We start from the raw sequence: 72,089 nt of genomic DNA, 5'->3' as shown, positions 1-72,089 counted from the left end.
ACTCAAGGAATTAATTATAAGGAAACTATCTTACTGGCATCTATGATTAAGTTTAGTAGGATACTACTTGGATACCTGAATTTCATGACTGTTGACGTGCACGGAAGTACCCACTAATTTTATAACATATAACCTAACAAACTTAGACTAACTATGTACTTGTAGGAAGTGTACCTAGTCAGATTACAGTATAGCTTAGGTAAGTCGGGTGTTGGTCACAGGGAACGGTGTTATTAATTAATCTATTCGCTACTAAATTAATCTAACTATTAATAAGCTAAAAGGGGGTTTTTATCTAATTTTGCAAGTTTAGATGAACCTGATTCTTTAACGAAAACTCAATCAATAAAACAAACACTTCTGTTAGTTCGATTCTGCTTTCACTCAATGGTTATACATTAGCTAGGACTATTACTGTTGGTGACCAATTAAGGAAGTATTAGCAATTTAGTTCTAAATCTACTAATTATTAATCAATTCATGTAAATCTATTTATGGTCATACAATAGTTAACAAATAATCAATTATTATATAAGATTGGAGCCATGAAAGATTGATTAGTCAAAACACAATTACAATCATAATATGAGTTCTCTAACACAGCTTAATTTAATGATTCAATTACTTATCTAAGATTGGTTTGATCTTAGCTCTAATAAATAGTGTTCACAATATTATTAGGTATTCAAATTCATGTAGATTTGTGTTCACTAACTACACAGAACAAGGATTTAAAGCATTAAAACCATCAACTAAACCATGCTAGGTAAAATCAATTAACACAAGCATATCACCAACAAGTAGAATCAAGTATAATGCATTAAAACCATAAGTTCCAGCTTCATCTCGATAACAGAAGCAGCTAGATTTAGCTGGACATATTAACAGCTAAACAAACAAATACTATAATAAAAACATGTTTAAATGTACCAATCTATAAAGACAAATTATGAACTCCTCCTTCCTTGGTGTTAAAACCAACTTCCAGAGCTTCTTTCCCTCTGAATTTCGTCCCCAGGTATCCTCCTAAGTAGCAAAAGTCTCTCCAAATAGTAATGGAGAATGGTATATATATATCTTCTGGAAAATCATTGTTCACGTCGTGAGCATTTAAAACTCACGTCGTGAACTCGAGGTAATTGTGATCGCCAAGGATTCCTTCACCCGGATGCTTATCTTCTCATTATTTCCACTCATGTCGTGAACCATCAACTGTTCATGTCGTGAGTACGTCTTTTTTGGGTGTTTTTCTTGTCTTTCAAGCCTTCAACCTCCAAAGTTTCATCCTTTAACGCTTTTAGTCCCTTTCTTCAAAATGTCTTCTTTTTGGATGCAAAATATAATTTAACCTTATAAGTACCATTATTCTATGCAAATGACCAAAAAATATATAAAAATGTACTTAAATATTGCCTAAAAATATGTAGAAATGTGGCAATATCAACTGTGAAATATGGAAAATGGATGTAAAAACTGCTTTCTTTAATGGGAAATTGACTGAGGATGCTTACATGTCTCAACCATAAGGTTTTGTAATGTCCAAGTCTCCTAATATAGTATGCAAGCTTGAAAAGTCAATTTATATAATTAAATAAGCACCTCGCAGCTGGAATATCTATTTTGATGAGAAGATCAAAGAGTTTGGTTTCTTAAGAAATGAAGATGGACAATGTGTGTATGTTAGATCTAGTGGGAGGGTAGTTGTCTTCCTTGTCTTATATGTCGATGACATTCTTCTAATAGGAAACAACATCCCAACACTGAAGAGTGTAAAAACATGGCTTGGGAATAGTTTTTCTATGTAGGACTTGGGAGAATCTGCTTACATAGTTGGTATTAAGATCTATATGGATAGATCTAGGTGACTAATAGGACTTTGCCAAAATACATACATAGATAAAATCTTGAAGATATTTAAGATGGAAGAATCTAAGAAGGGATTTGTACCTATGCAACATGGAACATTTTTGTACCTCTCGCCTAGGATGTCTTCTATTTTGCTCTTCGGCTATATTCCTCAAGGCTTCTCTAAGATTGTGAAGAAAATTTAGATCTTCCCAATTCATCCTGATTGATTGTTGATCACAACTTGGTAGAAACTTGTTTTTTTCTTTTCTTCTTTTTTCTGAACAATAACAACAACAACAAATGTTGGAATGAACTCAAAAACACCCAACATGAGCTTTTGGCTTGAAATTAACAATACCCAGTTGGAATTAGGCTCTAATAAAGTTGTTGCTTGAAAAAAAAATATCCTATAGGAACTAAGGGCTCTGATACCACAACTGATGCGTGTTGGGACTGCTACAAAAATCCAACAACATGAACCGGCTTTGACACACCACAACTGATACAAATATGGAGCTTGAAACCACAAATATTACCCAAATGGTTTTGAACATACAACGGATAACAAGAACAAAGGATACATGACATGAAAATAATAACAAAAAGGGATACGTATGATGATCAAACTAGACCTATACTTTGAAACTTCAGTGAAAGCAAACCAAGATCTATTGGTTTGAGTTTGAGATTAATACTAGGAAACACGTCCCAACAAAGACTAATTTTGAATTGTACGCAACAACTCGATATGAAAAACAGTTCAATGTCATATATTCAACATTCATTGATATAGAGCCTTAAAAAAGTAACGATAAAAATAAATTAAGACACCAAATAATAATGCCAGTTAATGGATTTATTTAAAACATTAAACAATTATTAAAAGCAAATTATTTCCAGAAGTAAAACGACTCTTGAGTTTCTAAGGCGTCTTTTCAGCTTCCGAGGCTTACAGTTCCGAGGTCAACAAGCAGACTCCTCATTCTCATTCAACTCCTCCGGGTTGCACACCTCGCTCACATTAAACTCCTATCGGCTGCTAATCACAACCAAACTCCCTTTTGTAACGAACCACGAGCACATGTGATAGCTTCCAAGTCCCTTTTCACAATGGTACATCAAAGGAATACAACCGGATGCGATCGTTCGTAACCAATCACAAGTAATCACAACCTCCAACAGTTAAACATGGATTCACAACCAACAGACAAAACTAGATTGCCCTCCATACACGTATTAGACTTGGAGTGACTTTCACATCCACCTTCTAAATTATAATTCTAATCAATAGGTCTTGATTTGTCTTACCGGTATTCAATATATAGGTCTAGATTGTTTATCAAAACTATCATTTTTCTTATTTTATTCTTGTTCTTGTTTCTGATGCAATCATAAAAACCCAAAAACAAATTACCCCCACCCTCCCCGTATCTGTATCTTATGTGGTATTAGAGCTAAAATTCCTGCCGAGTTTGTTTGATTTCATTTGCTGTGAAGATTTGCTATTTTGGTTGAAATCGATTTCTTGCTGTGATTTTCGTGTTTGAGTTTATACCTAGATTTGCTGTTGTAATTCAACAAAAAAAATTATCAAATCCAAGAGGTCCAACTGAGTTTTCAAAGCCAAATTCTCATTCAGAATGTCTCTAATGAGGGAGAGATCTGAATTTGTGGGGTCAAATGTATACTTCTCAATTTTGTTGAAAAATTGTCAACTCTTTCGGGACATGTTAGGTGAAAATGAGAAAGGTTATTTCGATGACACTGATTTTTTTGATGAAGATTTTGGTCCCATCTATGACACCAATTTGGAAGAAGAAACAGAGGAAGAGAAAATTAAAGAAGATGTGGATGTGTATTCCAGTCCCATTTACGACACTGATTGGGAAGGGGAATTTATTGAAAGAATAAATTATGTGGCTGGAGACGAAATTATTGGAAAAATTATGGAAGAAATTGATTTTGTGACAAATAAAATTGTTGAAGAAAAGGTTGAAAAGCCATAGAGGTCGAGTAGGTTCTTGATAGCAAAGATTTGGTTTTGGTTAAGGAGGATCCGAAAGCGAAGCTGATTGTACGAGAAGAAGATCCAAATGTGAATTTGCATATGGAGTATTAAAGTGCGAATTTGCCTAGTAAAGTTGCATGCCATTGCGATCAAGAGGAGACCAAGGATTTGTGAAAGCAGATTGGTGAACCCTTGAAAATGGGTTGTGTTCACGAAATTTCGAGTCCATGTGTTGATCCAAGTCCCAAGTATTCATGTGGAAGGGAGTTTGTGGTGTATGGACTCATATTCTTTTGGTGTGCTTTAAATTAGGAAGCCATGATGATGGACGTATTGATCATCAATTTTCGAATGCAAGCCATGATCCATTCTTTCAAATGACTGCTATTAATCATTTTAGTTATTATAAGATTAATTTGAAGGTTTCTAATCTTGTTCATGGGAATATACAAAGGCGTTTTTTGATTCACTAATGGAAGGCACGGTTGGAAAGTTCTTTAAGTTGTTTGAAGAAGAATATGTGTAAAGGGAGGAGATTCATATTAGAGAAGGAGTTACATCATTATGATATGTGGCGACGGTGCGATGAGTAGTATCGTTGCGATTGGTGGCGTCGTTGCGATTGCTGACATCATAGCTATTGGTGGCGTTGTTGCGATTAGGTAGTTACGTCGCTGCGATTGGATTAGTTTTGTCGTTGCGATTGGAAGGGAATCAATATTATTACAACCGATTCATTACAAAGTTGCTTAGAATAAACGAAAAGTGTGTTGTTACTGTTCATACGTTAAAATTCTTTTATCTTTTCAAGTTCAGGAACATTGATCGCGGGATAATTCGGTTATGCAACACTAGATCTCATGTTGATACTTATGTCAATTATTGGCACTCTTCACAAGTGTTAAAAAAAATTTTGAACAGGTTCATGATGATATATCTGGACGATGTTTGGTGTATAGTCGAAGTGAAGATGAGTATTTAGACCTCTATGGTAAGAAGGAGAAATGTTTGTTTATGTTCGCGGCGTGTGTTGTTGCGAAAGAGGGAGTGTTGGTTGATCAGGCCCGAATTGGAGCAATCAAGTTATGGTATAGAAGATTTTAACACAATAACTAGAATCAGTAGTTGTTTTTAAGGGGATAAGATTGTGACATCCCCATTTTCACGGCTACAAAAGACCGAATTGTTTATGCTTATTTAAAAATCAGAGTATCCTTTTTGAAGAATATTATTCCGGAATTTGTCCCAAAAAATATTATAAATATATTATCAAATCATTTCCTAAGAAATGTATTTTATTTATATTAAAACATTGGGATGTCATCGTCAATACAGAGACACAAGCTTAAACAGACCTTACATTCATTTACACTAATGATTTAAATCTCCTTTAATCTCTCAGTGTAATGTATCTTTGCATCGATACTTGTGATACAAATAAACATAGTGGGTCAGGTTGGGAAACCTGGTGAGTACATAAGATTTTCATCCCACAATAATATAGTTAATTTGTTTCTTCACATACTTCATGTCCAACAATTAACCCAATTACCCATCCCCATTATCTTCTTTATTCTTAAGGATCTACCCTAAGAATCTTCTACTCTTCAATATTTATTCCTAAGGATTTTCCTAAGGAATAGGCACGAAGTCCATCGTTGCCTTGGTTTATCTAACAGGCACTAAGTCAATACCTGCTGATGTTATCTATTAGACACAACTGTCAATGCTATCCACTAGGCACCAAGTCCATAGATGCCAATGTTCATTCATAAGGCACTAAGGCCATAGCTGCCAGGGTTTTTAGAGTATATCTAGTGAACACATCGTTCACAAACACCTACAGGTTGTGAGCCTGCTAGCGTTCCACTAGACTGTCTAAAATAGTCTGTGGTCGTCATCTATACTCTACTAGATGACTTGATCATCATTAAAGTTAAGGCTTCTCATCATCTTTTACCTCTCATAATCTATATCATATTTCATCTCTCATCATTCATCTACCCATCTTTACCCAATATATTATAGATATAAAAATACATATACAATTTAAATCATGTAAAACATGTATAAATCGTTCATCTAGAATAAATATCAAGAACACAGATAATAAGCACATATAACATGTATTAATATTAAATACTTCATATCTATGTGTAAGATGAAAGTAACTATGCACTCACTTGTTAAAGTGATGATTCTTAATTCGGACACCGCTTCACTTCTAGCAATTGTCTTTTCCGTCGACGTAACCTAGTATTATTATCACTAAGTTTTAGTCTAATATTTATTGTGACTAATTATTAGTCTAGATTTATCATTAACTCAAAGTCTACTTTCATGATCGATTAATTAAGGAACAATCAGGTAGGATCATATCGAAGGTAGGGTCCGTTTGGTATACGATGTATACTGTTTGGAAACCCCACTTTAAACACCTTACTAAATCCAGTCTAGACTTCATCCCGGTAAGTAGATCAATTAGTATAACGACTTGGAATTACCAATAAATCTTATTTATAGGTTCATAATAACGAATTATGAGTATAAATATAAGTTACATTGAAAATATAATAGTGTAGCTAAACTTACAGGGCTTTTAACGAAATCCAGGAAATTGCATTAGCATAACTCCGACTCTAAAAACTTATTTTCGTTGGCAGAGTTTCTCTACTGCACCCTAAAACTAGGAGAAATCAAACAAGAAAGAATGAAGGATTCTAGAGAGAGTTTAGAGGAATGGAGTAAGGAAATATGGAGAATTCATCCTCTATTTATAGGGGTTTGATCATAGAGTAGGCCCTAAGTTTCGTCTGTATCCTCTGCATACAAGCTATATTTTATATGTTATTTATATTAAATCATAGGTATTTCCAAGTACTACAACTTTCATTTAGAACCCGTCGGCTAATTCTCATTCTATCACAAATTTACAAATTTGTATCGAATTCATCGCACTAGAAGAGTAAGGACTAAGTTTCGTCCATATCTTTAATATACGATTTCTATTATCGACATTCTTTATATCATAATGTTTTTATTTCCAAGTGCTACAACTTTTATTTAGACTTCATCGACTAGTTCTCATTCTATCTCAGATTTACAAATCTGAATCATATTCGCCTCGTTCAAAGAGTAGGGACTAAGTTTCGTCCATGTCTTTCTCATACGATCTCTGTTTTTGACTGTCTCTTTATCGTTGAACTCCTATTAACGAGATCTTCAATTGTAGTTTAGATTGTTTCTGCTAAAAATCGACCGATCTAAAATTCGATTTCTGAGTTGTACACTGTTATGCTAAATCTAGAAAAATCATAACATCTTCTAATGAATTCAGATTTGGAATTCTCTATATGCACGATCTCGGTTTTATGACTACTATGACTTTCATTTATATTACTAAGGCTAAAAAGTAATTTATCAAAAAATTACTTTTTACGATACCGGTTTATTCATGAAACCTCAATGAGTCATAACTTCTTCGTTATAAGTCGGATTTCAACGTTCTTTATATGTATGAAATCCTTGTGACATACCTAAATTGACTAGCTTGAATTTGCAGGTGTTACAAAGATGTTCAAAGGTCTTTTGAGGTGGTTAAATTTGGTAAAGGCAACATTATGGCTGATGCACTTTCACATCGTTATGCATTATTTGATGTTCGTTTATCGGGTTTGAAAAATTTAAAAGGTTACTATGGTGTTTTTCCAAGTATTCATTCATACTCTTATGGATCAAATGGAAATTGAGATTGATATCATTAAAGCTACTAAGTCCAAGCAAATGGTTAGTTTGGAGAAAGAAGAGTTGAGTAATAATGCTAAAACTGATTTTATGAAGGGTGGTGATTTGAGATATCCTTAAGACCATATTGGAAGGATCGTATGGAAGGTTTATGTGGAAGAGAAACTTTATGAAGTCCTTGAGGAATTGAGGACAATTCATTTTAAAGCGGGAGGGGATGATACGATTACAAAAGACGACCCTTCAAAGTCCGAGCAGGGTGTTGGTTGCAAATAGATGTGACTAGATGCGAACGATCAGAATGAATCACAGTCTTTTGTTATCGGTACGATGGCGTCTTTTATGATTGGTTGTGATTATTGGAATGCGATCCGATGCGAATCTCGATTGCGATTGTGATCCTTAGAATATTATCCCATGCGATTCTCAGAGTGTTGTAGGATGCGATTCTCGGAATTGATCTAATTGTGATGCAAAACTCGGAACTTACGATTGGTTGCAAACCTCAAAACCAGTTGGACTCTTATAAACTTGGTCCCGATACTTGCATAGATAGTGGTTCCGATGGGCTACTTGGTTATGAAAGGCTACTGTTGCTTATTATTGATTGCGAAAGCTACTTGGGGTCGATGGTATGATGGATTTGCATGGTTAATTGTCTTGATTAACATCTGGAAGATTCTATTTATTTTTTGAGATGATTTTAGTCTTTTTATTTATTGCCTTATTTAGTATAGCTATTATTGACATTATCAAATATGAGGAGATTGTTAGGATCCTTCTTGATTTGATAAGTTAATTGTTGTTTATTAGTGGTTGTGTTAGTACCACTTATGGTCATCAGGGGTTGCATCCCCTTATATCACCAGGAAGCCTAATGAAGATCCATAGAAGAAAAAGCCACAAAGAATACAGATAACATCCTTGTATGTCAAGGTATGTTTTGAAGATTCAGTTACCATAACAGAAGACCCCCACTTTGTATGGGATAAGTCTATTTATGTTTTTCAATGGTTGCATTAGTACCACTAATGATCGTCAGGGGTTACATCCCCTAATGACATCAGGAAGCTTCATGAAGATCCGTAGAAGATAAAGCCCTGAAGAGTAAAGATAACATCCTTATGTGTCAATGATTGTTTTGAAGATAGGGTTACCATAACAAAAGATTCCCACTTTGTATGGGATTATGTTTCCATGTTTATCTATCTTGTATGTTAGGATAGATCTTTAAGTTTTTTCTTATTTTTATCAATACCATTTTGTGTAAGGGGTAATTGATCAAGAGTGTGTATGTAATCAGATTTTGTTCTCTAATTACCTCTTGTTCATTGAAACCTATCAATCAATATATATTTTGGATTCAATATTTCTCTTATTATTACTCATAATCATATTATTACTTGTTGAATCAGTTAGTTAGGGACCAAAAGATCTAAATGTTCAAGAATTATTATTATAGAATGATATTTTTCAATAACATATGATCCTAAAAGGTCACACCAGTAACAAGTTGACATAAATATACTATTTATAAAAAATTTATCCTTTATAAATAAATATAATTCTAGTAATTAATTGAATATTATTTATTTTAGGAAAATAATATTATTTTAATATAATTATCATGGTTTATATCATAAGGTATGATATATAAATTCATGTACATCTATTTAGACTTAAAGACATTTTGTTTTTAGCTAAGATGTTATGGCTTTAAAAAAAATATAAAAGTTAGAATATTTTTATAAAATCTTTCTTTCTTTTATATATAAAAAACTAACTAGAGAAAGCTAGGGGACAAGCTTGTCTTACTTGATTATTTTAAAAGGAATGCCATGTTTTAGAAGCATGTCATGACAAGATGATTGAGCATGGGTCTTAAAGTGCTAAGACCCATGGGATAAAGACCATAATAAAAGTCTTAATAAAGGCTTTCATTTTCAACTTTTTATGATGAAAATTTTGTGGTTTTGAAGCTCTCTCTCTCTCCCTCATCTTTTTGTATTTCATAATTAGTTAAGACATAAGGAAAATAGTGATACTTTTATGCTTTCCTTCAAGACAAAAAATTGGCTTTTGTTCTTAAAGGCTAAAGAGCTTATTTTGAAATAAAAAATACTAGCATCCAAGTTAACTTGGTAATTATGGGTGGATATCTCTAAAGGAACTCTACTTTGTGTTCTTGTCATCTTTTACAACTTCCAACTTCCCAAGAGGAATCAAAGTCTTCAAAGGTTGTTATTCTTTCTTCCTACGTGTAACACCCGGATTCCCAGGTATAGTATTTATTCCTTTATTTTTGGAGGTTGGGAGGGGACTCAACGAGTTGGTGTTTAGACTCGCCGAGTATGGTCGCAGATTCGTATCCGGGTTCACAGCTGGACTCGACGAGTTCATGAGTGGACTCAGCGAGTCCACGCTTGTAGAAGCAAAATTGTAAAAGTCGAATATTGTGTTTGTATAGTTTCGCATCTTTATGTTATTTTACTAAGTCATATTTGTGCGAAGTGTAATGTTTAGACTTAGTATATTTTTTGTACACTCATGTTCCCTATAAATAGGGACTGAGGATAGAAGTAGAGGATAACTTTCTGAAACGCAAATATCCTTTCTGCTTATTCTGTAATCAATCTTCATCAATATAAGATCTGATTAATATTTACTCTTCGTGTTCTAACTCTTCAATCACTCAAATCATATTTTGCTTTCGTAAATCTCGATAACAATTCTCTTCAATTGGTATCAGAGCAGGATTCAAACTGCATCGATCTGATTTTCGTGTTAGAATCATTTGCTTTTTGAGTTGCAACTTTACTCAAAATTTTCCGCGCATTTTGGTTTTGAAAATCAAATTTGATCTTCAGATTTGAATTTATTTTGTCTTTGAATTGTTTAGTCGAGTAATCGATCAGTGATTTGTGATCAATTCAATTGATCAATTCTCAATTTCATCAAGTTTTTCAAGCTTTCTGAAAATTTCTGTGTTCATCAATGGCGAACTTCAACATGAATACAATGACTTCCTTCTCTCACTTGCTTGGTTCCTCAACCAAAATTATGATGTTAATTCCAGAATACTATGATCAGTGGGCTGATAGAATGGAAGATTACTTAAATGGAATTGATGAAGAACTTTGGAATTGTATCGATGGAACAGTGCAAGCTCTTGCTAATGTTCAACCAATTGGACCTTCTACTGCATCTGTTGAAGTTGCTGATCAACAAAAATGGTTGAAGAATAATGAAAAGAGGTGCATGAGGGAACTAAGAGGTGCTCTTCCTCCTGTGGTTTATAATTACATTTGTAGTTGTAAAACAGCAAAGGAGATCTGGAACACTCTAAAAGAGAAGTATCAAGGTAGCGAAAAGACGAAGATCAATTCTGTGAAGCAATGTCTAGTTGAACTGAAAGAATTCAGACAAAAGGATGCTGAAACTCTTGAAAATTACTATGATCGTCTGAATGAGCTTATGTTTCACTGCCATAGGTATGGAATCACTAGGTCTCTCATGGAGTTCAATTTAACTTTCATTATGGGTCTTCGCAAGGAATGGCGAAGTGTGAGCATGATGATTAAGAATCAACAGAGTTTTGATACAACTCATTTGAATGATCTCTACAATCAGCTGAAAACACATGAAAGTGAAGTTTCAGAAATGTATGAAGAATCAAAACAGAGTATTGGAGGTCCTTTGGCTCTTGTTTCAAAGGTATTAGAAGTTGATGTTAATGAAAAAGATGGTTCAGATGATGAAGGATTTTTGATGAACTCTGATGTTGAAGCTGTGGCATTCTATTCAAACAATAGAGTTAAGAAGTTTTTCAAAAATCCTTTTAATCCAAAAGGAGAGGCTAGTGATGCGAAGAGTGGAGTCACAAAAACTAGAGGAGAGGAGAGGAAGAAATTGGAGAAAGCTGATGAGAAACAAAAAGATGCGAAAGAAGTGAAAAAGCTGAAAGGTGATTCAGGAATTTACTGTCACTATTGCAATGGTGCGAATCACTTCGCAGCCGATTGCATGTTGCGAAAGAAAGAAAAAGTTAAAGATGAAGCATACTATTCTGAAAAGATTGAAGAATTGTGCGCTAAGACAAAAGGAGTGTCTCTAGTTGCGAAGGGTGAATCTGCTGATGAAGAGAGTGGAACATATCAGATCTGGTCATCAAGATCTGATGATGAAGAAATGAGGCATCCCACACATGGATCCATGTTCGCAAGTTTTGAAGATTGCGAAGAGGACATTTCAGGGAAATGTTTTGTATCCAAATCCACGGACAAATCACCCATGACCACCAAGGTACGTGTAATACTTGAATCTTTTAATATTCCATTATCTGCTTATGATGCTGAAATTGTTTCATTTGATGATACTGTGGCTTATTTTGATTTTGTTATTGTGTTTGCTTGTACTGAAGCTCAAAAATTAAATATGCAACTAGGTGAGACACGAAGAGAATTAGAAATAAAAAGGAGAAGAGTAGATAAACTTGAAATGCAGATTAAAAAGGTAGATTGTGATAGGAATAATCTTACAAATGATGTTATGTTGTTGCTAGCACAAAGGAACATATATTGTAATTCTTCCAAACGATTGTATGCAAAATTAACTGCTTTACATCATTCTTTTGACATTAGCAAAGAACAACATAGGAAACTTTTACCTTTTGAGTATGAACGTGAAAAAGTTGATGTTGTTTCTTATGATTACGAAAGTACAATTGCTCAATTTGATAAAATACCTGATGATAGATATCCATATGGTATTGTCAAAATTGATGAATTTCTGAATGCTGATGAGTTGGTTAACATTGTCAATGAAAGTTTGACAAAGAGTGAACAAGTGAAAATCTTAAAGAAAACAGAAACTTCATCTCTTGCATCTCAATTCAATTATGCTGATATTGATGACAATTCAGATAATGTGAGTGAAATCAGTGAGATAGAAGAGGAAGAAGAGGTTGATTGTTCTCAATTGTCAATCATTATTATCACATCTAAGATCAAAGGTAAAGAAATTATTGTTGATTCGATAGTAGAGGATTAAATTGATAAACCTTCAACTTCGCAACATTGTAAGTTTGATAATGTGGAAGTTGAAAGCTGGAAATCTGATGATAATGAAGAAAACAAAGAAGAAGTGAAAGGTTCACATGAAATACCTCCACGAGTTGTGGTTGATCAAGTGTTTGAGAATACAAAAGAATTTGACAAAATTTTAAATGACAAAGACGCACATTATTTGGAAACCAACACTGTGGTATATCCAAATTTTGTATGAACTGACAAAACCATTTTTCCAAATCAAGTTTTTGTCACTACTGGAAATGCTGAGAAAATTCATCCTGAATTCAACAAAATGATTGAAAAAGATAATCTAAGGTCAACCACTGAAGGTTTTTTCGCAAAACAAAACACAGAAGAAACAATTTAACTCAAAATTCTTATGTGTTTCAAAAACAAAAATCATTACAAAAATGGGTGGTTAAAGGTGAAAAACTAAACAAAGTTTTTGAAAAAGTTGAAAAACCAAAGGTTGAAGTGAAATTAAATTCTCATGAATTCAAATTGATGGTTGGAAATTATTCAACAGAAAATAATGTTTCAAAAAGAAAAGCAAGAAAAACAATTTTCTGGCAAGTTGTGTCAAATGACAAACCAAGAGCTGAAAAAGAACAAATTTCAAAAACAAAATCATCAAAATTTCAAAGCAAAAATAAACAAACAGATTCAAGTTTTCATAAACTAATAAATTTTGTTGACAAAATTCCATATGTTCGCAAATATGACAACAATCGAAAATTTGAGAATTCACAAAAATTTGTAAATAATCAAAAGTTTCAAAATGTTGGCAAATTCATGAATACTTCATCAAGTTTGAAAGATTCAACTCAAGCAAAAGTAAAATTTTCACCAAAACAACCAAATTTTCCAAATCCTTCAGTCTCAAAACCGACCAAAGTTTCATATACAAAAGGAAAATCTAATGTAAGTACAATCAGTCGTTGGTTTGAAGGGAAAGGAAGAAAATATCAAAGTGGGAAGTTTTCAGAGCAACAAATCAAGAATGCATTTGACAAGTTCGCAAATAACTCTTCCACCGCTAGTTCATCATCTCATCATTCGCAAGTTCCAGTTCAAAAATGGAAACCAGTTATCAAAAATGCGAATGTTGTGAAGGATAAGATTACAATCAATGGAAATCCAAAACTATTGAATGACTATATTTCAATATCTAGATCTAATGATGTTGATATAATGGATTCTGTCACAAACAAAGTGAAAACATGGTTTTTAAATTCAAAGTATTTGTTTCATTCTACCAATGATGGACCCAACAAGTCTTGGGTTCCTAAATTTTTCCAATAAATGCAGGTGATGTGTGACGAGCAATATGATACGAAATGGTATATTGATAGTGATTTCTCTCGTTATATGACTGGAAGAAAGGAAAACTTGCGAGATTATAGAAGCTTGGAAAATGCAGGAGTAGTCAAATTTGGGAATAATCACAAGTGTCAAGTGAAAGTCTATGGGAAAGTCACAAATGGACAATTCACTGTCAACAGAGTTGCTTATGTTGAAGGACTTCAACATAATTTGATAAGTGTGTCACAACTTGTTGTTGGTACTGGAAATATAGTTGTATTTAATGAAGAAGGAAGTATCATTTCAAATGCGAAGTCAAATGAAATACTTCTACAATCCAAAAGATATGGTAACATGTTTACACTGGACATCAAACCAATTGTGGGAAAACCTGCTGTGTGTTTACTATCAAAAGCATCTAATGATGTCAGCTGGCTTTGACATAGAAGATTATCACACTTGAACTTTCGCAATATTAACGAACTTGTCACCGAAGATTTAGTTCGAGGGTTACCTGTACTAAAATTTGACAATGATTCTTTGTGTGCAGCTTGCGAACAAGGAAAACAACATAGAAAATGTCATCCGATTGTGATCGATTCAAAAATCATAGAACCATTGGAACTTCTTCACATTGACTTATGTGGACCGTCGACTGTTGCTACAATCAATAAAAAGTGGTACATTTTAGTTATTGTAGATGATTTTTCTCGATTCACATGGGTATTTTTTCTCAGGTTAAAATCTGAAGTTGCTCAGATGATGATTGATTTTATCAAAAAGATTGAGCTTAGTCTGAAAAAGAATGTTCGCAAAATTAAAAGTGATAATGGTTCTGAGTTTAAAAATCAAACTCTTGATTCTTTTCTCACAAGCAAAGGCATTTCGCATAATTTCTCATCACCATATACTCCGCAACAAAATGGAGTTGTTGAAAGAAGAAATCGATCTCTATGCGAAGCAGCCAGAACCATGTTAACATATGCGAATCTACCTCAATATCTTTGGGCTGAAGCAGTTTGCACTGCATGTTTTACTCAGAATCGATCATTCATTCATCGAAGATTCAATGTTACTCCATATGAAATAATCAATAATAGGAAACCTAATGTCAAATTCTTTCATGTTTTTGGTTGCAGGTGTTTTATCATGAATCTCAAAGATAATTTGTCCAAATTCCAAGCTAAAGCTGATGAAGGCATATTCTTAGGATATTCGCAGAATTCAGTTGCATACAGAGTGCTTAATAAAAGAACTAGAAAAGTTGAAGAAACTTTCAATTTAACGTTTGATGATTACTATCTTAAACAAACGGATAGTAAATTTGAAAATAAATCAATACTTGTTGATTCAAATACTCAAATTGATAATTCTGAAATAAATGATTTTGATTATGACTTAATTTTCGGAATTCCTGACAGGGCAATTGAAGAGGAAAATAATGCTCCTGATAATCAAACATCATAATCCTCAAAACGTACTGATGAGTCGACAATTACTACAAGGTCAATAACTTGCGAAAGTATGCCTGATGCTCGTATGGAGGGGGGAGCATACGATTAACAATGAAGATTGTCAGACAACTTTCGAGGGGGAGAATGAAAATATGAATCATCAAGTTGAGGGGGAGCATTCGCAAAATCAACAGGAACATCATTTTGAGGGGGAGCATCAAGATGAATATCATGTTGAGGGGGAGCATGATGAAACACAAATAATTAATCTTGATGAAAATGATGAGTTTCATGAACTAAATGATAAATTTTCTGTTGCAGGATCTGAAAATGAAGATATGTATGAAGATGCACCATTGGAATTTGATCCTAATTTTCCACCACTTGAGAAATGGACAAGAAATCATCCAAAAGATCAGGTAATTGGTAATCCACAAGATGGTGTGTTGACAAGAGCTCAAATTCGTGCGAAAAATGAGGTACTGAATGTGAACCAAGAACTATGTATGTTTAATGTCTTTATTTCGAAAATAGAGCCAAAGACAGTAAAGGATGCTATGGAACACTCAGAATGGGTTGTTGCTATGCAATCTGGACTGGCTGAGTTTGAACGAAACAAGGTTTGGAGATTAATTTCTAAACCTTCTGATGTTTCAATTGTCGGATTAAAATGGATTTTTAAAAATAAAACCGACAAAGATGGCAATATTATTTGCAATAAAGCTAGACTAGTGGTTAAAGGTTATTCGCAACAAGAAGGAATAGACTATGAAGAAACATTTGCACCTGTTGCAAGACTTGAAGCAGTTCGCATATTTTTAGCTTATACAGCTCACAAAGCCTTTGATGTTTATCAAATGGATGTTAAGTGTGCATTCTTAAATGGAGAACTAGAAGAAACAGTGTATGTTGAACAACCACCAGGGTTTATAAACGATGAACATCCTGATCATGTTTACATCCTAGATAAGGCTGTATATGGATTAAAACAAGCACCAAGAGCCTGGTACACAACACTTACAAATTTCTTGAAACAATCTAAATTTAAACAAGGATCAGTAGACCCCACATTATTTTGCAAGAAAGTTGGGAATCATCTAATGCTTGTTCAAATTTATGTTGATGATATTATTTTTGCCTCGACTGACCCAACATTGTCAATTGAATTTGAAAATCTAATGAAAAGTCAGTTTGAAATGAGCATGATGGGAAAAATTAATAATTTTCTTGGTTTAAATATAAGACAGAACAGGGATGGAATCTTAATCAATCAAGAAAAATATACGAAGAACTTGCTTGAAAAGTTTGGAATGACTAATAGCACGAAACTAAGAGTACCAATGGCAGTAGGAACAAGACTAACTCCTTCGTTAGATGCTTCTGCTGTTGATTTAACACTTTATCGAAGCATGATAGGGTCTTTATTGTACTTAACTGCAAGTAGACCTGATATTATGTTTTTGGTTTGCAATTGTGCTAGATATCAAGCTAATCCCAAAGAACCTCATTTGACTGTAGTGAAAAATATTTTTCGCTATCTTAAGGGAACAGTTTCGTTAGGACTTTGGTATCCTTCGAAAACGGGGTTTTTCATTCAAGCTTTTTCAGATTCTGATCTAGGAGGATGTACTTTGGATAGGAAAAGTACGAGTGGTGGATGTCAACTATTGGATGGGAAGTTGGTGAGTTGGCAATCAAAGAAACAAACTTGTGTGGCTATATCAACTGCTGAGGTTGAATACATTGCTGCTGCTGCTTGCACATCGCAAATTATTTGGATTCAGAGTCAACTTCGTGACTATGCAATAAACATGAAAAAGATTCCCTTGTATTGTGATTCGTAAAGTGCAATTCGCATTTGTCATAATCCAGTACAACATTCAAAGACAAAACACATTGCTCTTCGATATCATTTTATCAAAGATCATGTGGAAGATGGGAATATTGAAATTCATTTTGTTAAAACAACTAAACGACTTGCTGATATTTTTACAAAACCTCTTGATGAAAAATCATTTGTTAGAATTTTAGTAGGTCTGGGGATGATTGATGTGAATTCAATTCCAAAAACTCAAGCATGAAAGTCTCGTTCAGCAGTTATGAGTCAAACTTGTTCAGATGTTACTGTTCATCCAGAGGCTTCGCATGGCTTCGCATCCACATCTTTTCGCATTTGCGATTATAGCAACTAAGGTTAGGTTTACGATTCATTTTGTAGTTTTTAATTTTTGAAAAATCATAAATCCAAAAAGATTTTATGTTTATTCATTTTTGTTTTTGAAAAATTAAAAATCCAAAAGGATTTTATTTTGTTATGTTTTTAATTTTGAAAAATTCAAAAATCACAAAAATATTTTTGTTTTCTTTGTTCTTTAAATATTGTGTGCTGAGAATTTAGTACAGGGCTTAATGCGAAGAGGTCATGCTTATGTGTTTCTACGGGAATGTATCACTTTTTTTTTAAAACTAGTTAGGATGTCCCTAGAAGCATACTGCTGTATGTAGAACAAAAGCCTCAACAGGACTCTATGTGTGAGAAAAGAAAGCCTTAATGAAATTATCACATGAAAATTTCTTCCCAAAAGGCTTATATTCGCATAAGTCAAAAGAGCTACCTTACTCTTCTCAAATGAGTTAAGTGTTTTCTGTTTTGTCCATTACAACAGAGATACACTTCGATTCTTAACCAATCTTTTTATACCAAACAATTCTTTCAATCCAAATTCTCGAAGATATTTGTCCTTGAGGTTTTTGATAAAACCAATCAAAACCTATACAAATCACAAGTCTGTGTTTATGATCTAACATCATGAGACCATGATGGAAGTGAAACCCAAACATCATAAACCTTAAGGAATTAACGGGGAACATCGTTCCAGATTTTAATGAAACCTTTGTTTCAGTATCAAAATTTCGAAACTCAAAATCATATTCAATTCGCATGTGTGGTCTTGATCAAATATTCGCAACCCACGATGTTTGTTACCCAACAAGATCCAGTTCAATTTTTTTTTAATATGATTTCTGTGTGAGTTTTATTCGCAAATCCTAGTCATGATAAATATTTTCAAAAGCCAACTTGCCACTGACTACACTGGTCAAACAAGTAATTTCATTTACAATTTATCACCTTATGTTAAGGCTGATATGTAATGAAATTTGAAACCAACCCAAAATATCTTTTAAAAGAAGCCCTTCGATACTTATCTAAAAGTATTCGATTGTAATTCACGGGAAACTACACAAGCTGTTGAGCGTCTCTCTTGATGATTAACGAAGCAACCTTTGCCTGGGGTTTAACTGCATTCATGTCAAATTGAACTTTTGACATCACAGAATTCCAATTTTTTTTGTTTTGTTTCTCATCTTATTCTGTTGACACAATGCACACACGAAATCCTTGAGGTTCTGAGTAAAACCAACTCAGGCTGATGATTTCACAAATCTTGCATATGACTTCACTTTACATCCCAAAAGTGAAAGAGCTTTGCCTCCATGCGAAGGGTTTTAACGGTTCAGATTCTATCCGGTTTTCAAGGAGATGTGACAGTTACTTTTTGAAGCATGGTTATCTTTTGCAGTCATGATCCGATTTTCAAGGTGCCACATCGGATAACATTAAATGCATCCCGCTTTAATTTCAAATCAATTTGGGCAAACTATAAAAGGGGGATCAAGAATACTATATACGGTTATGCAAACATAACTCTCACAAACCTCCAAAGATTCAAACTTGATCAAACTTTATCTCTTTCAAACCCTAACAATGGCGGGCACTCAACCCAACACAGATGAAGTTCTTTCTCAATCCCTGATGAAAATTCAAAGCACCAATTATCAAGTTGATCCAAATGTCTCTTCTTATCCCGAAGGATTGAAGATGCTCATCGTTGCCCTGAAACGATCATCCCTGTCCACTGCCATGTTTAGTTCCTTCTCCGTTCTGATGACATGGTTATTCTTGGTAGCTTCAACGACATCATACAACCATACAACTGATGTGATAACCTTCAACTTGATAAGCAACAAACGGGTAAAACTTTCCAAGAAAATGTTTGTTGAATTCTTGCAGATTCCAAACAATCCTCCATTTTTCAAACCTGTTAACTCTCAAATCATTCACATGTTCAATGAGATGGGCCATCAACCAGAGCTTGAGAAGATAAGTGACTTTCGAAAGTCTGGTTTTCCGTGCATATGGAATTTCTTGTTTGGTATTTTTCTCAGATGCCTAACAGGACGCACAGTTGGTTTGGATAGGGGACGAATGGAAGTATATGCCATGATTATGGGCTTGTACTCTGACATCAGCGTCGATTATGCAACCCAGTTATGGAAGGAATTTGTTAAGAGTCTCGAAAACACAAATTCTGAAAAAGGGATTTCATGTGCGAGGTATTGGAGCTTAATTCTGGAGAAGGTATATGAAAAAGAAGGGATTCTAGTAACAGAGGATGTTGAAGTTGCTGAATTTTCTCTATATCAATTTCCGAAAGTAGTGGAAGATGATGAGGAAATTTTTACTCATGTTTCTCACATTCCAGATGCGATGCTTTGCAAGGTCTCTCAAACTCACAAGGTCTTGGTGAGATATTTGAAAACAATTGATCAATCGGTGCCTACTGGAGTGTTATTAGATGTTGCTGCACCATCAAAGAAGAAGAAGTCCACAAAGAAGGATGCGAAAGGTCTATCTTCACAACAGGCTCAGGATGAAGATGTTCATATTGAAGAGACTTCATCTAAATCGAAGAAAGAAACAATACCTTCCAAGTCTGGGGTATTGAAAAAGATTCGCAAGACTGAGGTGAGCAGTAAAGGAGTTACAGTTCGCAATATTCCAGCTCCGGTCTCTCCAGGATCTAAGAGACAACGTGCTCAAGATGTTGCGAAACAGATGCAACAAACATTGTTGAAAAAGCGAAAGATTATTATTCGCAATGAATCATCTGATGAAGAGTTAGTTACAGAAACTCCACCGGTGTCTTCTACGGTAAATGTTTCCTTACCAATCATTTCCATTACCCCTACTTCGCAAATATCTACCACAACACCACTCACAGAACCACTCGAAATAGTCACTACCAAAAGTTTCTGAGGAGGTACCTATTTCTGATACGGTTGTCAACGTATCTGATACGGGGGCACCTATCACGAGTATTGCAACCACTTTATCAATCACCTTACCCATTTCTTTACCACTTGTTTCATTTCCATCTATAACTCTATCCACAACCTCATCAATTTTTGATCATCCACTTCAAAACCCATTTACAACCCTTTTTCCCTCACAATCACCAGAAACTCCTCAACCTTCGCAACCTTTATCTGATAATGAAACTGAAGTAGGAGCCTTTGGAGGAGTACTTGAAGACATTCATTTTGATTCAGAGGAGGAGGATATTCCTGATCATATGCTTATGACAGGAAAGCAATTTAAAATCTTGAATCATAAGTTGAATGCCATTATTCAGTCACAAGCTGATTCTGGCAGGATGTCTTCTATCTCAGCAATGGAGGTTGATATAATGCTTAAAGGTGCTGAGAAATGTATAATGGAGAAGGTTGATCAGTCTGATAAAAATAATGAGCTTCGCATTAAAGCTCAAGGGAGTAATTTTTCTTCCGTGGTCCAGGACTTGAAAACAGTTGCAAAAGAACGTCATGTTCTTTTTGTACAAGATGTGAGGAAAGTTCGGGAGGATGTCAACTTTAAGCTTGAAGAGTTGAAAACCGAACTTGCGAAGGAGCTCTGGGATATTACTTCTCAACATGTCGAAATTCAAAAGAAGATTGATGTGGTTGCTATAGAAGTACACAAGGTTGTTGCTGTTCCTATCCTTGAAGCTAATCAAAAAGAAACCCAGGAGAAGTTTGATCAGTTGATCAAGTTGGTGACTGAGCTGAAAACTGTGGTTTCGCAATCTTCATCTACACAAATTCTCACTCCTGAGTTCTTGTCTCTAAAGGTTAATACTTTAGAACAAGCAATTCAGAAAGCTCTTGCACCAATCGTAAATTTTACCTCTTTACTACCGAAAAGTGCCCCACCTGCTTTCACAGGGGTGCAAGGGGGAGAGAAGCATTCAAGTAAAGAGGAGGATGCGAAGACAGTGGGAAAAGTTATATCTACCCAGCTTATAACTACTCTTCCCATACTTACGAAGCCAATTTCCTCAACTACAATAACCACAAGACCGATTACCAAAGGAATTTCGATTGGGGAAAAAGAAGGAGGTTCGAGTTCAAAACCTCAAACAGATGTTGTGGGAAAAGGAAAAGGAATATTGTATGAAAAATCGAAGGAGGAGAAGAAAGTTGAGGTTGGGGCAGAGTTGGAAAGGATGAGGCAAGTACAAAGCATCATGAGGCAAAGGGCAAGTGATCCTCCCACGATGAATAAAGGAGATCCTGCGAAGCTGTACTCTTACGAAACCATAGAGTCAAAAGTTGTGGGGAGGGAAATGTATGAATTAGAGAAGAAGCCAAATAGAAGTTATGACATTGCGAATTCAGAAAATTGTCAACTAGATTTTCCAATCAACGAAATGCTCTTCATTACTGCTCAGTACAAGATTAGCGAGAAGTTTGATAATCCTGATGATTATATACACATGAAAATCAGATTTCATGCTGTATTGGGGAAGAATCCGGATGAAGTTTGGTCATTAATGAAGATCAAAAAGCTGTTAACAATCAAGAAAGATACATTGTTTGAAGACATGCTTCAAAATTTCTGTCATTTTGTTATTCAAGCAGACAACAAGCAGTATGACTTCACTGTAGTTGATTTTCCTCTGATGAACTGCAACGATTTGATTCAAGTGGCTCTGATTTTGAAGCATATGGAAGAGAATAAGCTCAAAGGCTCTGAGACTGAAGTCTTCAAGATAGGCTTCGCACATGTTAAGACATACATCGACAATTACTTCGATTGTTTGGCTCTTACTGATGAAGAATTGGCGAATGTGTTGGGAAGAGAAGTGAACGTTCCTTGGGAAGAAACCTTATCCCAGTCAGCATTATCTAAATATGTTGTTGGGGAAATATGCTTGAAACCTTTCGGCATGGTGTTTTCAGGAAGAGATACGAAGGGGAAGCCTAAGAAATTCTTGTTTAAAGTCTCAGAGGTGGAAAGATATACTTCTTCGCAATATACGCACTTTATTGTTCGTATGAACAATTGCAAGAAGAATAATGAAGGAGACAAGAAGGATCTCAAGAAGGTGATTTCCTGGTATGGAGAAGTGCGAAAGACAATTCACTCTGTTGTTCAAAAGATTATGGACTGAATAGCTTTGACTGTTTACAAAGGGGGAGATTGTAGAAGCAAAATTGTAAAAGTCGAATATTGTGTTTGTATAGTTTCGCATCTTTATGTTATTTTACTAAGTCATATTTGTGCGAAGTGTAATGTTTAGACTTAGTATATTTTTTGTACACTCATGTTCCCTATAAATAGGGACTGAGGATGGAAGTACAGGATAACTTTCTGAAACACAAATATCCTTTCTGCTTATTCTGTAATCAGTCTTCATCAATATAAGATCTTATTAATATTTACTCTTCGTGTTCTAACTCTTCAATCACTTAAATCATATTTTCCTTTCGTAAATCTCGATAACAATTCTCTTCAACGCTGTTTAATGAAACCCTAATTTCTTGGGTTTGGGACCTATTTAAAGGCCCTTAGGGTCGTCATTTGTGGCTACCAAACCCCATAGAGAAACCCTAAGAGATCTAGAGTGTTTGTCAGGAAGGAGAGGCCATTCTTGATCATTTTGTTGGTGTAATTGCAAGAAGGAGGTGACCAAGGCAAGAGGAGGCTGAAGGAGGTGCGATTCTGGTGACTTCAGAGTTCATAGACTTCATCTTGAGGTATTTATTCGGACCTTCTTCAGATTGGTGTTGATTCTTAGAGTTAGGGTTTTCTAACCCCCCTTTAGAGGATGGATATGTGGAGAAATTGGTGCCCTCTCGAGTTTATGCTTTGGATCTGGACTCAAAGAGGTCCAGAGACCTTAAGCCTTGGAGCTTTATGAGCTATTTTGGGAGCCATGAACTTAGGATGTTATTTTTGGGGCTAAATCACCAAGTGAGACCATCTAAATGTTATATGTGTGTCAAGGTCTGAACTTTACGTGATTAGCATGCTTGGGAAGGTCAGATATATGGATTAAAGGAACAGATCTGACCTCAGGAGGTCTATGGAGTTTGTGCATGGCATGAACTCGCCGAGTCCAAAGATCAGACTCGGCGAGTAGGGTTAGGGTTTCCCGTAAATCACTCAGTGAGTAGACTTGCCGAGTTGGGAAATAACTCAGTGAGTCAGAGGGGGATTAGGGGACTGGAGTTCAAGGTGGAACTCGCCGAGTTCTTCTTGAGACTCGGCGAGTTGAGTCAGGGTGGCCCCGTGATTCATGCCAGGTGTGACTTGTCGAGCAAGGGGAGGAACTCGACGTGCCAAGCGGGATTAAAGAGTTAGTGGACACGTGTAGACTTGTCGAGTCGTGCAAGTGCACTCGACGAGTCAGGTCAAAGTTTGACCATTGACTTTTGTTGACTTTTAGGGTTTGGTCAACAATGTGGCCTTTGAGCTAAAAGAGGGGTAAAATGGTCTTTTGCCTCCTGAGGGTGCCTAGAGAGGGTTGAGTCTAGTCCCGAGAGTTATATTTATGAGAATATTTACTTTATGTGATTAGGCAGAGGCTAGATCATATTTCTACCGAGTCAGAGATTTACCGAGACATCTGAGGTGAGTCTTCTCACTATACTTTACCTAGTGTGGTAACAGAATTATGTGACAGAGTATTTTAGAGTTATATGCCAGGGTATTTGCATGTTATTATGTGTTGTGATTTATTGTGATATGTGATATGCATGATTCAGAGTTTACAGAGTTACGATTAGTGGGTCTACAGAGTTATGGGACCAAGAGGGTCCCACAGAGATATTCGACCAGAGGGTCAATAGAGTTACAACCTTGAGTGGCTGATATGTGTTTATGTGGTATTTTGGGGAACTCACTAAGCAAATATGCTTACAGTGTTATGTGTGATGTTTCAGGTACCAACGATGATCGCGGGAAGGCGCCAACATGACTCGTACACACGCACACTGGAGTTTATATATTTTGATCTTGGGGTTTTGTATTAAGATGATGATGATACAACGTGTTAAAACGTGGATGTGAATGAAATTATATGATTTTTAAAATGCGAAAAATTGTTTAAATTTTACGGTGTTACACTACGATTGTTATTAATATTTCATATTCATGCAAAATGGTCCTTGATGGGTTAAAATGGTTTTAAGTTTATTCAACATTTTAATGCTTCCGTTGCCGTTGTTAGTGTTTTTAGAAACCAATTTTTGAATAAAATACAACATTTTTTTAGTAGATAGATGGGTTGGCTTTGGTTGTTGATGGGAGTATTCTAACAAGCTTCAACTTACTCCCAACACTTATCCCATTGAATTCGTCATTTGAGTTTTCTTAGTTTCTTTCATGTCAGATTATATTCAAGTTATATTCTGGTTATATTCGCAGCACCGAAATCTAAATCACACTATAACATATATCATGCACAAAATAGAAGAAACTCCCTAAAGGGAGAAGGAAAAAAAAACTTATTTGTCTATAAAGAGATATGTGAATAAGTCTATGTAAAACCCTAGCAAAAAGCATGGATGATACAACCTTTTGACTCACGACATAAGGCGCAATGTCATATCTCATCCCTCTTGTTTTTTCATCACCGATGATGAGAAGTTGTAACTCATTTTTGTTTTGTAGAGGTACAATATACAGGGCTATAAACGTATCGAACAAACACAAACATTTGTTCGTTTAAGTTAGCCGAACAAACAAACGAAGACGAATAGATAAGCGAACGAGTTTTCTTATTCATGCATGTTTAGTCGTTTAACAAATTTCATTGCTCATGTTCGTTTATTTATGTTCATGAACATGGCAAACAAACATAAATGAACAAATTAACATCGAACAGAGATAAACAAACATAATTGGACATATAATATAGTAATGTATTTAAACACATTTGAACATATATGAACATAAAAAGAACTTAAATGAATGAAGATAAACGAACAACATAAATGAATGTTCACGAACATATATGAACAAACGAGAGCAATACTCATGTTCGTTCGTTTAAGTAAACGAACGAGAACTTGTGTTCATGTTGGTTCATTAATTTATTAAACAAACTAACTTTCTGCTGAATAGTTCATGAACAGTTCTTTAAAAATTCGGTATGTTTATAGCCCTAACAATATATCATGGAGAAATCGAATTGTGTCGAAGGCATGAGACTCCTTTTGTTCCTCATCTTCCCAAGTGGCCGCATGTGATTTAGCTTCATGCTTTTAAGAAAATTGTTTCTTAATTTTTGAACATTGTGTACCATCCAATAAATATATATTAATATAATTAGTTCAATTGCAATGATCGTAAAAAATTTCACATTTATTTTGATTCTAAATATAGAAATTTCATGTATACATAATCATGAACCTCTTGAGTGGTAACTAGAACATCTACAACATATAAATTTGTTCCGCGTATACAACTCTCATATATAAGATCGAAAGAAAGATCAAAATTGCAGTTAAACCAATATAAAGAAACCATAATTTGTTTATATATCTACATGGTTCGTTGAATTGATGAACCTGGGTTGTATTTACAACCATATTATGGTGTGGATGGTGGTTTTTCAGCAAGAGCGTTTTCCAGGGCATCATTTTCTTGGGCAGCTTTTTCTTGGGCAGCCTTGTACTCGAGGTATTCCTCAAAAGGATCACCACTCGAAGAATCACTTTCAGATGCCTGGTGATCTCTCGGTGAAAATGGAAGTCCGTCAAAAGAAAAACCTGATTGATGCATAAGGGAAGCTACATTAGTCGAAAATTTCTCAAGTTATTTCGCTGAGTATACTTTGGTATCATTTTTATGTTAGTATATAGCAAAACAACCTATGAATTATGGAGCATGTTACAACTAGGCATCGTCACTAACTCAGGAATGAGTTTTATATAAAAAAAAATGAGGGGATAGCATTTTTAACCTTTATTATGACAACATAATAAATATCATGTTGTTATATGAAATCTTAAGATAAAAAAAGGGGGAATTTGCTTGATACATACACATTTATATTATGAGGCACAATGTGTGCGATACATGCATGTATGTATGATGTATGAAGCATAATGTGTGTGATACATGCATGCATGTATATGTATCAGGACCAACATGTCCAAGATAATGAATATACATATCAAGCACGCATGTATCATTAGACACAATGTGTGTGATAAAAACACAATGTACATGGAATATTATGCATATCTATGGATGTATATATGTATCAAATATACTACATAAATGCATGCATCACATACAATACATGGGTATATTTATATGATATCCAATGCAACCTTTCTGAGAGTTAAACTTGTTGGTGTGGCGTTTGATAAGCTTCTTTGCTTTCGTTATAGTGAGTTGTCTAGCAAAAGGAGAATAATCGTCGCTATCACTCCAGTCACCAGGCATTGACTCTTCTCCTTCATTTCTCATTGTGCGAAGGACAAACGCCTTGGCCTTGCGGCGTTGTGTCGAGAATAGTCCTCTAACAGAGGTAACAAATCCATCACCAGCTCCATCAACAGCAGCAACAGTAGACCGTTTAGGAAAAGCTAAACCATGATTGTCGGATTTGCAGCCATCATCGTTGTCGCTATCGTGATCAAGTGTTGGGACATTCGCTAGATTTGGTTCTTTATTTTGACTATGCAACTTATCTTTGAACTTCTTACCCTGCAGCAACCAATATTTATATATTGATTGTCAACAGAAAAGCATAATAAACTAGTAATAAATTAAGTAAACCAAAATAATAACATCATCTTTTAAACCAAGTAAATGGATACATGCAATAACACCTATAATTTATATTTTGATAGCTAGCTAACTCACCTAGATGATGGTCTATTTTCGAAAGGCAAACCAACTCTCATTAGCGAACCCTAGAGAATTTATGGAATCAAACATACTACACAAAATCTCTTAATCTTTGTTTACAGTGTTATCTAATTAGCAATTTCATCTTCATGTTCTCCACTTCTCTTACAATAGTCATTCCAAAAGTTTCCTATCACTAGCTTAAACTTTTAACCGATACGCTACCAGACGGTCCTGCAATCAAGGGTCCACGCAAGCCTATCTGGAAGGCAGAAAAAGGCATGTGAAACATTTATAGTGGGAATCGAGACAAATTAATGAAAAAATGACCTCTCACACTTAGACAAAGTGAGAAACACTCTTATTGATATCTAAGGACTTCTTTCACAAATTAAGGGTGGCTTGGTTATACATGGACTTACACGAATTACGAATAAACAACTACTTGAATAGAAACACTCCTGAAATATTTTACTATGTACATGAAAGGATACTTTAGATATATCTACCCTAGAATTGTCTTTAAGTGTTTCATAAGCTTACTCACCTTAGATCGGGCTAAAGATTTAGGGTCGTGATGAAACTCTTCCCAACTTGATTTCATGGCATCCTTATCACGAGTTATCTTCTACCGTTAATTTTATACTGCGTGCATTGTTGAAGAGTATTTTCTTTTTCCCTTCCTCTTCTTACTTTTCTTACTATTTAGACTTACTTCTTCCATCTAAGTTGGTACGCGACCATTGTTTTCCTTGTATTGAGGTGGCTCCTTTGGTAACTTGATATATTAATGCTTATCAACTATGCCTTATTTATTTCCATCATCCTTGTCATACTTGGCAATCTGCTGCATTTTACGAGAACAGGATGAAGAGTTTCCTTCTTCCTCTTCACTTTAGTTAGTTACTTGAATTTGATTGTTACTGAGTATAGCAATGGAACAATCAGTTGGAATTCGTAACGCATGAGCTTCATGGAAGAAAGAAATTCCTAAGTTGACCTCAAAATCATCCATATGTATGGTGTAAGTTAGACCTTTAGGTTGATTGTCGATGCAGACCTTTGTTTTAATAATTCTAAAATGATCCATTTTTTTCTAAGATGATTGCATTTTTTTTGGTGTATAAATGAAGCATAGTGCCCATGTTTAGTAAACATCCACGAAATTATCAAAGGATCCAATGACAACCAATGAGAGAACACCCTTTCCATTTATTATAAGATCAAGGAATAACAACCTTGAGTCTTCATTCTCGTTCTTCAAAAGTGACAATACTAATTTTGGGCGCGTTGTTGAACTTGGCATTTTGATTTGCCATGTTATAGGGAAGGGCTCCACTCTTGTTTCCATTTTCCTTCTACCTTGTAACGTTCTCTCCATTACTTATTTCATGGATAGGATCCTCAACTTCAATGTATATTGAACAAGTAAATTGTTCGGTGTAATTGTCTTTAAGGATATGCTTGTTGTGTTATTCAAGGTCCACATGTGCCCAATCTTCAATTTCATCGTTCAATAAGGTGCCCCTATTTGACACATCATTGAGTTTCAATATAAAGTTGGTTAACTCTAAGATATTGTCTATTATCTTACATATTCAGTGGAATCTTGGTCGTTTTTATCTCCCCACTAATCAACATTGTGTGTAACAAAGTTCTTGCATAACTCTGCGTTAAAATATTCCACATATTAGTGTTGTACATTCGTCCCTCCCTTCTCTTCAATGCTTCCTTATCCACAAATAGTTGGGCCAAAAGTTGAAGGAACTTAACAACATTGTCAATCTTTGCCGCATCATCGATTAGCTGCTTGGACTTAAAGTATTGTTCAAGGTCAAAGAGAGTTTTCGACCATGGTAATGTTCCAGGTGTTGTTGAACACATGAAGCTCTAGAACTTTTGAAGCCGTGACTACTAATATTGTCGAGGCTTAGCTGATTGCTAAAAGGTTTTCCACCCCGACACATTGAATCCATCTCTTTTTTGATAATTCAAAGCATGTCTTCAATGAACTTATAAAGACTGTTGAGCTCATGGGATACATTTCCATCTCTTTCTAGAGCTCTTGTCTAAGGTTGGCCATCATCGCATTAGCCACCATTAATATACCAACATTCTCTTTAAGTGACAATTCGATGGCCTCCTCTGTTTCTCTCATGTGTACTTTAGATCCATATATAAGAAAGTGATGGTTGAAGATTCAGAACTATGTTGCTTCACCAGAGGGACTTACGGAAGGTCGTGACTTGCTCCTCGACTTGTGTCGCTCTTGGAATGATCTTTCAATCATGCCTATATACTTGCTTTCGGTGGACAGCTATGTTTTATCCTTTCATTGTGGAACTCTTCCTATGAGACCACTTTTCACGTGCTTAAATTTCTAGCATGTGTAGAACTTGACATTCTTACTCTCTAGAGACCAAGTAAGCCCATTGAGAGGCTCTAAAAGGGGATTGAAGGTACATATTGAGAAGGACTATAACCCTTAGAGAAATCAAGAAACACTCTTGTTAGTATCAAAGGCGGAGTGTTTTACAAATGAAAAAGGGTGGCCTACTAATACTTGGGCGTACATGAATTACGAATAGACAACTACTCAACTGGCTACATACTTACATTATAGATAAATGTTACTATGTACAGGGAAGGGACAGTTCTAGAGATATCTATTTGTAGAATTATCAAAGTGTTAAGTGAGCTTAGATGCTGTGGATTCGGCTACAAATTTTGGGCCATGATACTACACTCTAATACCAATCTGATAGGGAACTGTACATAAACATACTGATAATAAAGCAAAAAATCGAAAAGAAAAGTAGGAAAAACATAAACGAACGAAATAATTCCTATATCTAAGAGACATGCCCACTCTCGATAACAGTCTATTTCTGGAGAGTTTTACCATTTCTGCTCATTTAAACCATAGAAACTGTATCAAATCAAGCATAGTACACTAGATTTCATAGCCTGTATTTATGATGCTATCTAATTCCAAAGTAATTTGTTACCTCTCATAATTGTGAAAAACTATCATTGCCATTTCAGTCATGGAAATGCATTGTTGCCTGTTTTGCTAATTAACCTTAACCAGCAGTTAGCACGATTTTGGCTAATTATTCATTACTGTGCTTTAAAAGTACATCTTAACGTCTTTTGTCTTCAAAAAGTTAAGTGGTTTGAAGTTATCAGAGACTGAATTTAGGTGTTATTTACCTGCATTCCAGTGACAGACTTGAGGACTCCCCAAATAACATGCTTTTGAACTCTGGCAAACAGCTTCTTCCAAGTTCCAGTGAATTCAACACGGTGGAATGAATCCATCAGCAACCTCAGATCACTTACTGCAAATCTTGAACCTTCATAAGTCACCAGTAGTTCCACCTGTTTCAATGGAAAAAGAAGTGCTCTACTTACTTAAACTTTGGAAAAGAAGTCATAACATAATTTTTTATCTATCTCTGAAATACCTGACTTATCTTGATATTATGAAACTCTCTAATCACCTCAGGCTTGCCTTTCTTTCCGTCGGTTGGTTTACCTACCTTCTTTTCTTCATGTCCAGGTTTTGAAGGTTTTCCAGTTTTTGATGATTTTGCACAAGTTTTTGAGTCCTTGGATTTAGGTTTACTCAACTCTTCCTGTTCTAAGGATTGCATTTGTTCTAGAAGTTCATTAGCCACAGATTCGGCTACATTTTCTTCCCATGTTCTATCAAAAGAAGAGCTTCTCCTTAACTCATGGCCTGATACTTTCCCTTTCTTTGATGCCTAAATCCATGCATCAAGCATTACTTACTAAATGAAACCACTAAAATAAATCTTAAGACTTACCAATACCAAGGGGTCGGTAGTGGTTGATTTGGAGGATCCCTCTAATTCCTTGGTTTTGCCTCTTCTTAAACCAGCAGTTGTCGAGACCTTCCAAACTTCCTATTTGTCAAAAAATCACACATTCAACTTCTCAAGTCCTAAACAAAAAACTTATTATGTGTGGTGGATATATATATATATATATATATATATATATATATATATATATATATGTATATATATATATATATATATATATATATATATATATATATATATATATATATGTAGTAAGCTTATGACCTGCCGCCGGTGGCTGTCTTGTTCCTCCTCCGTAAAGAAATATCCACACATCATCCGGTACATCGTCTCAGTCAAATGTATTTTCAAGGGGTAAACATCGGCCTATATGTTCAAACATGTAAACATGGTCATATGTGCAAATAATTATTGACTATTATTAATCACACACAATAAAAACACTCAATAGGATCAACATTTCGTAAATCATAATGATAGTGATAATAGGTAAAAGAAATTGTGCAGCAATCCAAAAATATGGACATATGTAATCTCAAACACCAAGATGGGTATTGAAAATACTGATACACCACATTTGTAGATAGAGATACCTGGAACAATTCAATAGGTGAGGCACCATCCTTTGGAGCGCCTAGTTTGGCATCTACACGAATCATGACTTTCCTGCGGCCCCACAAAACTAGTATCGCATCATTCAGGAATAACTTGTATACACATTCAGGTCCCAAAAAACAGACCTGGGACAGACAAAGATAGTGCCCCTAACATCCAATAACAACCATAATAATACCAAAAAGACCATTCTTTCCCTAAAGCCAAAAAGATAACAGAATAACTCTACTAAAGCAAATCAACTAAAAGCTAGCACTCTAGAATTAGTTGGGGCTAATCAAATGCTTGCCAAAATGCCTCAAGACAACAAGAAAAGGAGGTGGCATAACAAGAAAAATGAAATGAAAACGTTTGCATGGTCAAGGTCATCAACAGTGAAATGAATGCACTGAATTTACCATACATGAGGTTCATTCGTATGAGAATTACAATTGTGGATATCGGTAACCTGAAAAGGTAAAAATCAGCCAGAGAGTATTGGCAATCTAGATTTACTTACTTTCCCCATTCGGAAGGAGGATTCCATGCGGCAAGAAGTGTATCTGATTTAGCATTAGGCAAGCAGTTTTTCACAACACAGCACTTAATTGTGAATCTAACAACACCAATATCTTTATAATCTCTGTCAAAATCGTATATCTGCATACAGAATGATGATTGATATATAATTTTTGTCAGCAGTGCGAATAGCTAGGTCCATAGAAACAAAACAAACCAAAAAACAGAATTCTTAAGACCTTCAACAGTTTACACTACTTACTGTGTTTGGCTTGCACTGGACTACGACCGGACAGAATTTGCAATTTTTTGTGTGTCCTACCATAAAAGACATGAATGCCCTCCCATCAAAATAGCCTTAGAAAATCTATATGTCCAGTCCAGTAGTCCAGTGTGCCAAATGCAGACTAAAAGTCATGAAAGTCTTAAAAAAACAAGAATATTGTAATCCTTGCCATGTCATTTATCTCGATCTCTGAAATAGATTTTCCATCGAGGAGCATGCTCCATGCAACTTTCTTCAACTGAAAAGATACGTGCATGGCACATGATGGGCCTTTATTCTTCTCTTTCTCTTTCTCCATTAGCTGTTGCTCTGCAGCTTTCTGCAAAATCACCCTCAAAGAAGCAGCCACAGCCTTTCTGGATTTTTGTGCATTAATGACCTCTTTCCTAAGCATTTGCACCTGTAAAGGTCAAGTTTTAGTTTTCTTATATATATACTGTACCTCTCTGCCCATTTCTCACTAGTAACCTTCACTAATGAGAAATTCAGTTGATATAGTAATATTATACCATAATGAAACCCATAAATTCACGAAAGATGTAATCCTTTCTATTGTTGTAAACTTTTGTATCTGTAAGTTTACAGCTCCTGCTTGTCTCAAGGACAGTAGTAAAAAGGTCCCAGATTGTACCACTTTTCATTAAAAAAAAAATAATAATAGTAGCAATGGGTATATGGTCAAATCGGCAGCCAGGTGACAATTTTATTTTGTTTGGTTACAATATGAAACATCATATCAGAAGTTAGACTGCAAAACCTTGAACTGGCAACAAAGGAAAGAAGCCTAATCAGAAATTTGGTAAAAAGTTTGGTTGTTTAATACTCTAAATCTGGATGTGGGTGGCATGTTCCACACCCTAACTAACATTCAGATCCTAAAATCGCTAGATTAGAATTCATGGCTTTTTATGCCATGAACACTAAAAGTAAACAACACTCTCGATAGTCCACAGGAAGTGCTATATTTTTTTCATTTATTTTCGGTGGCATGGTAAAAGGTTTGGATGTGGATCGGTTTATTTAAATAATAGTATACAACTAAAATATATAATATTACATATTAAATATATTATGCCATTTATTATCTGAATTAATTAGTTGAAAGTTTTGGATGTTACCAATATGGGTCTGGTGGTGATTACGATGAGTATATCCTCTTCCTTTTCTGAGGGCACATCTACAACGGTATCAGATGGAAGAGAAAGGTTCCTTATATCCTCATAAAGCAAGTTTTGTATCCGTTCTTTCTGTTCAAGTTTAACTCTTTCTAGTTCTACCTCTTCAACACCAGCAGGCACCACCTCATAAGCTTCCTCCTCCATCTCTTCATCATCTTCTGCTGATTTAGGAATGCTACTTTTTTGAGGCCTGAATTACATACAAGCTTTAATACAAGAAACTTTCTTTCCCTCCAGGAAACTCTTACTTTTATCCCTAAAACTATAGGGATAAATGCAAGAAATATCAATGTACATTCATCCTACTTTTATTTCTCATATTTGTCATTGCTATAAAAGGGTAGATTCTTCAAAGTATAATAGAAAAATAATTAAAAATAAAATGCTATAATTGGGTGCATTTCTTAAAGTACATGCCTTATAAGAAAACCTTGAAAGTGCAGTATTGTAATAGAAAAGATTGGAAGTATGATGCTATAATATGAAAATAAATGAAACTGTGTTGCTATATATATATATATATATATATATATATATATATATATATATATATATAAAGAGAGAGAGAGAGAGAGAGAGAGCGAGAGAGAGAGAGAGAGACTCAGGTTCTTTTGAGAACCAAGAGATTTGTGAGAACTTATTACGAACTCATAATCAGCTCATCATTTTTCAAAACCAAAACCATCAATCTTCTCTAAATGGTGTGTCTAATCCATATCTAGGCTCAAAAAAAGATTTGACGATTTTTTTTTGGTTTTTTTGAAAATGTGGATTTACGCACAATCAGTAGTCATATAGACTGTTGATGAACACAATCAACAGTTATATTGACTATATTCAAATTTCCAAAATGAATAAAAAAATTGTCTAATCTTTTTCTTGAGCCTAGATATGGCTTAGACGCACCATGTGAAGATGATTAGTGCTTTTGTTTTGAAAAATGATGAGTAGATTATGACTTCGGAAGTTGTCATGCTTTTTTTGGTTCGCACAATAACTCAGCCCTATATATATATATATATATATATATATATATATATATATATATATATATATATATATATATATATATATCTTGATGGCAAAGAGTAGATGAGGATCAAGAATCATACTTTGGTGGTCTGGCCAAGAGTACATTGTTGAAAACATCAAGAATAACATGAAACTGGCGAGATGTCATGATTGCTGTCATATTATCAGAATTGAAGGCGAGTTCTTTTAAAGGTTTCACCTGAAAAATAAAAGTTTCAACGGCTTAAGTTATACAATTCAGACCTATGGTGAATTTGTCTCTACAAAAGGCCTAAGCTGGTGAGCATCATGTGAGATGTAAATTAGGTGGCACAAGAAGTCCAATCCACATTGGAATTGAAACTCCAACTCCAACTCTAACTCTAAGGTTGATATTATTCGTTCAGTTTCTGCAAAGATATCGCCTCAAAACCAGTGAAGATGAAACCGGAGAGTGGTTTCTAGAGTTATTATTGTTCTTTCTTAATATTTTATTTCTTTTGACTCAACACATGTAATTTATTGGAGTGGTTCAACATGTGGCCTTTCATCGGTATCTGAATAGTTAAATGAAATGTAGGCTTACGGGTAGGGTAGAACCACTCAAAACTGCATAGACTTTTGGTTTTCAGAAAATCCAGTTGAGGGTTATCTTATCTTATCTATTACAAAAAAGTAGGTATTTCTAGAAAGAAGCATATTATAAATAAGAATTGGTGGGTAGACCTTTAAATCTGCGGTTCCACCATTGTGTGTTGTGAAGCGGAAGTACATATCACAGGGGGTGAAGACCTGTTCAAGTAAAGCCCCAGTGCGCTTTACTTTTGGGGAACTCTTCCTGATCTTTGGTAGCCATTGGACTCCAGCCCCTGGATCCACATCAGTAGGAGCAACATGAGCCTGCACGTGTTCCAACATCACAGACAGCTCCGACCGGTTCCATATCAGTTCAGGAACACATCCTCCATCCCCATCACCATTACTAGCTTCTTCAATCGCCTCTAATACAACATTTACAACTTTATGAAATGATCGGCCTAAAACTCTCCCACTAGAAGCAGCCACCAAAAATCTACCCTGTTTGTTCAACATTTAACATACTCAGATCCTTATTTTTAAAAGGTTCGACTTTTATATTTATCAGAACCATGTCTTAGTTCTAGTTTATAGGACTGAATGTAAAACACAGCAACATACTTTCAGTCATTTATTAATATATTATAGCATCCTACTTTCAAAATTTTTTATTATACTTCAAAAAATCTATGCAACAACTTTTTTTTCTTATTAATTAGTACATTATACTTTAAATTATATTTCCAGTTGTAACAGGGAGAATTGCTTTGTGTGTAGATACAATTGGCAGATTTTTCAAGTACAATGTTGTAACTGGAACAAATGAAAGTAAGATGCTATAATAAACCGATCAGCGAAAGTATGATGTTATATATTGCTCGCGTTTAACCCTATTCTACATCCTCTTCCGTTTGAACTCCACCAACTCTTTATTGTCTTCTTTTTCATTGGAACAATAATTTGGCACTAAAAGTGACAAAAACAAAGGATATAAGAATAAACCCCAGAAATTAGAAAACATCCAAAAATTAAAAAACAAGCTGAAACGCTCAATAATTAATTAATCCATTGTTAAAGAAGGAAAAAGAAACTATCAAATTTTAAAAAGAACTCCGTAAGGGACCATTTAAGAAGGTGCTGATTTTAAGCTCATGGAAAACCAGAAAATGGAATTAAACCCAAAAAGATCAAATCTAAGACCTCAACAACTTACATTGAAATCTTCGGAGTGAAGATTGAATTGGGGCTCAATAACATTTACCATGAAATTACAAGTGCCCTCCTCATCCTCCTGAGAGCCATCTACGTTGACATGTTTTGCTGTCAAAATACACTGAAACCTTTAGACATACCAAGTGATGTTTGATAATGAAAACCCATAATTAAATTGATTAGATCAATGTCTATATCCTACTTCTTCAACACAACTTTCAGGGCTAAATGAAATAAATAGCAAGATACTTCCATTCATTTGATTAATATAAGCATCCTACTTCCATTTCTTTAGTTTCACTTTTCTTCTTATTACGGCATTGTACTCTGAAATTATATGCAATTTTTTTTTTCGTATGAGGACATTGTTGTAATAGGAAGAAATGAAAGAAACGAAGCAAAATGGAAGTATGTTGCTGATATTTTTTGTTAAGGTGGGTTTGCAGTACTTACCGATATCATCAAATGTTTGATGTTGTATGTTATTTGAAGGTGATGGAGACTGATCTGATTTTGAAGGTTCCTTTGATTTGGGCGAAGCAGTTTCAGTTTGATCAGTAGAAGCGGTGGTGTTGGAGACATCTTCTTGAAGCGGGTGGTCAGTTTTATTTTGGTCTTCTAGCAGCTTCCTCTGGGCATACAAACGAGAAGGAGAAGGCTTTGGAGGTGCTACTGCTTTACCTAACTCAGCACCCCACGACAAAATTGCATTTCGGTTCTCAATTGCCAAAAGGATCTTAAGCCCATACACAAAAACCCGTTGACAATTATCAGATATCACAACATTATATCCATCATCATCACTTGGATCGGACCTTTCTTGATCATCACTATCACTTCCACGTCGACATATAGATGCCCCAAATTTCATCTCTATACTTTTTTTGCAAGATTCTTGCCATGCCAATAATCGTGAACAGTCTGCCTTTGGGGATTGCTTTCTGATGATAAAATAATCAGACGACAATAAAAACCCTCCGGAATTATCATTTACAACTTTTTCCTGTGAGGTGGTCTTGGATGACGTAACTTTGATAACACTTGTGGGATCTTCCCTATCCAGAAACACCCTAGGCATATGAAGATCAAGACCCAGGTAAACAACATCAAGAAGATCACGCCTGCTATCAAAACTGAACTTTTGCTTTCCACGTCCTAGATACACTTCGGATTTTAGCTTTGACATCTTAAAAGTCAATCCTTTTGCTATATCACTTTCATCTAAAGACATATGCCGTATGCGGGTTGGAGTTGAATCAACCCGAAACATAATTTCTGTTATGACTTTATCTAATGCCAAGTTTCCAGATCTAGCAACTCTTGGGACACCAAACCGAGGGTAACGAGAGAAAAAACGCAGTTTTACAGGAGGGAGGTAATTCAAATTCCCAAACTTTAGTAGCCAAGAAATATCATGAGGGGCAAGACTTATAGTAGGCGAATCAAATGAAGTGTCTTTGGACTGTGATTGATTCTGAGGTCTGAGAGCCAAATTAACCCGCATGGAGAGGGAAGTGGATCGGAAAGGATCAAATATATACTCACGTGCTTCACCTTCAGACGGGAGTGCAAACAAAAAATGGTTAAGAGGGGTGCCAGAGTCACACCCCCAATCCATGGCAACTTCAAGAATCAGAGTTGGGGCTATGAAGAAAGGACCCTGGGCGCCAGCTGGAGGTTTGATGGTTGAGTTTTTCAACAAACTCTCCAAACTGCTTGTAAAAATCTTCAACTCCCTTGCAGAAATGTAAATCCTGCCATCGGATTGCTGGATTTCGATATGCCCAGAAGACATTTGGAGTTTTTCAGATTTTTCATATGGATCGGCTGTGCCAAGGATGTTAAACAACATCTCGGAGAAAGATAAGGTGGTTTTTCCATGGATGTAGTTTCTCATTTCATCCCACCATGGCAAGCTTTTCTCTTTCTTTGGAGGGACAACAAAGGGATTTGGGTCCCTAACACTTAACTTTGCCCTGCGTAAAGCCACAGTGAATGCATAGCTCAAATCGGCTAAAACTGGTTCAAACCCCACTCCAAATGAAACTTCTCCTTTCTGAAAATGCAACGGCAAATCTAAAAATGTTTTCATTGGTGGAGTTGTACCACCAACCGAACGATACATTTCCACCTTCCTCCATTTACCAATATACACTTGGTGAAGAGTTTGAGGCTGGAAAGGTGTAGCCTGCAATCACTAGAATCATTCAGAATACATCCATCCGGCTCTGACACAGATCAATAATCAGAGTGTGACAACACATTGATCATAAACTAGTAGTATTACACTCTACACAATAATTGGTTTCTGACTTCAGGCTACTTTGTGCAAATACATTTCATAAAACAAAAATGGTATATATGACGTTAACAAGAAAGGCAACAACTCTAGATGGTTACAAAGAATAACCACGAAAAAATGCATGATGCTGTGAATCTCAAATATTCTATTTTATGACAAGTACAGATGATATTTATATTTCTTAGTAAGGGAATATAACTTACGAGCCCAATTAAGTTTACAAACCCTTCAAAAACCCCAATCATGTTTTGTTTGTTCATGAAAACCCTACAAACTTAACATTTGTCTAAAAAAGCTCAACTATGTTATATTTTTTATTAAGTTCTATGGAAATCACCATATTGAGGAAATGACTTGTAAGACCAACAAAGTTTTAAAACCGTTCAAAAAATCTCAATCATGTATTGTCTATTAAAGAAAAACCCAATGAATTTAACATTTTGAACAGACAAAAAATGATTGAAATTTTTTGAACGGTTGAAAACTTTGTTGGTTTTTTCTAGATAAAAGTTAAGTTTGTTGGGTTTTTTTGAACAGATAAAACATTATTGAGATTTTTTGAACGGTTTAAAAACTTAGTAGGGGTAGTAAGTCATTTTCCCTTCTCAGTAATACCATTAAAGAAGCACCATTTTTATATAATTAATACTTGCAAAGAGCATTTTATATAGCACAACACCGTTTGTTGTTGGTATGAAAATATATGATGCTAATGGAAGATAAGGTGTTATTTGACCTGTTGAGCTAGCACAAGGCGACCTTCACATTTACCAGAAGTTGCAGCAAGAAGAGGATATGTATAGTCTCTTAGCTGAGCCACAAGTGAACCAGCCTGCAGATTAAGGTTACAACCGTAAACACGAGCAAATGGAATGTTAGATTCTCGAGCAACCGGATCAAGCTTCTGTACAAGTTGTATCATCCCTGCCTCACCACCTTCAATTTCTGTCAAGGTTATGTCAAGTGCTGTGCCAATAACGGAGAAAAGAGAGGTTCTTGATGTGCTAAACTTGAACCCTGACTCAAATCCTTCCTGGCAGGCACCCGATCCTTGTGATATCACAAGAGCCTGACATGCTTCATAATAAGATCGAAATGAGTTCTTATAGAGTTCCTCTCTCATTTTTTCAAGAGACGATGCATCATGTAAGCATGTGGATGTGGTCTTGTGTTGGCCATCATCATCATCATCATCATCATCATCAGAATCACCAACAGGAACATGAGCTGGAGATTGGGTAGTTTTGGAAAGAAGATCATCCAGAAAGTTTAATCGAACAGCCAATTCACGGGCATCATTTTTCCTTAAGTGATAGTGTTCATCAAGCCAACCCTGTAACGGTTCCTCCTCAATTTCAGCAGTTAACTTACGTATATACAACTTCACACGACCAAGTTTTGAAGAGCTGGGTTTTTTTGGTTTCACACTCTCGCTCTCTTTTTTCTTAAACGGAAATATTATTTTCTCTTTAGCAGCAGCTACAAGCTTTAAAGCTCTCAACATTTCCTCAAATGAATCATCGAGAGCACGTAACTGCAATCTAAATGGCAAGCAAATATGCATATCAAGGCCTTGAATCACATAATCCCACTTAACTGCTGTATCAGAGGCATTAGGAATGCGGGAAAGTTGCATCCTACCACTTTTGAACACTCTTGTTGCATTAAAACTCAGCATTAGTCCCTCAAGAAGTATACCTATGCGTGCATTTTCAGAAAAAATTGATTGAACCTGAATCATCGTCTCTACACCATCTCCAGCTTCAGCAGTCACCGTAAGCATCTCCACATCAATCGCAAAAAGAGATTCTTTTTTCTTTACCGACTCTTCTTTCTTAATTTCTTTATCTATACTACTACTACTACTACATTTATCCTTGGTGAGGTCGAGTTCTTGTTCTTGTTCTTGATGCTTATGATTGTGAACAAGTAGCTTTAACCGTAGCCCGAGTTCAGTTAATGCTAATTGAACATCTGGCTCCCACCTGGCGGTGATCGTAGTGGCACTGAAAAGAGAACAAACGGATACCTCTTTAAGACCACCTGCCCTCCTAACAAACTTTGCTTTCTGCATATCAAACAATGACACTTTAGTGCCAAAACTGTCATCTTCCATAATTTCCTGATATGCTGATCTTATTCTTTGGATGTCCACCTGAGTGGACTGTTTCTCCTTGTTTATAGACAAGCCCAGGTGGATAATCTCGAGTCCGATCGAATATTTTACCGTTTTGCAATCATCGGAAGCTGTTGATGCTACTTTTGCAGTACGAGGAGTCCCATCAGGTAAAACACTAATAAGAACACGCCCACCTTGTGATCCATAATTCACACGTTTTGGATCATCAACAATCTCGTTATCCAAGCTTACGTCACTGCAGAGATTCACCGAACACCTTTCCAGGTTAAATTTTACTAATTGGATCCCATTCCCTGATGACTTGTTTGGACGAGGTGCCTCACTTTGCGTAGAAGATGATGTATTAACAGTTGGAGATGGGCTTTTCAGTAATACTTTGAACATTAAAGCGGTAGATAATAAGGATTGGACACTGTTGAATGTCAGGCACATACCGATACCAGTTATGTCAACTGAGAGGACTGATTTTAAGTTGGACCCATCTTGAGAAACTGAATCTATTGCCTTTTTTCCGAAATCCAGGACAATTTTTGCGATATGCAACATTGAAATCGTGTTTGTTTCCATGATAAAAAGGCTTGCTTTCAAAGATTCTTGATATTCGTTGGCCATTTGCAGATTTAAATCATCGAGTTCAAAATGAACTATGGTGCCTGTACTAGATGTGTTGTTGGCAAACACACGTGGAGATTGCAAGCAACCCTGCGAATGAATGACGAAAGAAGATGCAAAATTAAACATGAAAAGAACAAAAAGGTGCACAAGATATTTTAGGCCCGAGGCAAAACCAAAAAGGAGGTCAGTCAAATTACCAAACTTTATAGGGTTATATGTAATAAATAGCAACATACTTTCTTTGATTTCTTCCTATTACAACATTCCACTTAAAAATATATACAAAATATAACAAATTCATCCTATTACAAAACAATTTGAACGGATATAATTAGATCAATTTTACGAAGTAAAAGGATATAATAAGAAGAGAAAAAACAGAAGTACAATATCGTATTTGTGTACGCTTTTCAAAGTACAATGTCCTATATAAGAAAAATGAAAGTACATGTTATAATAGAAAGAAATGAAGGTAGGATGTTGAATAAACTAAAGTACATTCTTAGTTCTTGCATTTAGTACAAATTTATGTGAAATAGCATAGAAAAATGGCAAAAAAACATTTTTTTTTAAAACGTCCATTTTTCGAAGGCTTTAACCCATATCTCAAGATGTGAAAGCCATGTACCTTATCCAACGACACTATAACATATTTCTAATGCATGTGAAATAGCTTTATATATAAATGAGTTCCAACCAACACCCTTTCATTTGAGCCAAATTTAACAAGAGAACTATGATTTGTAGGAATCAAACATAAGTGTCTCGTATAACAGGTAAGCAGACTAACCAACTAGCCTACAGATTTCAGTTGCAAGGAGAATAGCGCGCGCACACACACACACACACACACACACACACACACACACACACATATATATATATATATATATATATATATATATATATATATATATATATATATAAGTTCAAATAAAAACACCAAATAAAGTGAAAACATGGGAACACTATTTTTATGATATTATTCCGCTATGAATTTTGTATGTGTAGTATTGCAGTAAATTCTAATGTGAATATTAACATATGATTATTCATCTATTCACTTTTATGTTATTATTATGCTATTAATTATGTATATGTATTATTATAGTAAAATCCAATATGAATATTAACGTATGATTATTCATATATTCATTGTTCAATAATGACATAAAGATGTATATACAAAACTCATAACAGAGTAATAACTTAAATGCAGTGTTCTTACATTCTCACTTTATTTGCCTCTTTCTTAACCATCCCATATATATATATATATATATATATATATATATATATATATATATATATATATATATATATATATATATATATATAGGAGTAGGATCAAATGAGAACACCTAAAAGGTTGAGAATGCGAAAACAGATCTGGACCATCTAAGTTTTAAGATGTGTGGCTATAATTAATTGTTATTTTTCTAATTATTAATACATTTAAATTTTAAATTTTAAATTTAAAAAAAATTATAAAGGCTATTAAGGTAAATAAACATTACACTAATTTTGTAAACTCCTATAATTACTCTATGTCGCTTTATTTGGTTGACCTAATCTCATAGAATTAGTCATCTCACCGCCTCATCTCATAGAACATATCAGAGCCGGAGGAGGCCATAGAATCAACAGAGAAACATTTTAACCGGTCTCTCTCTCTCTCTCTCTCTCTCTCTCTCTCTCTCTTTCTCTCCATTAAATGGCGTTGGTAGTCGGAGGAGGAGCCGCCGGAGAAACATCCACAAAGTGAACGTTGCCTGCTGCGCCTCCTATTCCTTTAATTCCAGCATCAATGGCCGACTTCACTTCAGGTATACATCCCCTTCCATCATTCACATCCGGGTTATTGCTATCTACCTCTAACATCTTTACTTTCATCCGAATCAGGAACTGAAATCGATATCACGAAGCACCAACACAATTCAAGTCGAAAGGTTCTTATTGGGCTCATCACAGTTTCATCTGTGATGGCAATCATCATAGTGTCCATCATGTGTTTGTGGATATGCCACATAAAGAATATACACAAATCAGGCAAAATCGGTACCAAAAAATTAGGTAAGACGATGTAAAACTTAATAGGTTTTGACAATTTCTACAGATTCTAAACATATTTGTTGTTTTAATTTCAAGATTCTTTGAGAGGGCTTCCATTGAGTTCATTCGTTAGCAGAACTAACAGTGTTTTCAGAACCAAAATCGAAAAGGGATCGGTGGTTGTTATGGATTATAACGTGTTAGAATCAGCAACAAATAACTTCGGTGAAAGCGAGATATTAGGCGTAGGTGGATTTGGATGCGTGTATAAAGCTCGACTCGATGATAATTTGCATGTAGATGTTAAAAGATTAGATGGTATTAGTCAAGACGCCATTAAAGAATTCCAGGTTAATTATCATTATCTTAAAGATTCAGACTTTAATTAATCTTTTAATTCTTGCAATTTTGTGATTAGCGTTTTCTTTTTTGCAGACGGAGGTTGATCTATTGAGTAAAATTCATCATCCGAATATCATCACCTTATTGGGATATTGTGTTCATGATGAAACCAAGCTTCTTGTTTATGAACTGATGCATAATGGATCTTTAGAAACTCAATTCCAAATCAAATTCGGTGTTTTTCAAATATTGAGTTTCATATTCAAAGAAGGAATCAGAATTGATTTTCGATTTGAATTGTCAAACCATAGAAAGTCAAAACTGGGACCGCCATCTTAATCAGATTCATGCTAAGGGTGTTTTGGGTAAGATTCCTGGTACGTCCCCTGTTCATGAAACATCTCATCTTACGATTCTTATTCCTATGAAGATTGTGAAGCATTCTGGTAGTGGTAATGATGAAGTAATGAATGAGGGTTCAAATGATGATGTGAAGATGGGATCAGATAGTGGGACTGATTTGAAAATGAACCAGGGAGTTAGTTTTTGGGATCTTAAATGGGATAATAAGCCGATGATTGTTGATAATCATTCCAAATCAAAATCATCCCAGTGGTTATTATTGTCAATGATGTTAGCAAAAAGTCTTATGCTTGAATTGTTGAAGCTTCTAGCTCCGTGGTTGATCTTAACATCAAAGTTATACCTAAAGTTGATTGGAAACCAAATGGTAAAGCTGAGCTAGAGGAGAATGAAAAATTGTATTGTGTTCTATATTAATGTTAAAATGTGTATTTATTTATGAATAGCAGTGTATTTATTTTTGAATAGAAGTGCATTCATGTGTGAATGAATATATTTATTTATGATTAGAGGTATTCATTTATTCATTTTGTGAATAATAGGGAACTCATTTGTGAATAGCATTGTAATCATATGTTAATGAATGTATTTATTTATGATTAGAGGTATTCTTTTTATGAAGAAATGATAATTTTTACACTCTTTTTATTTTTCAGTCGATTAAAAAAAGGAATTGGATTACATGTAATTTGATGTGTATTCATTTGTGATTGGAGAAGTATCAGGTTTTTTGAAAAAAAATCATTTATGAATACAAATGTATTAATTTAGGGTTCGATTTCTATTCATTTTTTGAAAAAAAAAACTGTGAAATTAGAAGAAAAAAATTGATTTTCTTAATTTCTTTTTCGGTTTTAAGATAAATTTTGGTAAAAATGTTTTTTATATTCCATTAATAATAAAAATAAAAAATTGAATATTTATTTCTTTTTTGGTAACTGCTCCTAAATTTAAGGGAATTTGATTGAATTTTATTTTATTTTAATTTAATTTAAATATACAATTACTAATATGCCCTTATATATTGATTGGTCCAGAATTGTTTTCGCGTTCTCAACCTTTTAGGTGTTCTCATTTGATCATTTCCCTATATATATATATATATATATATATATATATATATATATATATATATATATATATATATATATATATATATATATGGGGAATATATGGTTGTTACGTACCTAATATTAGGTATAAAACCATCAAAAATTACATAGTTTTAACAAAATGCAATCAAATCTCTCTATCATCTTTTTTACATCCTCGATGTGAGCTTATGATAGGCTTTGTACATATTTTTTATGGAGTTTTCAAATTTTAGTTTTGCAACACAAACCGTGTATAATAATATTTTAGCAACTACTTGCAGGTCTTCATATTGAAATTTAATATGGAAAACCATAGTGAAAAGTTGAAAGTGTTCATCAAACTATACCTCGTCCAATAACCTATCAAAAAGAACAAGTATATGTAGAGTAGGTGCCAGAGGAAGTTATGAAGCCTGCTAGATGTCTAATAAAAACAACACATTGAAAATACATAGATGTTGGGGATCAATCATTAATTACATATAATATGAGTTCAAAAGCAATAGGAAGAAGCTAACGATGAAAGAAATTGTGTTTTTAAATCAAAATGAAGTTAAATTTCATGGTTAGAGTAGGTTGTTTGCTAGTGTGAATACGTTCAACCTCACAGAACTATCGTTATTTTCATGCATTCTCACTAATTCTTATTCATTTTTTGTTCTCACACATTGTTTTTTGTTCATTTTCATTCATACAGAATACAACTCAATAAACATTCTGACAATATTATGATAGAATGAGAATAATAAAAAAAAAGTATATAATAACCTTATAGGCAATTTAATTAGTGAGAATACATGATAATGACAATAGTTATATAAGATTGAACGTGTTCATATTACCAAAAAAACATATTTTCCTTGTCATTATCATAGAATAACATTATACACACGTCCGTACAATAGATATCAATGCACATTCGAACCTATATACTACTAGAATATTTGGTTTTAGCTACAAAAGATTTCCAACGAAAGTGTTTTGTAGGAAATATCCTTCGAATTTCCTACAAACTTAGGATGAAAGTAGATTCCAACATAATTCCTACAAATTTCCTACGAAAAAATATATCCTAAAGATTTCGTCGGAAAAACGTTGGAAGTTTGCTACCAATTACCAATGAAATCTTAATTAATATTTAAAATTAAAAGTTTGTTGGAATTTCATAGGAAATGTAATAGCTACAATTTAGAAATTGTTTCCCACCTTTTCTTTTTGTTTTACCCTCCTTTTGTTTTTGTTTTGCCCTCCCCATTTTTTTAATAATAATAATATTACTATTATTTTTTTTTATATTATTATTATTATTATAATAAATACAATAATTATAATATCATATTATTAATAATATAAATATAACTGTAATTATCTTATAATATTATTAATGTAAATATAATAATAATTGTTACTATTATTTTGACTATTATTGTTTTTATTTTCTTATTAGATTTATTATAATTTATTGTTTAGTATATAAATATATGTTATTATTATTATTATTATTATTATTATTATTATTATTATTATTATTATGTATGTGTGTATGTGTATTCAACGTCTGAGTATATCACTTAATATTCGATATGCATATGTATGTGCCTTGATATATGCATGTAACATATATGTACGTCTATTGTATGTATACATATGTGTAAGCATATGAGTATATGGTTCATGGTTTAACGTATATATGTTTATGTGCATGAGTATGTTTTTATGGTTCATCATTTAAGGTTTAGAATTTGGGTGTCTATTATGTATGTTTATGTGCATGAGTATGTATGTGTATTGTAACAAACGATCAAATTTGGTCTAACTTCATCAGTCAAACCACCACAAACACAAAGGTAGTGGGACCTAATGTATTGTATTCTATGACTTTAAATGCAATTGATGTTATGTTACTCAAAATTGAATAAGGAGTTTTCCTTATATCTCCAATTGGTGGCAAGCACTAAAAAACAAAACTATATGTTTCAAAATAATTATTAGTTAATGAAATAAAAAAAATGAACATTATATATACTTGTGAACAATTGACATTGGAATTTGATTGGGCATACTCTCACGACTCCATGGATATAAAGAACACCAAAAATGGAGATCTTATGCAAAAGATCCATTCATTTTAAGAAACAATCTAAAATATAACTGATTTTTCTTAAATTAAAAACCAAAACAGCTCGTTGAGGTACTTGCATACCTCATTAGTAAATTCGAGAACATTGTAATACCTCAATTTCAAGGTATTTTACATTTTTAACCCTTTATATGGAATTTTATTGCAAAGTTGGTCCCATGGTTCATTAAAATGGAACGTGTCACTTAGATGCGTATGATGGGTGTGCGTTTGGTACGCTGGGCATACGTGGCAAAGTGCAAACCCTAATTTTTAGGGTTTTAGCATTATATAAGCATCATTAACTTCTCAAGACTCCTTCCCTCATCAACCTCTAGCCCCATTTCATACCTTGAAAACCCAAATCCATCCTTATGAGCATCTTAAGCCTTAGAGTGTGTTGTTCGTGTTCTTGAAGGAGGAAGAAGGAAGTAGATTCACCTTTAAATTGTAAGACCATCTAGATCCAGAAGTATCTTGCCCTCAAACAACCTTTGGATGTATAAATGTAGACCTTGATTTTTATTTGCTTTGGATCTTGTTAGCTCTTAAGCTTTATGCTTTGGTCCCATTTTCTTGATTAATAGGCTGAGCCAAGTAAGAAAATGGTAGAATGGTCTTTTTGCCTAGATAGTAGACAAGTAATTGAGATTCTTGGTTATGGGTTAAGGCCCAATTATTGACTGGGTATTATTGCTGATCTTAGTATGGGGACTTTTCAAACCAGCAGACAGAGATTATCCGAGAGATTCAGCAGCTAGAGGTGAGTTTCCTCACTGTGTTGATGGCTCGAAGGCACCAATGCCGAGCCATGGTTTATTATGGTTAGAATGCTAGTTGTCTGCATGACTCTACATGTATGATATATTATACCGGGCGGGGCATGATGAGTATTGTCGTACCCCGAACCGAGTAAAACGGCGGAAACGTCCGAGCGTGGATGACGCCATGTACAGTATCATAACAATTGAATAATAGAGATCAAAGCATTCCAAACATTATATTGATAATTTATAAGTTTTTACATTGTATTCGAATCATTGTTTGACTCCAAAAGCAGACGACAAAATCTAAGATGTAACAATGCTAAGGTCCATCTTCTCAAAACCTGTGTGGGTACCTGTCTACTGATTCCCTAAGAATACAAGTGGTTTTGAAAAAGTGTCAACACTTAAGTTGGTGATTTCATAAGCATTTTGTATGAGAAAGGCGTGTCTTTGTTCCCTGAAAATGATTGAGTGTTCTTCCAGAAAATCCAATATTTATGGCTCACAAAACTTGTCTCCGCACTGCTATCGAAAAAGCATGCATGCATATAAATTGTTAAAATTCTTCCCACACCTCCGACATTCATCGCTTTGAGCAATCCCGCTTGAAATTCCCTGTTTCACCACATCCATAGCAAGCCTAGCTCATTCTGGCATTACAGGCTTGAGAAGTTTGTTGGGTCGGTGTTTTACAGAAATGAGCGGCGTGCCCCTTCCTATTGCAATTATTGCAGTTCATCTCTTGACAAACTCCGTAATGATGAAAGTTGCACTTGTTTCATTTTGGGAGAGTTCCGGCATATTGCTTGGCGGGTGCTGGAGCGGTAGGAGCAGTAGCAACGTGAACTACCATAGTCTGTTGCTTCTTTGTGGGCTCTTGCGACGACTGGCCCTTCCTCTTGTTCAAATACTTCTTCTTATTGTCACCCCCTTTTGCTTGCTTAGGAATTGTTGTCATAAAGCCATGGATGACTAATTGGGATATGCTCTAAAACTAACAGGGTACTTTGACAAAATTGATCGTCCTGGCTTCCCATCTATCGCCTAATTTTCGTGAAATTATTGAAAAATTGAGCCTTTTCTATATGCATTCTATCTTCTCTCCCTTTCTCTTCATCAGACAGAAAATGTATAGAAAGCGCTAAACCATCATCTCTGCTTAAGACCATCACCACCGGAGCAAAATCACCGCCGTTCTCTTTTACGTCGCACATGCACTTAGCTTTTTGTTTCTCACGTTGCTCCTATGCCTCCTCCACCATCGCCATTGTCATCTCCGATCGCCATTAACTATTACTCACCTCATTCACTCACACCTCCACACCATCGCTCACCTCAGTCGCTCACATCTCCGGTGTCACTCCTATCAGTCGCTCACACCTCTGGCATCACTCATATCAATTGCTCACACCTCCGGCGTCACTTCCCTCTGACACTCACACCTCCGGTCGATCCTTTCAGGTAATGTAATCAATCACCTAATCAATCACCTGGTTCTTTCTTGTAAGTTGTCTGCGATTTCATATTTTTATTTTGATTCTTGTAATTTGTCTGTGAATTAGTGATTCATTTGTTTGTGTGATTCCGATTGTGAATCTTTGAGTTCGATACATGTTGTTATTATGAGTTTGTTACTTTATAGATTTTTTGAGTTTGATACGTTTGTTACAGATTTGTGATTTGGCTCTTAATTGTGCTCTGAAATCAGATTGGGAACTTATTTAGTGTTTCAATTTGTTCATAATGTTAATCCAAGTACCCAACTTAGGGTTAAGTGTTGGATTTTAAAATTTTGCCTAAATCCCTGGTTATATAGTCATCAAGATTTCCAAAAGACGTTGAACTTATTACTTTTGTCTAATTAAATATGTTAAGGTATTGTTGAATTGGCTGAGCCTCAAGATAAAGAAGTAGTAGATTGTACTAATATATAGTAACTGAGCTTCAAGATAAAGAAGTAGTAGATTGCACTAATATATAGTTACTGAAGGTATTGTTCCCTAGTTCATAAATCTTTGTTTTGGAAAATGTATTAGAATCTTTGTTTTGGAAAATGCTTATTAATCTATTGTTTTGTTAACATTTCAGAGAGCAAATGATCTTGTTAAAAACAAGATTCACCCCTCATCTGTGATAAGTGGATACAAAGTAAGTGTTGTAATCCTTGCTGAAATTGCAATCAAGTCTAAAATTTTAATGGTATTAGATTAACTGCAAGATTGAAAATAGGGTTTATGTCTTAGATTCATGTGCAAATCCAAATTTTAATCTAAAACACCTGTGTGTTTATGTGTTTGTGCGGATCTAATAGTGGTGGTCATTTTTTTTCTTCAATTCTAGGCAAGCAATGGGCTATTGGATTTGTTTTTAATAGGTAAATGTATAGGATTTTATTTAGAGTATGTCAATGTATTAGATTTGTATTTTTATAGGTTAATGTATTGGATTTGTATTATTATAAGTGTAATGTATTGGTTTTGTATATAGCTTAATATATTGGAGTTGTATTTTGTTAAGTATAATGTATGGTATTTATGTTTTTATAGGTTAATATCTTTGATTTGTATCATTATAAGTTTAATGCATTGGAAAAAAAAACTTGAATTATTTTAAAAAAGATTTTTTTTAATATTAAATTGAAATTTTCGTCGGAATTTTGTTGGAAATAGGTTGGAAACATGATATGTTGGTATTCAGTTGGAAATATTGTGTTGGGAAGCCTTGTTGGAATTTTGTTGGAAATTTCCTACGAAATATTCCGTCAGAAATTTGTTAGAAATTTCGTTGGAATTTTGAAGGAACCCTATTTCCCACGGCCCTTTTCCCAACAAACCGATTTTGTCGGAACTTTGTAAGTAAACCCTATTTCCTACTAAATACCAACACAATTGCTTGTAGATATTCCTCCATTTTTCTAGTGTGTGTGTGTGTGTGTGTCTATATATATATATATATATATATATATATATATATATATATATATATATATATATATATATATATATATATATATATATATATATATATATATAAGCCATCACTAGACCTCATCAGCTTCCTTATCCAACTACATGACGAAAGCACAAACAAATTACCAATTTACTAACGAGGCCATCTTAATCAACTTTAGTTTCACTTTTTTCTCTGCATATAATCTTAAGAGAGTTATAGAAGGCAATTGTAACATGTTCAACTAGAAAGAAAAATTCTTAGAAGTGGTCATGTTTTCAAGGTTGTCAGCATCGTTTGTACGAGTTGAGGTATAAAGTTTTTTGCTCGCCCCTCATTTAAATAGAGTTCATAACCTAGTGACAAAATGCTATGCATCCATTTCAGTCTAATATGTTAGGTAGGGGTAGAAATGGAAAACAGTTAATTAAATTGAGCTAAAATTAGTTGGGGAAATCTTTTGATAGTGGAGGGGTAAATTAGGAATTTTATCTTTTGTTTCTGTTAGTATGTTGTCTTTTAAGTAGGCTGGAGAATAAGGTAGAGGTATCTTTTAGTGAAATCTGGTCATTGTACCTTCTGGGAGAGATCTGGCACTCTCAACTTGCCATGAACCCTTATTTTCAATCTAATAAAAGCATTTGAGTAGTGATTTTGATTATCTTTTCTTACTTCATCTTCTAGTGTTTATTGAATAATTGTTAAGATTGAGTGAGTTCATAGCACAAAACATTTTATATTCAAGATGATTAAATAAACAGAAGATGTTAGTCACAGGAATTCCAATACTATACTGCCATGTAAGAGATAAAAATACGTACATGATAGACTGGCAATCCTTCCAAATTAAAAAGTGCGATGGTTGTTTCTGGGGCTGAGAATGTGCATGTCCATATAATGACTTTAGATTCTTCACTTGACTGGACCTTTACTGTATTGGCACTTGCATCTTTTGTCCCTGCCTTTTTCTTCTTTGCGGGTCGCAGTAGCATCAATGGCTTTAATCTTGCCATAATTATGTTGCACTGTGTGCCTCCCAGCTTAACATCAATTTCTAATTTGATAGGTGATGTTGGCTGTAAATACATATTCTTTTATAAGTTTAGAAGTCTATTAGGTTTACCTCTACATGACTAAAAGATACACCATATATAAATGATCCCAAATACATGAAAATATTCCACATTACTATAAAGGATTATTTGTCATATGTTTTTCTTATTTGTGGATATAAAAATTTTAGTTAGTATTATCAGTTCATCAGAATATTTGATGACAATTTGTAATGTAAATGATACTATTAGCAATCTTAATCAATAGTTACTCTTAGTATGCCATACTTCCTACAACATTTATCATTTGATGATAAAATAGAGCATACTTGTGGAAAACTTAAGAACTTACCAGTGACCGAATATAAACAAATGAAACAACAGCAAGCTTGAATAAATTAAGAACAGATCTTCCATCTTCTTTAAGAATCTACAATATAATTGAGAGATAACAAACAAAACAAAAAAAGGAGAAGAAGATTGTGAGAAATAGGAATAATATTAAAGAACAAGAAGTTGGTGTTGTGTCCATACATGAATCTCACTGAATTCTAATTGAAGATCAAGACATGTGCTTTCTCCAACATTCTCAACAGATTGAGATTTTATGCTCTTAAACTGGACAGCCGTGATGTTATTCTCCATTACAATATGATGCTCTTTATGTACAAACTTCACATCCAACTTTGGCAAAGTGATGGAAACCTAATATGTAAATAAAGTGAGAAACATATTTTTTATCACTTACAATGATTAATGTGAGATATGTCAAAAGAATCGGTATGGAGAAAAAGGGGACTCCAAGATATACAGAGATCGTGACTAGCTGCTTTGGGACTCCAACACGTCCCATGAGATAGATGCTAGATGAAGATTGTGGCAAAATAATTGTTTTTTTTATGGATTTAACAAAATCTCTATTAATTTAAGATGACCCAGGGACGAAAAACATTAAGAAATAGTAAGAGGGATGAAAATGCAAAAAAAAAATCTATTTTGGACCATATCCAAAAAAAAGTGATATAACACAGGGATAAAGCTATAATTTTCTTCCATAACTACAAATAAAACTAAAAAACAAATGAGAATCAAAATGATATCAAAAGCTCTCCAGGTGAGGAAAGAGAAAGATAATTATGGGGTGTTTAGGAGTGCTTATTTGAATCGGTAAGTGTTTTATTAACTTATTAGCTTATAACTAAAACAGTGTTTGGATAAGCTTATATGGTCTTAAAACGTTATAAATTGATAAACATTTTTTAGTGTTTGCCAAAATGACCAAAAAAGGACTTCCTAAAGATGTGAAACATCTATAAGTTATATGAAGTTTTGATAAATTACAGGTCAATAGCTTATCAAAAATGGTTTATCTCGGGTTCCACACTGTTATAAGTTGTTTTTAAAAAGTTGTATATCCAATCACTCATTTTAACTTATACTAGTGTCGAACTGATAATAATTTAAAAAGCTCCTTTTTTAAGCTTAGCTAAACACTCTCTTAGTCCACAAGGAGTATAAAAAGCAGTCACGAACCTTCTCGGGGAACAAAGAAGTGTACTTTGTGAGGGTCACAAATGTTGCTTGTTTCTTTTGTTGCTTCTTTTCAGAGTTAGTAGTGGTAGTGGTAGATTGTACAAGTTCATCATTGTGAGTGTCTAATGACTTCTTCTTTTTGGAAATCAGATCCTCATTTAGGTCTACACTAATTTCTCCCAAAGATATATCGATGTTTTTAATAGAGACTCCCGTTTCTCTACAAACAAGATTATAACAGTATGAGATAAACTAATTATGAAGCTACGTAGTAATACAAAATAACATCCACAATATATAGCTATATAGGTACTCTAAATTACGAAGTATTTATATGATTGATCTGCTATTGTATAGCTAATAAATACAACGTAACATCCCAAATTTAGAGCTAGAAATTTTTTTCGTTAAATTAATTAGGAGATAAATAATTTAATAAAGGAATGATAAAATAATAAGAGTTTTAACACTTAAATTTAATACAAAAAGGGTTAGAATAAGTAAATGTTAAAATTTCGACATTTAAAGGATTAAGACTAGTTATGTAAAAATTAGTCAAAAAGTGTGGTTGACCAAGGTGTTGATCCACTTAACTGAACTTGGTATATAAGTAATATTATGGATGAAGAGGGACTTGAGATGCTAACTTTCAAAGTTTTGTCCTGCATATTAGAAGCTTGGGCTATTATTGCCAAAAAAATGCAACAATGGAGGGTAGAATGTGTAAATTCAACAAATAAGAGCACCACTCTTTTCATTATAGTGAACTAGATCAATTGTGGATGGGAAGGGCTTGGGATATTGAGATTTTTGCATAGCATGCCCTTCCATCTCAAGCTTATTTGGTTCATTTGGTGCAAAGTGTGAAGGAAGTCTAAGGTTAGGGTTCCAAGGTAGAAGTCTAGGGTTCCAAGGTATGAATCCATCCCTACTTATTTTGAATTCAAGTTTATGCTAATGGGGGAATCTAAATCCGATTTCCAACTCATTTGATGGCTATGGTTTTATTTTTTACAATTATATGATGATTGATATGTTTTCTAATTTAAGTATCCTTTGGTAGATTTGATGTTAGAGTGGATATCTCATCAAAAACCCTATACTCCAATGATGATGATGTCGTTAATTTGTTTGCTAGATGATTCAATGACCATTAAAGTAGTTTTGTAGCAAAAATCATTCATGGATGCACAAACTTAAGAAAATGAGAGAATCAAGTATTAATGATATAAATCTAGAGATTATTAGCTATATTTTCTAGTTTGAATTGGTTTAATGAAGATAGTTATGCAAAGGATATCCATAATCATGGATTGATGCATTGGAATTAGATTTGGAAGTTAACATGAAGAATCACCTCATCTATATGTGGTTTTAGTGGTTGTTTAACCACAAGGGTAAAATGGGAACAAATGAAGGAATTGGAAATTTCATTTCTATGAAGCGAAATTCTACAGATAGATAGGAAATGTATCATATACATCATTTGTGTTGAATTTGAAGCGAATTGAGTAGAAGAATTTCAAGATAATTCCATTGAGTCATTGAGAACATTAAGGCACTTTCTCCGTTAAAATGAGTTTAATGATCAATAAATTCCAAGAGTTATTGTGAAGATTTAACGGATTAAGTCAATGTAATTAGTGTTGCTTAATGACTAACATTGGAGCTTGGAAGTCCTTATTAATTGTACAAGTGTTGATTATAGGAAGCTTAATGGTTAAATACTTGTAATGGGCTTAAAATATTGAATAATAGAGGCGTTTGATTTGTTGTGAAATATAACGGTCGGAATGCAGATATTTCTCTTTTAACCCTTGGAGTAATATTATTTTTGCATGGAGGGTCCCTACATACGTCAGGCGTACATATGCGTACGCTTAGCATACTAGGGAGGAGTGTACGCGTGCATGCACCACGTACGTTGGGTGTACCAAAGAGTACATGGGGCGTACGTGGCTTAAGAACATAACCCTAATTTTAGGGAAAGGACCCTATTTAAACACTTTTATTCTATTTGGAGCTTACCCTAAACAATCTCTATTGCCTCTTATCGTCCTCAAACCCTAGTTTTGCAAAAGAGTGTGATCGTTGAGATTAAAAGTGTTTTTGGTGGCAATTTTAGTGGGTTTGCAAGAAGCAGAAGGTGGTGGTCAAGTCTTGAACGTGGGTGAGCTTATAGATCATGCATCTACTTCATCTTGGGGAGCTCTTGGAGGTAAAAAGTCCAGACCTTGCTTATTCCTTTCGCTAGAGTTAGGGCTAGTTATGAGTTCATTTTTGGTCTATGGATCCTCTTTTGTGAGTTTAAGCAACTCCAGAGGTTAAGGATGTTAGATCTAGGTCCCTTTGTCTGGTTAAAAGCATAAAAATGCTAACTTGATGGTTGTTATGGCAACATGCATGAGTTTAATGTCCTAAAGAGAGTTTTAATGGATAAAATGAAGTGTTGGGTTCCCATATGGCATGTAAAGGCATAAAGTTGCCAACTTTATGCCCTAGGACCTCTAATATGACCCAGATCTAGATTTTGACGAAATGTCTACATGAATTAAGCACCTAATGGTCATTTGTGCAAAAACAGCTTGTACGTTGGGCATACTGATTTGTACGCTGCGTATATACCCAAAGGATCTAGTACGCTAAGCGTACTGATGAGGTACGCTAGGCGTATGCTCCCCAGTGGAGTTTGGGCTTCATTGGGCTTTTGAGCTATTTGGGCCTTATTCAGCCTTGAGCCTGGACCCATTAACAATTATTAGGCCTTGTTACTTGTTTTGGACCATAGGTGGCACGGTTGGGGCCTATTTAGGAAGAAAGGCTTTTGGGCCACATTTCGGGAGTTTGGACTTAGGATTTTGGGCCCTTGGCTAGGTTTGTGTCATAATCGTAATTAAAGTAATTTGTACATTTATACGGTGTGATATTTTTGGATTGGTAGCCGAGCTGCTATTATATTCAGCAGACCGAGGTGAGTCTTTTCCCGGTATTATGGGTTGAAGGCACCAATGTCAGCCCATTATTTGTTTATGAAAAATGTTAGTTGTTGTGCTTTACATGTTGTGATCGGGTTGAAACACACCTTAGGGCGGGGGCCCAATATGATATTGTTGGATAAGGTGTCTAAGTCCATAACTATATTTAGTATGTACTTGACCCGGTTTGGCATGATCCGTTTGGGTTGCATGGCATCATAATAATTGGATAGACAAAATGAGAAAAGGACACTTATGGTTTGTTAATATATTATAAGTTTTAATATATTATTTAATTAGTATTGATCAAGAATTAATTTGAAATCAATTTTGTGATCAAAAAGAGACTAATTATTTATATGGGGATTGATTTGTAAATCATTCATTCTTATGTAGTGGGCTTATGGTTCATGATTCACTAGATTAGGCTAGCACCCATTGGGTGCTTCATGGAGGTTAAACCCATTGATCATGGAGGAAATGAAAAGTCATGCACGTTAGGCTTTACATGGTGTAACCCTACATGTGACACACTATATAAAGAGCCCCATGGCAAGCAAAATCGGCACTAAGACAAGAACAAGGAGGGATAGCCGATTTTTGTGATCAAGTATTTCTTCTCTCAAGTTATTCCAAGAGTTGTAGTGTTGTGTGAAACATTTGAGGCATCACATTTGGGTGTTAGGCTCATAAGGTCTTGAAGGAATCCAAGCTACAAAAAAGGTATGTCATTCTACTAGTTTTATATTACAAGTACCCCATTCCATGCTAGTTAGGATGAGAACCTTGGAAAATGAAATTTTCATGAATATTAGAGAAAACATAAATCCAAGGTTTCTAGGGTTGCATGTACACCATATGAGTGTTAGAATGCTCAAAACCCATCAGTGGTATAAAGGCATAGGCTTGTTTTCTTTGTATTTGATGCAAACTGGTTGAAAGAGGTCGAAATTCTTCAATCTGTACAATGAATTCGCTGAGTCCATGGGGGGACTCGACGAGTCCAAGTGAAAATGCATCCTACTCGTCGAGTAGGTTCTTGAACTCGGTGAGTAGGAGCCCCTGTGTAGATTTTCGAGTTTTGCTGTTGGAAATGTACTAGAATCATTACCCTAAATTGTTTTGGACTTATAAAACCTGTTTTTCATGGTGTAATGATTATGTTAATCCATTTTCAATGGTTATTATCAACTTTTTAAGTTTTATATATGTTTATATGATTCTTGAAATGGTTGATATGAATGTTCATGCTTATGAGTTTTAGTAAGATCATAGAAATTATTTGCAAATTGTTTGATGATGTAATTCTTGATCTAAGTGTAATTGATGGAGTCCATAATTTGTCCTCAAGTTATGGATTACCAAAAGTCATTTATTTAAAGAGTCATTAAAGAACCATAGGTTACATAAAATGAAGAGTCTTCATTTTAATAAACCATCAAACTCATAAGTTATGAATATGAAAGGTTTTGAATAGTTTCAAAACTTGCCCTCAAGTTTTGGAATTTGTAAAGTCATTTTAGAAAACTTTAATTCCATACCCTAGAGTTTTAAAAGTTAAAATTCAACCCTTATACTTTATAATATTATAAGTTAATAATATATATATATATATATATATATATATATATATATATAAGAGGAAGTCAGTTTTACCGTTAGTATGCCTCATTCACGAAGCTGATCTCTAAGGGGGGGGGGGGGTATAAGGTTGTTGTCTATAAAATGGCAGCTTAATCGGTGTCCACTCTCACCCACCGCTTCCTTGACTGGTGGAGGGTCGTTAGCCGAACGAGTAGGACAAGGACTATAATTCTCATTAAAAGTATAATGATAAATATGAAGTAACTAAACCTTTTTTAAAATTCCCATTCTTAGTTACTTTAGGAAAATGTGAAATTGGTGCTAACCCATGAAATTACACTTTGTACCTTACCAAGTCGTTGGTGGAGCGTATGTGGATAACCGACACACTAACATGGACTAGTAAGAGTGGCAAAGGGTGGCTTAATCTTTATCATAGATCGGTGGAGCGTGTGTAGATAACCGACACATTGATTAGGTGACAAAGATTAAGGGTACCAAGTTAATTTGCATGGTTATTCACACATTGTTTGTGATCCTCGGCATCCCAGTCACAAACTTGAGAGGGCACAATCAAGATTTACACATGCCATTGAAAAGTTCAATGAATCTCAAAAGAATCTAGGAGTTTCAATCCAATTAAAACCTAATAATTTATTTTGTTTCTCATAGTGGAAATTGGTGAATCGTCATTCACTTACCTTCAAATACTTTATAGCTTGGATTACGGCATCCCTCTTCCAAGTTATAAAGTATTGTGTTGGGCCCTAGCCTTAATATTACATTTGGGTGTCTTATTAAGGATCCTATATCTAATCTAAACTTGTCTTTCTTCTTTTCAGATGTCTTCCAACATTGTTGCTTCTGGCTCAAACCCTACCGACTCCTTCTCTCTCATGAACCTCTGTGGGAGAGTCACTTTTGATGGTTCAAAATTTAATGATTGGATCAGGAACATCAGGATGGTCACGTGTTACGAGGAAAAAGAATATGTCCTCGACAAGGAGCTGAAAGAAATTGATGAGTCTACTGTTACTCCAGAGGAGATCGCTGACTTTAGGGCACATGAGAGAGATGCTACCAAAGTGGCATGTATCATGTTGGCCACAATGACATCTAAACTCTAGAAGTCCTATGAGGACTTTTACCTTTTTGAGATGCACATGGACTTGATAGACCGCTACCAACAGAGTTCTCGTCAAGAGAGGTATGAAATCATCTCTTCCATGATAACAATTTGAATGAAGGATGGACCGTTTGTTGAAATTGAATGTGAACTTCCCGGAGGAGTTGGCTATTGATATCATATTGCACTTCGTACCTACTTGTTATGATCAGTTCCGAATGACCTATCATATGAAAAAGGAAGAGGTCACACTCAGCAAGATTCAAGGACTTTTGAAGACCGCCGAAACCGGTATCAAAGGTAAATTGGTTGTTACTGCTCCTACTCCTAACACCGCCCGTGTTCTTGCAATTAGGAAAAGTAAAGGGAAGAAGAGGAAGACCCCTTCGAAGGGTACCAAGGGAAAGTATCTTGATGGCTCCTCTTCAAGTGGAACCACATGTGGTTTTGTTACTCCTTCTTCCAACCCAAAGGAAGCTCAATGCTTCTATTGTCAGGAAAAGGGGCACTGGAAACGAAACTGCCCCAAGTACCTGCAAGATGTTAAGGATGGGAAGGTCAAACCTTCCCATGTAGGTATTTACACTATATTGTCTAATAACTAACTACATACTAATTGTTGGGTCCTTGATACAGGTTGTGGTATTCATATATGTTCTAATTTTCAGGGCCTAAGAAGAAGTGAGGATGTAGAGCACGAAAAGATAAACTTGATCATGGGGAATAGGAAAGCTTAACCTGTCACCAAGATTGGAGTTTATTCTTTGTTGCTAAGTAGTGGGTTAGTGTTAGATTTGAATAAGTGTTGTTACTCATACGAAATGGCGAGAAATATTATTTCTTTTCACGGTTTGTACAAACAAGGGTTCACTTTTTCATTTGATAATGAATGTGGTCGTATTAATGCTTTTTATAATAATGTTCTTTATTTTAAAGCATTACCTTATGATGGGGTAGATGAAACTATGTCGGTTGTAGATAACTTAGGAAATAATGTATTGTATATCGATTCTTCCACTAGTTTGGATAAAGCATTTTTGTGGCATTGTCGTCTTGGACATGTTAACAAGAAGCACATAGGCCAACTCAAGAACACTGGAGTCTTGGAGTCATTTGACTTAAGGTCAGATGATAGTTGTGAGTCTTGTTTACTTGGAAAATGACAAAGTCACCCTTCACTGGTTCTTGTGCTAGGGGTGAAGGTTTTTTGGACCTCATACATACATATGTGTATGGACCCTTTAGAACCGCCAAAAGGGATGCTAATCGCTTCTATGTGACTTTTACTGATGATTATAGTAGATATGGTTATGTCTACTTAATCAAGCATCAGTTAGAAACTTTTGAAAAGTTCAAAGAGTTTAAACAAGAAATGGAGAATCAGCTGGGCAGGTACATTAAGATGCTCCAATCCGATCAAGGAGGAGAGTATCTTAGTACAGAGTTCCTTGACTATCTTAAGGAATGTGGAATTTTTTCACAATTGACACCTCCTAGAACACCACAACTTAATGGTGTGGTTGAGAGGCACAATCGAACCTTATTAGACATGGTTCGTTCCATGATGAGTCGAGCTTCGTTACCAATCTGATCTTGGGGGTAAGTCTTAGAGACTGTTGCCCATATCCTAAATCAAGTCCCTACCAAAAGGGTTGCCAAAACACCTCACGAGATGTGGACTGGGAAAGTTCCCAGTTTAGACCACATCAAGATTTGGGGTTGCGACGCTTTCGTGAGACATGAGACTCAGGATAAGCGCAAACCTCATAGTAAGCGGTGTATTTTCATCGGCTACCCACATAAATCCTTTGGTTACCTCTTCTACAGACCCAATGAGAATGTGGTCTTTGTGGCAAGGAGAGGGGTCTTTTGCAAGAGAGTTTATAAGCCAAGGAAACAGTGGTAGGCAAATTGATCTTGAAGAACTTCAAGAGTTAAGCGGTGAAGGAACCTCAAATCCTAGCAATCAACCTGAGGAGGAAACTCTTGTTGATGAGTCCGTACCTTTGAGGCATTCGACAAGAGTTAGGAATCCACCTGAGCATTACTATGGTTTTCATATTACTGCAGAAGGTGATGCATTTATCAGTGATAGTACACTGGTAAATTTGGATGAGCCTAACAACTTTAAGGAGGCCATGGAAGGCCCTGAGTCTGCCAAATGGAAAGAGGCCATGGACAACAAGATTTAGTCCATGTATGACAATCAAGTTTGGAACTTGGTTGACAATGTACCGAGTCATAATACAGTCGGGTGCAAATGGATCTTTAAGAAGAAGACCGACATGGATGGGAATGTACACACTTATAAAGCGTGACTGGTTGCGAAGGGCTTTACTCAAACTCTAGGAGTTGACTATGATGAGACCATCTCACCAGTAGCAAAGATTAAGTCTATTAGGGTTATGCTAGCCATAGCTGCATTTCATGATTATGAAATATGGAAAATGGATGTCAAAACCGCTTTCGTTAATGGAAAGTTGTCTGAGGATGTTTACATGAGTCAAACAGAGAGTTTTGTCGATGCAAAGCACCCTAATAGAGTGTGTAAGCTTGATAAATCTATCTATGGATTAAAACAAGCATCTCACAGATGGAATCTTTGTTTCGATGACAAAGTCAAAGAGTTTGGGTTTTCGAGGAGCGAAGATGAGTCATGTGTATATGTTAAGGCTAATGGGAGTATAGTTAGCTTTTTGGTATTGTATGGGATGACATACTACTCATAGGAAATGACATCCCAACCTTGCAAGAGGTTAAATCCTGGCTTGGGAAGTGTTTCGCTATGAACGACCTTGGAGAAGTTGCCTATATCCTATGGATAAGGATATTGAGGGACAGGAGTAAGAGACTAATTGGACTTAGTCAAAGTACCTACTTGGATAAGGTGTTAAAAAGGTTCAGCATGCAGGATTCCAAGAAAGGTGACTTACCAATCTAGAGTAACACTAAACTGAGTAAGACTCAGAGCCTGAGTACAAAGTCTGAGATAGCTGAGATGAGTCGAGTACCATATGCTTCCGCTGTAGGCTCGATCATGTATGCTATGACTTGTACTCACCCTGATGTAGCTTTTACTTTGAGCATGGTCAGCAGATATCAAGGGAATCCGAGCAAGGCTCACTATACTGCGGTAAAGAATATTCTCAAGTACCTATGGAGGACTAGGGACTGGTTCCTTACCCTTGGTGGGAGTGATGACTTGAGAGTTTTGGGGTATAGTGATGCTAGCTTCCAGACTGATAGGGATAGTTTCCGCTCTCAGTCGGGCTGGGTCTTTACCCTAAACGGAGGAGCGATTACTTGGAAAAGTTCTAAGAAAGAAACATTAGCTGATTCAACTTGCAAATCAAAGTACATAGCAGCAAGCGAGGCGGAAAAGGAGGCTATATGGCTAAAGAACTTCATTGGAGACCTTGGAGTTGTACCAACTATTAAGGAGCCTATGGAGATTTTCTGTGATAATGAGGGTGCAGTTGCCTTAGCTAAGGAACCAAGGGATCACGGAAGATCCAGACACATCGACAAAAAATACCACTTCATTAGACATCGGATAGAAGGACTCCTCGTGGTAAAGAGGGTATCATCGAACGAGAACCCAGCAGATCCCCTCACGAAGAGACTGTGTAGGGTTAAGCATTTTCAGCATGCGAGGCACATCGGGATGAAGGATAATATTAGTTTTGTAGATTAGATAGTTATTTATGAAGCTTGTAAAATGTAATTGACATTTGATGAGTAAATAAAATTTGTTTTTTATTTATAAGTAAAGTGTTGCTATCTTGTGTCAATTATTTACTATTGTTTCAATTTTGCATGTTTTGACTTCCAGAATAATTACTTTATTCAAACTCTCCATAGTCAGTCATATTTTAGAAGTAGATATGAATCAAGATTGTCATGAATTGGGCTTGTAGATGTCTAAGGTGTTAGACATAGCAAAAATTGCTACAACATTCATGAGTGCTCATAAGTTTTGAGTATTAGATTCAACCCACGCTCACTTGTATCACTTCATGGAATTTATCTTGAGTGATCGTGAGACGGTAATATTATATAAGTCTTCAAACCTAGAGATATGAGTTGTTGATTATGAGTTGGTCGTGCATTAATTGTATGAAAACGCATCGGTAACTTGATGTTATAAAACGTGCTTTTGTGTATGATTCAATAAGTAGTTAGTGCAAGCATATGATTCGAAGTTTAGATGTTCCTTCTGGTCCTTGGAGGATTTGAAGCGATATCTGGGCCCCTCGATGATTTTGTTTTGACCTATGTACCGGGCTCGGTCATAACCAAATTGATGTGTTCAGTTTAGTTTTATTTCAAACAAATCAGAAATCGGGAAACAAACTGATGGACAATAAGTACGACATTGTTCCATGTATTTGTCCAGCTGATATCTAGAACAGAGGATTATATGATCACTTATCTTAAATGGCGCATCATCATCTTAGTTCCGTGAGACTTTGAAAGAGCTACGATGGTCGGTTCTTGAAGTCATACATGTAACTATAGTTATTAGACTTATCCAAGTGGGAGACTGTTGGATAAGGTGTCTAAGTCCATAACTATATTTAGTATGTACTTGACCCGGTTTGACATGGTCCATTTAGGTTGCATGGCATCATAATAATTGGATAGACAAACTGAGAAAAGGACACTTATGGTTTGTTAATATATTATAAGTTCTAATATATTATTTAATTAGTATTAATTAAGAATTAATTTGGAATTAATTTTGCAATAAAAAAGAGACTAATTAAATATATGGGGATTTATTTGTAAATCGATCATTCTTATGTAGTGGGCTTATGGTTCATGATTCACTAGATTGGGCTAGGACCCCTTGGGTGCTTCTTGGATGCTCCATGGTGGTTAAAACCCATGGATCATGGAGGAAATGAAAAGTCATGAACATTAGGGTTTATATGGTGTAACCCTACACGTGACACACTATATAAAGAGCCCCATGGCAAGAAAAACCGGCACTAAGACAAGAACAAGTAGGGCTAGCCGATTTTTGTGATCAAGTGTTTCTTCTCTAAAGTTATTCCAAGAGTTGTGGTGTTGTATGAAACATTTTAGGCATCGTATTTGGGGTGCTAGGCTTACAAGGTCTTAAAGGAATCCAAGCTACAAGAAAGGTATGTCATTCTACTAGTTTTATATTACAAGTACCCTATGCCATGCTAGTTAAGATGAGAACCTTGGAAAATGAAATTTGCATGAATATTAGAGAAAACAGAGATCCAAAGTTTATAGGGTTCCATGTACACCATAAGAGTGTTAGAATGCTCAAAATCCATAAGATATGTTAGGTTGAAATATACCCCAAGGCGGGGCCCACTGTGATATGTTGGATTGAAATATACCCCAGGGAGAGGCCACGTGGTGGGGGTCGATATTTGTGTTGGGTTGGAATGAATCCCATGGTTGGGCCCATTTGTATGATTAAATAAGTGTTATTTTGGGAAACTCACTAAGATTTTTCTTATTGTTTATTTGGGTACTTTCAGGTATTTCCGATACTAAGGGTAAGGGCTCAGCTTGATGGCGTTGCATTCACTCTCTAGTATTTTCCGCTTTATTTGTTATGGATACTCTAATCTTTTGTCATGACTTGATGTAATGGATTTCTTTGCTTATGAATGAAATTCCCATTTTTAAAAATCAAAACTTTTATCTGGGTTTTTGGGTTGTTACAAGTTGGTATCAGAGCCTTAATTTGAGGGATTTGGGCGAACTCTTGGGTGTGTCAGAATTCAAACTGAGGAAATGGTAGGCCTTTTTCAAAAGAAACAAAAGTTAAGTTTTTCTAAAAACGGTTTACTTAAGTAATAGGAGAGTGAAATGCGTGAAATTGGCCGAACTCAATTAAGTGTTTCCCAATGTATTAACCATGCTAGGAATATATTTTTCGGAATTGATGTTGACTCTGTTATTTGCTAAGTGTATGCTTTCAAAGTTTTATATGTTTAAGATTGCATTGACCCAGAATGATGGATTCTGCCTTATTTCATGTGCCTTGTTTGGTTGTGGTCTTAGGGTAGAAGCTTTATTTGACAAGCTATGTGATTCTATTTATGTATAACTTGCATGCATAGGACAACCTGCGGTGTTGATTGAGGTTTCTGGTTCTGTGAGGATTGAGAAATCCTAAAAGAGTCTAGGATATATGTATGTGTTGTATGTTGCAGGTCATTTATTATCTATAGTAGGGTGAATTAGAGGTATCAAGTATGGCCTTGTGGAATGTACAGGTAGGTATGGGAGGTAGTATTGGGCCTGTACTACTGAAAGAACAAGACTTGTACCCAAGACAAGGACAAGCCTAGAAGCTCCAAGGAGTACGGTGGGGAGGAATCCCTTTGAGCTTCCTTATCAATTGTTTTCTATGTTGTATTTTCAGTTGAGGATGGTGATGGAAACGTGAGGAGGTTCATGTTCAGGATCAGTTTTAGGCTCTAGTGCAGAGCTGATTGACCAGAGGTTACGCGAGCTTATCGCAACTAGGTTATTCGCGGCATCCTTGACACTACCCCAATGATTTTTGGTACCGTCAAGGAGGGGATCATGAAGATTATGGAGGGGCAGCTCAGGTCTTTCTGAGTTGAGATCGTTGTGGGTCAAATTAGGACTCGAACTCCCTCATTCCGGGAGTTCAAGGCGTGTGGTGCGCCCGAGTTCTTTGGGGTTAAGGACCCCATCGCTAGTCGTTGCTGGATCGCTGACATGGAGAATGCTCAGCACACATGTTTTTCCCCGATACGGAAAAGGTAGGATTCACGTCCTGTATGCTGAGGGACCGAGCGCGATATTGGTGGGAGGAGGTTACCAACGAGGTAGGATCGGCGGGTGTGATTGAGATGACATGGGAGGAGTTTGTCCGCAGATTTGATTTGTAGTTTGCACCGGCCATTGAGGTGCAACAGCTGGTGAGGGAGTTCGAGGACCTTCACCAGACTACAAAGACGGTGGCAGAGATTACCGCCAAGTTTAGGGAGAAAGTTCTATTAGTTCCACAGTACGCTGCGAATGAGGAGATGAGGAAGACGAGATATCATGCTTTTCTGAGGGATGATATTCAGGAGTTTGTGAGTCTCTTAGGAACCCTAAATGACATGATTGATAAGGCCCGTGAGCGGTAAATCGAGTTAGAGATTCGCACGAAGCAGAAGACGGAGCAGGTTCAGACGGCAGTAGGTCTGGCTAAGAAGCCTAATACCACTGATGTTCACAGTAGAGGCCAGCAGGGTCGGGGCTGATGCGCTAAGTACAGCAAGCTGCACGGTGGACCTTGTTGATCAGTGGGATCAGGATGCATTGGTTGTGGTCTGGCGGGCCATATGAGACTCCATAGTCATAGGAAGAGTCTGGTTATTATCGGTAGGAGCTACAAAGAATTCAGGCAAACACTCATGCAAAGAAGACGGTTTTGTGTCGGACATAAGTTGGGATTTAAGAGGCCCATATTTAGAGTCAATAGCTACTAAGAAACTCAATCAACCATCTTCTCCCTTTGGGATTGTTGAATTCGTGTGTTAGAGCTTGTGTGGTTAGTGGGTAGATCATCTGTCAAATGACCATCTTTTGAATGCCTTTTAAAGTAGATTCTTGATTGTCTTATACATTCCATGTAATTAGACTCATTCAAATTTTTTTATCTAGTAATCTTGAAATCCATCAGAATCACATCATCCATAACTAAATTCTTGAACTCACCATCTATGAAGGCTTGAGAAGAGACAATGTTGATGAGGGCAAATAGAAAAGAGAACAAAACAACATTCTCTCCTACTTATTCGAAAAAAAGTTGCTCATTAGGGTAGCGGGAAAACAAGAAAGCTAACCCTAATTACACACTCTAACATCGTGTAACAACAATAAGAGATAAAAGGTCAAATTATCGAATAACATGTAAAATATGTGTCTGGACTCTAAATTAGGAAGGATTCCTATGATAGATCTCCTACAATTTGGCTAATTATGATTATTATACTTTGTAAACTCTAACCAACTATAGCATTTTCATTTTTTTTCTTATTAGGAATTATTATACATTATAAAATTTACCCACCTATAACAATGAAGATCATTTTGTATTTCAATGATGGGGTAGATTTTTCCAAGTACAATGTTGTAGTAGAAAGATGAAAGTAGGATGCTATAACAAACACCTCAATGAAAGTACATTTCTTTTTTCTAGCATTTTCCTATGTGTGAAATTGATAAACATAGAAGAAACGAACCTGTGATGGCCAAACTCAAACAAGACACCAAATTCTTCACAAATAAAATGAGCGGAGGATTTGTGTATCGTGGATCCATCCCCTGCACATAAGCTTTCATTGCCCTTGGAGCAAGATATATTATCACCCAGATGAATAACAATAGGTAACATTTGTAACTTTAGATACACGGAGGGCTTGGAACCTGGATCTTTAGACAAATCAAGTCGAAGATCTTTAATCTCTAAAGAAGCTTTCGGTGTCTGCCAAAAATTCATGAAAAGATAAACTGAAACTGTTTTATAAACTAAAGATGGCCTCATTGATTAACATGAAAAGAAAACAAATATATCATCACAAACCATAACAAGGGACACTAAACCCCAACTAATCACATAACTGTTACCAAGTAAAATGCCCCATCACTAGAGATATTTTTCAAGCTTACCTCAACATTCATTAAGGATGTGGCAGTGGTTAATATATAGTTAAAAGTATAAGCTTCGCTAGGAGGGTAAGGAATGCTATTTATATATTCCCTGATACATACAAGTGAAGTGAGCATCCCAAAGTAAGTATCTAGCACTCGCAAAATTTTGCCACTTCCAGAATGAAAAGTGAAGTTGGGTGTGGTCTTGACATGTTTATTTTCAAAGAATATAACATCCAGGTTCAACTTTGGGTAGAATCTTTTTGTTGGTTGGTCTGGTCAGAAGATGTGATGGAAAAAGCAATGACAAATGTGATTGTGCTAAGGTCATCCCAATAGGGATTTAATGGTGAGTTTAATGGGCAAGAAGTGAGATCAATACATTAAACCCACCATTATGGGTGAAGTTTAATGAATTGGGGTTTAATCCCCATTAAACGGTGGTATGGATTTTTTTAACCATTTCACCAATAAAACTTTGTATTTAAAAAATTACACACTACACACATGCACAAGGTATATGTCATTATTTTCTGATTATAATATATTTGTAATTTATTTTATTTTATATTCAGTAATTTAAATCATCAAGTTAATTTGTATTATAATATTCTAAACAAAAAAATATTTAAATCTTAAAAATATTTTAAAAGGATAACATATATAACAATCCTTAATTATTAATTTGTAATTTTTAATTTCTAATTAATGTAATATTATAGTTTTACAATATTATTTATAAAAAGATATAATAAAATGTTGATGTGGAAACTCATTGAACTCTTAAAATTTTAATGGAGTGTAGAGTTTAATAGATAAAATGATATAGTTAGTCGAATGATGATGTGACAATCCATTAAACTCTTATGAGTCTTAAGAGTTTATTAGATAAAATGTTGATGTGGAAATTCATTGAACTCTTAAAAATTTAATAGAGTGTAGAGTTTAATAGATAAAATGATATAGTTAGTCGAATGTTGATGTGGCAATCCATTAAACTCTTAAGAGTTCAATGCATTGGAGATGACCTTATAGTCCAGACTATTTTTGGCACTTCCAGCAGCATGAATGGTGAAAGGTGAAGCGAATCTCATTCCACCTTTTTGTCCCATTGGTCAAAGTCAAGCGCGATGTAAGATGGTTAGTAATTCAAAAGAGCAATAATTTGTCGACAGTGGTCAGCAAGCAAGAATGAAAAGAAAAGAAAATAGATGCATCAAACTTCTTACCTTCACAACCAAGTCTCTCACAGAAACAGAAAAGAATCTTGCCACATTAGCAATAACCATCAACTTTTTGCCTGGTTTACTGCCTCCAGAAGAAGTCTTTGGTCTGCGTGATTTCGTTGTCTTTGAGGTTTTTTCTGCAGTCCTTGTAACAACTTCTATTTCGCTTATCACGAACAACAGTTTTGGGTCCCTAGAAATAAAAGCAACCCCCAGTTTAACCAAGGATTTCCGTAAGCTAAGTTTGATTTCACCAACCGAAACGGATTCAACAGCGCCCTGTAAATTTCAACCATGAACATGCTATCATACAATCCAACTTTTCATCATCTCAACAACCTACCTACCTCATCATACTTATAATAAATACATAATTAATATGATTTTTTTAAGGGAAAATATAATATAATCTTAAACTACTCCAAAATCCTCCTATGTCTCCAACGAGACTTGAACCCTCAACCTCATGGAGGGAGGGAAACATCTGATACAAAAAAGATGTTACGTTCATTGTGGCTGGCTTATACGATCGTCCCTACAACAACTTCAGATTGTTCAAGAATGATCATGTAAATCAAATAATCAAGATTTAGAGCATTTCATACCAAAATTAAAACCCTCCAGAAGAAAAGGACTAGAAAAAAATATAAAAAATAAACATAGACCAAAACAAACTAAATAAACCAATTTAAAGGAAAAAATGAGTACCTTTTCAAACTTGATCCTAACATCCCTCAAACATCTCCATCCACTAATTCTAAATCCCACTGATGCTTTCAGGACCCGGCTTAAAATCGAAGAAACAAACCTGGCGGTAAACCTGAAAAAGATATATATATATATATATATATATATATATATATATATATATATATATATATATATATATATATATATTAAGTCTTCTAAAACTTGTAATTATAACATATATGGGTGACGTAATTATGATAAAATAATTCAACAAAAATGACAAAACAATTAAGAATGATCAAATGTTCGAAAAGGGAAGTGCTTCTTAAGATGCAACACATTATTCCTTATAGGAAATCATTTATAACTATTACTATTAAAATTCAAAAGCCACAACATTCACAAATCGATATTGATTGTAAACATTTTTGAATGAAAAAATGGAACTATTTCTTACTTTAATCTTACACAAAGAAGATAGGCTTTGTCTATAGAAAGGACCCATTTTGATTGGTTTTATTCAACCTATTAATAAGATTAACTTCTGTGTTCACATGCACAGTCAAAACCAAAAAAGTCAATCTTATCCAAATGGTGTGTCTGAGTTATATCTAGGCTAAAAAAAAGATTTGACAATATTTTTATTCATTTTGGAAATTTGCATGTATGAACGATCAACAGTTATATAGACTGGTGATGAGCACAATCAACAGTCATATGGATTGTGGACATGTACAATCAGCAGTTATAATTGTTGATTGTAATCATGAGCAACCCATATGACTATTGATTGTGCTCATCAGCAATCCATATGATTGCCAATAATGCATAAATTCACATTTCAAAAAAAAAAACTAAAAAAAATTGTCAATTTTTTTGAGGCTAGATATGACTTAGACGCACTGTTTGTAGAAGATGGGTGTTTTTAGGTTTGAAAAATGATGAGGAGATTATGAGTTCTCATAAATTTTTTGGTTCTCTAAAGAACTTGGCACTATATATATATATATATATATATATATATATATATATATATATATATATATATATATCTTATAATACATGCATATTGAAAGTCTTAAATACAATGTATTATGCTTGGGTTACAATAAAATGTAACATATCTTAAAAAAAATTCTTAAAGACAAATAATAAAGCCTCATGTACAACTATATATATACAGCCATCTAGATCAGAGCGTGTTCATATTCTCTTAGCCAACTGATTTCTTTCACACGGATCCAACTCTCAACTCTTTTGTTATCCAAGGGATGAAAAACATCAAAATATATCAACGACTTATCCTACTCACTTAGGTATCCTCACTCTTTACATTTTAAATATGAATTCCTCTAAAAACCCTAAAACCTTCCACCAATATCATCTCCCACTGTCGTCACCACCATCGTTCCCTTCCCTTCCTACGTGGCCTCTCCTAACCCTAAACCACCGCACTCTGACTTTTCTACCAAAAACACAACCACAACCACCGCTTTCCACGAACCGATGCTACTCTAACTCTCCAAGATATGTCCTTAAAACGTAGGCATGTTCCTTCTAAAATCCCTAGATATTAGCTTTTGTTTGATTTTTGTTTGCGTATTGTAGTTGATATCTGATTGTTACTAATGTGTTTTTTGATTTGTTTTTATTTTACTGATTCTTTTATGCTATTCGTGGCAAGATGAAGATTCGAGGATATAAAGTTTTTATGTATTTAATCATCATTGATTTTCTGTTTCCGGTTATAGATCTAGATCTAGATTTTTTTAAATTTTTTTTTCCGATTCATATTTTTGACCATATTTTCATGTATTTGTAGATGAATCTGATGGTGTTGAAACCCTGCATCTATATCTAAAGT

The 72,089-nt window shown here is 35.0% G+C and overlaps 2 protein-coding genes across 2 annotated transcripts; both read right to left on the bottom strand.

Annotated features, from left to right (window-relative positions):
- Positions 1–25,963: 25,963 nt before the first annotated feature.
- Positions 25,964–32,706, bottom strand: LOC145064326 (protein SABRE-like). The gene is made up of 9 exons (XM_079011799.1): positions 32,635–32,706; positions 32,374–32,513; positions 31,853–31,925; positions 31,524–31,625; positions 31,242–31,340; positions 30,879–31,178; positions 30,625–30,792; positions 26,889–27,267; positions 25,964–26,321 (listed from the first exon to the last, which is right to left on the bottom strand). Exons 1-9 carry the CDS (start codon positions 32,704–32,706, stop codon positions 26,143–26,145), a joined length of 1,512 nt encoding a protein of 503 aa, XP_078867925.1. The 3' UTR covers positions 25,964–26,142.
- A 91-nt stretch (positions 32,707–32,797) lies between these two features.
- On the bottom strand, positions 32,798–68,202 carry LOC145064325 (protein SABRE-like). The gene is made up of 12 exons (XM_079011798.1): positions 67,901–68,202; positions 53,964–54,183; positions 52,965–53,135; positions 52,783–52,860; positions 52,200–52,469; positions 39,674–41,779; positions 37,089–38,823; positions 36,637–36,743; positions 35,574–35,924; positions 34,949–35,067; positions 33,777–34,026; positions 32,798–33,058 (listed from the first exon to the last, which is right to left on the bottom strand). The coding sequence occupies exons 1-12, from the start codon at positions 68,200–68,202 to the stop codon at positions 32,798–32,800; spliced, it is 5,970 nt and encodes a 1,989-aa protein (XP_078867924.1).
- Positions 68,203–72,089: the final 3,887 nt, after the last annotated feature.

This window comes from Lactuca serriola, chromosome 7 (assembly GCF_051521515.1).
Source record: "Lactuca serriola cultivar US96UC23 chromosome 7, Lser_US96UC23_V15, whole genome shotgun sequence".
Lineage (NCBI taxonomy): Eukaryota > Viridiplantae > Streptophyta > Magnoliopsida > Asterales > Asteraceae > Lactuca > Lactuca serriola.
Note: the sequence above shows the minus strand (reverse complement) of the source record. Positions and strands in the feature narration are given on the sequence as shown.

What these genes read in the sequence shown, in the direction of transcription:
- LOC145064326 (XM_079011799.1), bottom strand. Translation starts at nt 32,706, where the DNA reads ATGTCTTTTATGGTAGGACACACAAAAAATTGCAAATTCTGTCCGGTC. An exon ending in CACCTATTGAATTGTTCCAG is followed by an intron (nt 31,626 to 31,852) that starts GTATCTCTATCT and finishes TTGAACATATAG; the next exon opens with GCCGATGTTTACCCCTTGAA. An exon ending in AGTCTGTCACTGGAATGCAG is followed by an intron (nt 27,268 to 30,624) that starts GTAAATAACACC and finishes TGGTTGCTGCAG; the next exon opens with GGTAAGAAGTTCAAAGATAA.
- LOC145064325 (XM_079011798.1), bottom strand. Translation starts at nt 68,202, where the DNA reads ATGAGGCCATCTTTAGTTTATAAAACAGTTTCAGTTTATCTTTTCATG. An exon ending in CTTCTTTGTTCCCCGAGAAG is followed by an intron (nt 53,136 to 53,963) that starts GTTCGTGACTGC and finishes TTTACATATTAG; the next exon opens with GTTTCCATCACTTTGCCAAA. An exon ending in AAGGATTGCCAGTCTATCAT is followed by an intron (nt 41,780 to 52,199) that starts GTACGTATTTTT and finishes ATTCATTCGCAG; the next exon opens with GGTTGCTTGCAATCTCCACG.